Source organism: Cibotium barometz, chromosome 24, assembly GCF_041138505.1.
Source record: "Cibotium barometz isolate CiBa-2024 chromosome 24, ASM4113850v1, whole genome shotgun sequence".
Lineage (NCBI taxonomy): Eukaryota > Viridiplantae > Streptophyta > Polypodiopsida > Cyatheales > Cibotiaceae > Cibotium > Cibotium barometz.
In genome coordinates this window covers 2,887,156-2,959,244 of record NC_141069.1, presented here as the reverse complement: position 1 = coordinate 2,959,244, position 72,089 = coordinate 2,887,156, and the positions used below count along the sequence as shown (strand labels likewise).

Sequence of the window (72,089 nt, the reverse complement as noted above, 5' to 3'; positions counted from 1 at the left end):
TGGCTTTGCCGATAACCTTCAATGGCCTCCAAGTCATAGCAATCTTGGATGGGGGAGTAGGAGTGAGCCCTGTTACAAAACATTGCTGGGAAAAATGGGGAGATTCACGCTTGGGATATCGACCACATATACATTCAGAGAAAGGATCAAACATTCAAGATCAATCTCCGCACATGGATGGTACACCCAATGAGTGGCAGACCATTCGTAGAGGACTCTATCACAACAACGTGATCCACCGCAATACATCTGGTGTCAGACATGTCACAAGACACTCGAATATGAGAAGGATAGTGAGGAGTCTGCATCTCTTCCAGAGTCGGAAGACTCTGAGAACTGGATGCATATCCTTGCTACCCTAGACATTTTGCCTAGATGCACTGGTACAAGGTTTGCTATGGCAGATGGGCAGGAGATTACATCTCTATACATGCTTAGTTCAAGCATACCTGCTCAATTTTGCCACCCAGAAACTTGAACATGCCATTAGAGAAGAGCCATCAAGGAGCACATGCTCCCATAGAACTCACAGGCCTGAGGGATTCCAAGAGCTAGAATGATACATTTTCCCAGACGATTTAGATACCCACTAGCTGAGAGATTCCCCGATTCAGATACCCACTGGTGGCTGAAGTACGTTGGGACGGTGGAAGCACATGACCACTTCAATAAAATGTGGCAAAAGGAGTTTGCTAACTGTAAGATCCCTGTTTCCACCGAGCAACGGATTCACGATACTGGCAGCGGAAGTAGCACTTCTCGCGCGGGACAGGGGTCCCACATTCGGGGCCTCGCCCACGGATATCCGGACAAGAGACTAATCCGTCGGGTTGTCAAAAACTGAAACCGGAAAAAACTTCCTTTACCCGGAAAGCATGGGCGATTCCACCAGGATAACTCTTTACTCTAACGTAGTCAAGATCATTACGAATCAACTGATCTGACTGCACCTTTAACGGTACTTGGTCAAATCAAGGAAGAAACTTGCACTTGGATCATTGGGATCAACGCTTTTTTCCCCATCAAGAGGCACAGCCGTTGATTCCTATCCATAGAACAATTTCTATCCGGGATTTACTTCATCTATCGTAATAATAGAAATTAAATCTCGATTTATGGATCCATCAGTCCAGCCTAACCCCATCCGATCCCATGGGTTAGCCAACCACCCAACCACTGTAGTGATGGGATCCAATTTGGAATTTGGTTAGGTTTTGTCCCGGGTACCAAGGAAAAGAGTTCCAAGGCCCCCTAGCCGGAAGTTCATGCAAACATAAAACTAGCCACACCACTTACACACCCAATATGAAAATTGCCTTTTCTTAGCATCAGCTAACTTTAAAACAATCCTTTAATGAAACCATAGTACCACTGATCACGATCTTCCAATTTATCCAGTTGATTCATAATTTCCCATCATTCCTTCATCAGAGTATCTATGGCATCATTGGCAACTAGAACGCTCACCACCTGTCCACACAGGGGCCTTTTCAATAGTTCCTAGCCCATAATACTCGGCAATATAATCACTTATAAAAATCAAGATGGACTCTTGTTGAAGATCAGCAAGATCAACCAACAGATCCATATAAAGAGCCATGGACTCATCCATTGAAGACCAGCAAGGTCAATCAACCAGATCCATGCCCGGTTTCACAAAACAACTCTTACTCCTTGTTCCAATATCTTCCTCGACGCACGCGTGGGTATCCTGGGCGACCCAGAGCCCGAGCACCGTATGGTCAGCACCCTCTAGGATCCTTCGCAGGTGACCTAGCGCTTCACTCATAGGCCGCTTCCTTGGTCCCTCATCCACCGTACCGGAAGCTCACCATTTTAATCGAACCGAGGCTGGTCAAGACCTCGGCCGACCTTGCTACGCGAGACGTCCTCCATTGACTCTCCGTCAGCAGTTGCAACTTTATCAGATAGGTCTCCACGACCTTAATCACAAGACGGTCAAAATGCTTTCCCAGCATTCTTGACATAAAACAGCCATTTACAAACAGCATTTACAACAGTTTACAAATACAATTTCTATATTAACTCTCATTTTTCCACATTATCCCTCATACAATCCACATTACTTATTCCACATTTCATTTATATGTGTACTCATCCAATCACATCATTTTCCATCTCTTCACTTCAGATTCCTTCACATCACATATCATATATTCACATCCATACATCCACATCCACATCCACATTCACATCCATACATCCACATCTACATGCTTATCTCCATTTTCACATCCTCATTTATACATCCACATCCCATATCCACATTCATACATACACATCCATATCCACATCCATATCCGCATTCATACATACACATCCATATCCACATCCACATGCATACATTCATTATCACGTCCTCATTCATACATCCACATCCACATACATACATACATCCACATCCACATTCCCATTTACATCTATACATCCACATCTACATCCACATTCACATACATCCACATCCACATTCCCATTCACATCTATACATCCACATCTACATCCACATACATACATACATCCACATACATACATACATACATCCACATCCACATTTCCATTCACATCTATTCATCCACATCTACATCCACATTCACATCCACATTTCCATTCACATCTATACATCCACATCTACATCCACATTCACATCCATACATCCACATTCACATCCATACATCCATATCCACATTCCCATTCACATCTATACATCCACATCTACATCCACATTCACATCCACATTCCCATTCACATCTATACATCCACATCTACATCCACATTCACATCTATGCATATACATCTTCATGTATACATCTATTTTCACATTCATACATCCATACTCCCATCTCCACATCCACACATCCATATACATACATCCATTTCCACATTCCCATTCATATAACCCCATATGCCTTCACATCTAATCTTTTACATCACATCCATTCTTGCCCTATCACAACCCATATACATCTTATCCTATCACATACACTTCTTACCTCATCCCATACACATCTTATCACATCTTAATTCATCTTATCACCTCTTATCACCTCTTATACACCTCTTATCACATCCTATCACATCTTAATTCATCTTATCACCTCTTATACACCTCTTATCACATCCTATCACATCTCATATCTATTTATAGAATACAAGAGAATTCTTATATTTGATATAAGATTTCTTTACACATTTACTTATCCATAAATTCTATTTAAGGAGATTAATACTTTCGAAGTAAAATCAATCTTTTATGCATCTTCCTATGCATAAATTCATTTTAAATGAAAATGACACTTTTGAATTAAAATTCAATCTTTTATGCATCTTCCTATGCATAAATTCAATTTAGATGAGAATGACACTTTTGAATTAAAAATCAATTTTTTTTTTGCATCTTCTTATGCATAAATTCAATTTAGTAGGAATTACACTTTTAGAATAAAAGAATTTCTCTTATGCACCTAAGTTATGCATAAAATCCATTTATGAGAAAAATCACACTTTTAGTATAAAAAGAATATCTTTTATGCATACCTCTATGCATGAAATCCAATATGATAAAAGTAACACCCTTACAATAAATAATCAACTTTTTATGCATACCTCTATGCATGAAATTCAAATTTGATAAAAGTAACACTTTTGATATAAAAATTTATCCATTATGTATACTTCTATGCATGAAATAAAAATAATAAAAATAACACTTTTGATATAAAAATTTATCCATTATGCATACTTCTATGCATGAAAATAAAAATAATAAAAGTAACACTTTTGATATAAAAATTTAAGCATTATGCATACTTCTATGCATGAAATAAAAATGGTAAAAATAACACTTTTGATATAAAAACTTATCCTTTATGCATGATTAAAATTCAATTTCTCCATGATTATAATGAAATTCTTTCAATTAATCTAGGATGATAATTCCTAGAATATGGTAGGAAGTCCTCTTTTTATGCTTTGAATGAAAATTTTTTATGCATAATTTTTATAAAAATTTTGCCATAGCTCCGCTGCTATGACTGATAAATCTCAATTTTTCTAAGGGATAAAGCTTATCATTAAGGAAATAATTAAAATGATTCTCTAATTGGATCCTTAATCCATAATGGATTGAATCATCAATATACATAAACTAAAAGCATAAGAAAAAGCCATTAATTTGGCCTCAAGCATAGCTTTATCTTGGGTTAAGGAAAAGCTTTATGAAAAGCTTGATTAGGATTGAGAATGGGTCATGAGTATGACCATTTCTTGAGTGAGAGAGAGAATTTACATAAGAATCATTAGAATTTAAACATAAATGAAAATTAACTTCAATAGCATTTATTAAATTATGTAACTCTTCACTACTATTCAAACTTCAATAGCATTTAAAAAAAAACCATACCAATTAAACTTCTCAAGCTTGAGAGGGGTTGAGAAGAGAGAAACATTGAGAAATTATAGAAAGATGAATATTCACTAATTACCTTACAACTTGCTTGATTCTTTGTTCACGGTAGAGGCCCCCAACCAATCAATTGGTTAAGTATGTTGATGGAGCCACTAATGGGAATTGAAGAAAGAGGGAAGCTCCAAAAACTAGTGAATTATTAAATGAATTCACAGTTTCTGGCTTAGGTGGAGTAGAGTAACGATGCATAAACACTATATATTTTTCAACAAGGGGGAGGCTTCTATTTATAGGAAAAATTGAGCTCCTAACCAAACAAACTGATTCTAGAATTTTCTAAATCAGTTTGGTCAATATTTGACCATTTTTAAGTCAGTTAAGCTAACTTTTTGGAACTAGACTTGAATGAGGAGAGAGGAGAGATGAAATATCTCAATTTTTATGAGTTTAAAACTCATTCAAGCATGTGAAATATGCACCTCCTTTAAAGAACTCCCCTTCCTTACATATGTGTCATAATGGAATCATTTTAATATTGCTCATAGTTTTTTTACTAATAAACCTTGTACATTTTCAACTCTTCATCTTATGTGAAATATGCACCTCCTTTAAAGAACTCCCCTTCCTTACATATGTGTCATAATGGAATCATTTTAATATTGCTCATAGTTTTTTACTAATAAACCTTGTACATTTTCAACTCTTCATCTTATGTGAGCATTTAAGGGACTCCCCTTCCTTACATATGTGTCATAATAAAATCATTATACCCAAAATATCTCATATTTTTAATATTGCACATAGTTTTTTACTAATAAACCTTGTACATTTTCAACTCTTCACCTCATGTGAGCATTTACTCATTTTTGGGTATTTTCTTTTTTACAAGTTGGATTTATCTCCTCCCTACACATGGATTGATGCTATTGGTCCATAGGAACCTTAATTGGACCATAGTCTAAAGATTTCTGAAAATCTAGACCCTTAGGCTAAGGTTCTTTATACCTATTTTCAATTAATTCTAATTGCACATTGGAAAATTCTTTTTTAATTTCTGTTTCAGGGGAACTCATCTGAATTAGAAGAGATATTTTTCTATCCAAAAATATTCAAAATCTAAATATTCTCTCTCTAGAATATTTTTCTCTCTCTAGGCTAAAACAGATAGAAACAAGGTCTTTATATTTCTGAAGAGGGAATGATTACAGGGAAAGATACTAGACATCAAAAAGGGGGTGGGGGAGGAATCTTACATTCTACCCCACTTAAAAAATGCGAGATGTCCTCATCTCGCAAACTGGGATAATTTCGCAAGATGCACGAATATGAGACTTAGAGAAAAATTTGAATCAAGATTAACCACCAAGAAACGTCTTAAAGAGAGCAAGATTCAAAATAAGAACAAGATTTAAACTTTATTCATTCTCGAAACTTATACAGTAAAGATAGAAGAACTCTTTACACTTCCATAAGCCCGTCCATCATATGATCACAAAAGCAGTCCTCACAAGCTGCACAAGTATAAGGTAACTCATCTATGGGAATAATTCTGTTGGTTATTGCCGCACCTATCTCAGTGGTATGAGGTGATCTAACAAAAGGACCTCTGAGAGGCAAGCCAAAAACGGGATAAAGGCATATCTTCTCATGAGGAAGAAAACATGCCAGTAAGAAGACCCGCTCAGAAAACCCAAGATGCCTTGATCTCATGACACAGTAGTATCGGGGACCCAAACCCAAAGCTTCAATAACCATGGCCAAGCGGACATTGTTACGAAAGTGCTGCTGACCCCAGGGTGTTACCCTAGTTATGTTTTGATAGGTCCGCCATTTGGTTTGCGCTACAGAAGTTCCCAAGTGAGGGAAAAGTGAGCGCTCATACTGCTCTATAAAATCCTTCTTCACAGATTCACTTGCGTCTTGAAGGTGAGGAATCATTATGGATAAAACTAGTTCTTGTTGCCAAGCCATGAAGGAGATTAAGAAAGAAAGGAGATCGATGGAAGTAAGATTACTGTGAGCGACAAGTAAAAGTTACGACTTATATAAAGGAAGGAGCTAGCGTAACTTAGAAGCCAACAGTAACTTGCCACTGAAGTTTTACCGTCTTTCCCTGATTTGGGTTTGGCACATATTTCTATAGAAAGCATTAAGAACCTTGAGATGAGAAGATAAAAGAGGTTCGTAGGCTAAGTTACCTACCTTCTTTGGTCCACAATATCTGGGAATAACTTCTTATACTTCCTAAGAGATAAAGAACTTCTTTTGGGCCGTACTCGAATGAAGACCAAAACCTTGATATCCAAAACATCGATTCTCACTTCTAAACTCATTGTTCTGAATCCTTAAAATAGGTGGGACTCTTGAGAAGTATTCAGGGAAAAGGTTCTTCCTTTTTTTTAAAACAAAATCTTTCTTTTATTTTAGAGAGAGAATAATTATAAGATCAGAAAGGGAGATTCTTACTCCTGTATACCTCGAAGGCTGGGGGAGAATCTTACATTCTACCCCACTTGAAAAGAGCGAGATGTCCTCATCTCGCAAGGTAGAGGACAACTCTTTTTCTTAAGATCCAATTTTATTCTGGGTTCCTTATATTTTGGTCAACCCAACAGAATACTGGGATAATTATCCCTTAAATAGAACTCATCATTACATAACAATTCATTTAAATCATATCATTCATAACTTTAACACGATAATGGTCCATTAGACCGAAAAAAATTCCTTCTGAACATTCCTCTACGGGAATTTCAGTTAAGCTAGATCTCAATTTGTCATCCCTTAACTTGATCTATCGATCAAGTGTTAACAGTAGCAATCTGACAGCACAACCCACTAATCTCATAGTGATTTGCTGAAATCATTATCATCATTCTAGTTATGAATATCATCACTGGGAGTCATCCCATTAATCCTCATTGTGGTTTTGTTCGGATTTTTATATTTCAACTAATTTCAGAAATCATCATTTTTCAATCAGAATTTTCAATCAGAATCCAATTCAATTCATCAATTCTCAAACAGAATTAAAAATCATATCAACCACATTCGAATTCATCATCTGGATAGCATTAACGCTTATAATTTCAAGTCTTAGATTTACTCGTATATACTGTCAGTAAAGAGCTGCAGTATACTCTCGGTATATACGGGTAGTCACGGCCCTTGGAATTATAAGGTAAATACCATCATGTCTAGGCCTCAAGCAAGTCACGAATTCTATATAATTGCGGTACTTCCATCTGAAGACCCAATTACCAAATTACGAATTTCAGTTTGAATATCAAATTGTATGAATTATACCACACAATTACAACCTTTTTGATTCATGAAATTTTTTTGATATATTTGGCTTCTCGGTTGATCCTTATTTAACCAAAATGCTCTGATACCAACTGTAAGATCCCTGTTTCCACCGAGCAACGGATTCACGATACTGGCAGCGAAAGTAGCACTTCTCGCGCGGGACAGGGGTCCCACATTCGGGGCCTCGCCCACGGATATCCGGACAAGAGACTAATCCGTCGGGTTGTCAAAAACTGAAACCGGAAAAAACTTCCTTTACCCGGAAAGCATGGGCGATTCCACCAGGATAACTCTTTACTCTAACGTAGTCAAGATCATTACGAATCAACTGATCTGACTGCACCTTTAACGGTACTTGGTCAAATCAAGGAAGAAACTTGCACTTGGATCATTGGGATCAACGCTTTTTTCCCCATCAAGAGGCACAGCCGTTGATTCCTATCCATAGAACAATTTCTATCCGGGATTTACTTCATCTATCGTAATAATAGAAATTAAATCTCGATTTATGGATCCATCAGTCCAGCCTAACCCCATCCGATCCCATGGGTTAGCCAACCACCCAACCACTGTAGTGATGGGATCCAATTTGGAATTTGGTTAGGTTTTGTCCCGGGTACCAAGGAAAAGAGTTCCAAGGCCCCCTAGCCGGAAGTTCATGCAAACATAAAACTAGCCACACCACTTACACACCCAATATGAAAATTGCCTTTTCTTAGCATCAGCTAACTTTAAAACAATCCTTTAATGAAACCATAGTACCACTGATCACGATCTTCCAATTTATCCAGTTGATTCATAATTTCCCATCATTCCTTCATCAGAGTATCTATGGCATCATTGGCAACTAGAACGCTCACCACCTGTCCACACAGGGGCCTTTTCAATAGTTCCTAGCCCATAATACTCGGCAATATAATCACTTATAAAAATCAAGATGGACTCTTGTTGAAGATCAGCAAGATCAACCAACAGATCCATATAAAGAGCCATGGACTCATCCATTGAAGACCAGCAAGGTCAATCAACCAGATCCATGCCCGGTTTCACAAAACAACTCTTACTCCTTGTTCCAATATCTTCCTCGACGCACGCGTGGGTATCCTGGGCGACCCAGAGCCCGAGCACCGTATGGTCAGCACCCTCTAGGATCCTTCGCAGGTGACCTAGCGCTTCACTCATAGGCCGCTTCCTTGGTCCCTCATCCACCGTACCGGAAGCTCACCATTTTAATCGAACCGAGGCTGGTCAAGACCTCGGCCGACCTTGCTACGCGAGACGTCCTCCATTGACTCTCCGTCAGCAGTTGCAACTTTATCAGATAGGTCTCCACGACCTTAATCACAAGACGGTCAAAATGCTTTCCCAGCATTCTTGACATAAAACAGCCATTTACAAACAGCATTTACAACAGTTTACAAATACAATTTCTATATTAACTCTCATTTTTCCACATTATCCCTCATACAATCCACATTACTTATTCCACATTTCATTTATATGTGTACTCATCCAATCACATCATTTTCCATCTCTTCACTTCAGATTCCTTCACATCACATATCATATATTCACATCCATACATCCACATCCACATCCACATTCACATCCATACATCCACATCTACATGCTTATCTCCATTTTCACATCCTCATTTATACATCCACATCCCATATCCACATTCATACATACACATCCATATCCACATCCATATCCGCATTCATACATACACATCCATATCCACATCCACATGCATACATTCATTATCACGTCCTCATTCATACATCCACATCCACATACATACATACATCCACATCCACATTCCCATTTACATCTATACATCCACATCTACATCCACATTCACATACATCCACATCCACATTCCCATTCACATCTATACATCCACATCTACATCCACATACATACATACATCCACATACATACATACATACATCCACATCCACATTTCCATTCACATCTATTCATCCACATCTACATCCACATTCACATCCACATTTCCATTCACATCTATACATCCACATCTACATCCACATTCACATCCATACATCCACATTCACATCCATACATCCATATCCACATTCCCATTCACATCTATACATCCACATCTACATCCACATTCACATCCACATTCCCATTCACATCTATACATCCACATCTACATCCACATTCACATCTATGCATATACATCTTCATGTATACATCTATTTTCACATTCATACATCCATACTCCCATCTCCACATCCACACATCCATATACATACATCCATTTCCACATTCCCATTCATATAACCCCATATGCCTTCACATCTAATCTTTTACATCACATCCATTCTTGCCCTATCACAACCCATATACATCTTATCCTATCACATACACTTCTTACCTCATCCCATACACATCTTATCACATCTTAATTCATCTTATCACCTCTTATCACCTCTTATACACCTCTTATCACATCCTATCACATCTTAATTCATCTTATCACCTCTTATACACCTCTTATCACATCCTATCACATCTCATATCTATTTATAGAATACAAGAGAATTCTTATATTTGATATAAGATTTCTTTACACATTTACTTATCCATAAATTCTATTTAAGGAGATTAATACTTTCGAAGTAAAATCAATCTTTTATGCATCTTCCTATGCATAAATTCATTTTAAATGAAAATGACACTTTTGAATTAAAATTCAATCTTTTATGCATCTTCCTATGCATAAATTCAATTTAGATGAGAATGACACTTTTGAATTAAAAATCAATTTTTTTTTTGCATCTTCTTATGCATAAATTCAATTTAGTAGGAATTACACTTTTAGAATAAAAGAATTTCTCTTATGCACCTAAGTTATGCATAAAATCCATTTATGAGAAAAATCACACTTTTAGTATAAAAAGAATATCTTTTATGCATACCTCTATGCATGAAATCCAATATGATAAAAGTAACACCCTTACAATAAATAATCAACTTTTTATGCATACCTCTATGCATGAAATTCAAATTTGATAAAAGTAACACTTTTGATATAAAAATTTATCCATTATGTATACTTCTATGCATGAAATAAAAATAATAAAAATAACACTTTTGATATAAAAATTTATCCATTATGCATACTTCTATGCATGAAAATAAAAATAATAAAAGTAACACTTTTGATATAAAAATTTAAGCATTATGCATACTTCTATGCATGAAATAAAAATGGTAAAAATAACACTTTTGATATAAAAACTTATCCTTTATGCATGATTAAAATTCAATTTCTCCATGATTATAATGAAATTCTTTCAATTAATCTAGGATGATAATTCCTAGAATATGGTAGGAAGTCCTCTTTTTATGCTTTGAATGAAAATTTTTTATGCATAATTTTTATAAAAATTTTGCCATAGCTCCGCTGCTATGACTGATAAATCTCAATTTTTCTAAGGGATAAAGCTTATCATTAAGGAAATAATTAAAATGATTCTCTAATTGGATCCTTAATCCATAATGGATTGAATCATCAATATACATAAACTAAAAGCATAAGAAAAAGCCATTAATTTGGCCTCAAGCATAGCTTTATCTTGGGTTAAGGAAAAGCTTTATGAAAAGCTTGATTAGGATTGAGAATGGGTCATGAGTATGACCATTTCTTGAGTGAGAGAGAGAATTTACATAAGAATCATTAGAATTTAAACATAAATGAAAATTAACTTCAATAGCATTTATTAAATTATGTAACTCTTCACTACTATTCAAACTTCAATAGCATTTAAAAAAAAAACCATACCAATTAAACTTCTCAAGCTTGAGAGGGGTTGAGAAGAGAGAAACATTGAGAAATTATAGAAAGATGAATATTCACTAATTACCTTACAACTTGCTTGATTCTTTGTTCACGGTAGAGGCCCCCAACCAATCAATTGGTTAAGTATGTTGATGGAGCCACTAATGGGAATTGAAGAAAGAGGGAAGCTCCAAAAACTAGTGAATTATTAAATGAATTCACAGTTTCTGGCTTAGGTGGAGTAGAGTAACGATGCATAAACACTATATATTTTTCAACAAGGAGGAGGCTTCTATTTATAGGAAAAATTGAGCTCCTAACCAAACAAACTGATTCTAGAATTTTCTAAATCAGTTTGGTCAATATTTGACCATTTTTAAGTCAGTTAAGCTAACTTTTTGGAACTAGACTTGAATGAGGAGAGAGGAGAGATGAAATATCTCAATTTTTATGAGTTTAAAACTCATTCAAGCATGTGAAATATGCACCTCCTTTAAAGAACTCCCCTTCCTTACATATGTGTCATAATGGAATCATTTTAATATTGCTCATAGTTTTTTTACTAATAAACCTTGTACATTTTCAACTCTTCATCTTATGTGAAATATGCACCTCCTTTAAAGAACTCCCCTTCCTTACATATGTGTCATAATGGAATCATTTTAATATTGCTCATAGTTTTTTACTAATAAACCTTGTACATTTTCAACTCTTCATCTTATGTGAGCATTTAAGGGACTCCCCTTCCTTACATATGTGTCATAATAAAATCATTATACCCAAAATATCTCATATTTTTAATATTGCACATAGTTTTTTACTAATAAACCTTGTACATTTTCAACTCTTCACCTCATGTGAGCATTTACTCATTTTTGGGTATTTTCTTTTTTACAAGTTGGATTTATCTCCTCCCTACACATGGATTGATGCTATTGGTCCATAGGAACCTTAATTGGACCATAGTCTAAAGATTTCTGAAAATCTAGACCCTTAGGCTAAGGTTCTTTATACCTATTTTCAATTAATTCTAATTGCACATTGGAAAATTCTTTTTTAATTTCTGTTTCAGGGGAACTCATCTGAATTAGAAGAGATATTTTTCTATCCAAAAATATTCAAAATCTAAATATTCTCTCTCTAGAATATTTTTCTCTCTCTAGACTAAAACAGATAGAAACAAGGTCTTTATATTTCTGAAGAGGGAATGATTACAGGGAAAGATACTAGACATCAAAAAGGGGGTGGGGGAGGAATCTTACATTGCTAATAGCTCTCTTTTGGTCCACGGCTAGCAGGGCCTGTTGATTCCCAACCAGAACTAGAAAAGCTTTGCCGCTCAACGCGCAGAGCATGCAACAAAAAGTTAGCACTTACAGAAGAAGAAGCTAAAAGACTAGTCGATGAAGAAAGTGCTAAAGCCGAAGAGACCACACATGTGCCTAAACATTTTAAGACCTTCCAGATGGTTGACCAATTTGTCTGATATGATTCAGCCCAAAGGTCTGACAGTGGGCAGCCAGGGACCTCTTATGATGGTCCAGCCCCACGGTCAAGGAGATAAATCTTGTAGGCTCGGGTGTAGAATCGAGGTCGGTATATATTGGAGAAGACCTCTCTATAGAGGAAGATACCAAGCTCATCACTTTGCTAACAGAAATCCGGCATTGTTTCGCCTGGAAGTACACGAACATGAAGGGTGTACCTCCAGAAGTAGTCTAGCACACCATCAAAATGGTTGATGGAGCTAGGCCAATCAAATAACGGGCTTATCCGATGAACCCTAACTATGCCAAGATGGTCCGAGAAGAGATTGACATAAGCATTGATGTCGGATTCATCTATTAAATTGAACATATGGAATGGGTTGTGAAAGTGCCCAAGAAGAGTGGAAAAGTTAGAGTGTGTGTAGACCTCAAAAAGGTCAATGTCGCTATTATCAGGGATCATTATCCCTTACCTTTCACATAACATGTGCTAGAACGAGTAGAAGGAAAGGAAGCCTATAGCTTCCTTAACAGATTCTCTAGATACAATTAGGTGCTGATGGAGCCCAAGGATCAGCACCATTGAAAATTCCTTGAGGTCTTTATGGATGGTGTCAACTCCTCTTGGAAGGCTCACCTTGCATGTTTGCGCAAAGTGTTAGAAAAGTGCAAGTTGTACCGCATCTTGTTAAACCCACTTAAATGTCAATTTGGGTTTCACACGAAGTGATCTTGGGGCATATTGTGTCCAGGCAAGGAATCTCTACTCGTGATAGAAAAGTGTGGCTCATCCTTGAGCTGCCCCCACCCACTAACTTCAAAGGAGTCCAGTGCTTCATGGGGCACATCGGCTACTATCGGCAATTCATCTTTATGTACGTTGATATTGCTCGATCTCTTTATAGACTCTTAATCATCTTTGAGTGGACTGAAGAATGCCAACGGGATTACAGAACGCTCAAAAAAGCCTTGGCAAAAGTGCTCCAATTCTCAAGTCCCTCAACTGGGACATTATCTTCCATGTCCACACATTGATGCCTCAACTTTTGCTATTGGTGGCTGTGTGCTGGCCCAACTGGGAGGAGGAAAACACAAGATGGATTTCCCCATCAGCTTTGCTAGTCACGCCAACTCAACGAAGCTGAGCAAAACTACACCATGACTAGGGGAGAGAAAGACTAGCCATAGTCTACACTATCAAGAAGTTTCTCCATTATCTTCTGGCGACTAAGTCTGTTTTCTTCGTAGACCATTAAGCTCTTTTATACCTGGTAAACAAGCCCTATATGACATGCAGAATCACCAGGTGGATGCTTATATTTCTTGAGTTTAAATTCACACCGTCACGATAAGGAAAGTCTCTTAGCATGTTCTAGTAGACCACATGTGAAGAATCCTCAATGATGAACTGCCAGTGGGAGTAGATGATGATTTACTAGATGCTGCCCTATTCCAATTATACTTGATTCCTGAGTGGGGCAAGGAGGTGGCATGCTTCTTAGCCAATGGCTTACCAGTGGATCCCCTCCTCCTCAATAAAGACCAAGCTCGTCACTTAATTAAACAGGTAGCCTCCTACCAACTCATTGCAGGCCAACTTTATAGTCATGGGAAAGATAAAATTCTATGATGCTACGTTCGAGAAGACAAGTACGTACTCCTCACGGGCTGGGTTATGGTGGGGCACTTTAATGGCTCACTCTCACTGTGCGGGGGGGCACTTTGCAAAGCAGATATCACTACACGTAAGGTCCTCTCACGAGACTGTGTTATGGTGGCTCACTTTAATGGCAAACGCAGCTGAATACATTAAGCGATGTGACGAGTGCCAACGTACAACAATTCCCGCTTCAAGGACTGCATGCCCCTAAACCCAATTGTGTCCTTACAACCATTTTAGAAATGGGGCATAGATTTGAGTGGACCCATTAGTCCAGTAGGCAAATACACTCAAGCTCGTTATATATGGACTATTGCACTAAGTGGGTAGAAGCTTAGGCAACCCACAAAGCTAATGCGCAATCGACTGCTAAATTCATGTATGATCAGTCATCACACGCTTTGGTTTCCCCCTTGGGCTTGTCAGTGACAATGGGACACATTTCATTAATGAGGTAATCCAATTCCTCTTGCAAGGCCAAGCGAAAAGCACGAATAAAAATCTTGTGTGCCATTCTGAATAAAACTGTGGAGGCCAGTCGATGATTAGGAATAAAAGTTATCGGCTGCACTTTGGGCTTATCAAACTTCCTATAAGGCAAAAACCAATGACACCCCCTTCAGTTTAACCTATGGTACTAAAGCAATCATGCCCATGGAGTTCTTAGTCCCCAGCTTACATGTCACAGAGGTATAAGAAAAGCTCATTGGAAATGTCTTAGGTTGTTGCCTATTTGAGCTTAAAAAGCTCGGTGAAGCTAGCTCGGTTGTGTGGTTAGGAATGACCACCCCGATGAACTTTGTCTAAAAATTAGCTCTTGTCGATACAAGGCACCTAAAGCATTGGTTCTCATACAAAAGCTCATTGCATTGTCTTTATTCTTGATATATAGTTGAGGGAGAGCTCTTCTTTCTAATCTTGTTATTTGAAAGATTGGTCTTTCTTCTGATTTGGCCAAGGATGATCTCGATAGGAAAGGGAAATTTCTCCCTTGATGACCTTGTTGTTCGCATTTAAAACATCTTCTTTCTTGAAAAGTTTTGATGCGATGTTTGCGAGTCGGAGATCTGCTCTCTAATTGTGTCATCCCTATTTCTTGACCTTGATTTTGCTCTAGCTCACAACTCCTCTTAGCCAGGGATGGGCTTGACCTTCCTCTTGAATTAGGGGACTTCTTCTTGATTAACACTCACGTCCTTCTAGATACTTTCCATTTAAAAAACTTTATCATAGTCTCTAGCCATAACTATGGCTTTGTCTTGGTAATTCTTGACTAGGTTATTTAAAGGTAGATTAAGCTTCTGAATGAATTGATGGAGAAGAGTTACCTCATCCATCTCTGGAGAAAATCGGATAAGTTTAGCAAAAGTTTGTTGGTATTCTTCTAGGCTCTTCCCTTCTTGGGTTAGCTCCAAAAATTCATTCATTTTATTCTCCTGAAATCTTGGAGGACAAAACATTTCACAAAGGTGTACTTTCATGGCATCCTATGACAACTGATTCTGGTTCCAGTGGCTGGATTGACAATAGTTCTTCCAACTAATCCGGGCATTCCTCACAATTTTTAAATGAGCAAGGGCGAACTTGCTTCTTTCATTGTATCCAGCTACATCGAAATACTCGTTCATGGACTCTATCCAAGCCTCTACTTCTTCTCCCAAATTCTTTTCTTCACCTTTGAATGGTTCTAGTTGGGCTCCATGAAGGACTTCTTTAATGCCATTATCCAAGATTTCTTGGCGAGACACTTTCTCTTGCCTGAAAAATATCCAAGAAGTCTGTCAGACTCAAACTCTCTTTCTTAAGGAAAGGTCTTTAATTAGTTTGTCTATATAAATTTCATAGTATTTCCTATAAGATATAATAAGTAAAACACTTAACATGGTTAACTACTCGGACACTCTCCATCCACTGATAAGTCTATTCATTTAAATTGATGACTCCATAAAATCTAACCTCATATATTATAGGAAGAGTAATACTCTTCTTAGATTGCTTTAATAAGCTGAAGAAATAATTATTCGTTTATCGTTTACGATAGCTGACTAACTTACTTATATCCTTGGTCATGGGCATTTTAGTCTAGAATTTCAACCATAATAAAATCATGAAAGGGTGAACTTTCAAGTCTCCCTTGGTAATACTCGAGATTTTTGTTCAACTATTTATTTATTTATTTTTAGTCACCAAGTCATCTTCCTTTCAAGAAACAACCTTCTTAGAATTTTGACCCTCCTATTCTTATTGGATAATAAAGATAAAAAGAAAATCATACAAACTTCAAAAAAGGACGAAGTGTCATCAAGAAAACAATTCAAAATTTAATCTTCCCTTACCATCTACCATAAAACTATCATCCATGAAAGATTTAAAACTATCAAATACATAGCACCACATCTGAATGCACTCAAGATTAAATGCTTGGGAGCTTCATTTTATGGGAATTACACATCCAAAGTTAGACCCACATTTTTTCGAGATGGGGTCAGGAACTCGACGACCGTCCTAGTGTAAAGCATCCAGTGATGGCATTCACACGTCAACTATTCAAACCTATGTTGGTACCTTACAGAGGCCTCTCCTTAATGGAGTTATAATCTTAATAATTTACAATATATTATTGAGATATATCCTAAAAAATTCTAAACAAAGTTTCGTCTATCCTTCTAGTCATTTAGTCTCACTAATTTCTTAATTAGATCATCTTATGTTTTTCCTCGAAAGGTTTCCTCCCCAATCTTATTTCTCAAATTTATTATACAAATATCTTATGTGTGCACCCCCAAGATACAAGAACAATTTCATGGGATGATTATCTCAACATGAGAGGATATTCAAACCAATTCTATGGCCAGTAGAGATGATTGATTCATCCTCATATGATAAACAATCACTTGTTTTAATCCCTTGATAGTTAATCTTTCAATAACAAAGCCTAGGAACTAAGATTGGCTTTGATACCAATTGTAAGGTCCACTCCCTAACTGGGTCAAGGGGATCCTTTTGATAGGCAGTTAAGTCCCCTTGTCTTTGATTTGATGACACCTTGATCTCTTGGAAATACGAGGATAAGAGCAATCGGAAGGACCTAACTCTATCTCGTAGGGGAAACATAATTATTCTAATAGAAATATATTCCTCCAATCAAATGGCACTCAATGTGTGTAATTGAGGATGGAACAAGTCTGCACTTGGTTCATGGAAGCCAAAAGCCTTTTTCCTCTTTTTCTTTATGAGACACAGCTCGTTCTCTACCTAAAACAAAACTTGTTTGGGTTCTATTCTATCGTGGATCATAAATAATAATTATGTTGGAAAGTTACCTGGCTCATTGGGTCCACCCATCCATAGGATGGCGCCATCGGGGCATCCATCCACCCACGCACCCAATCATTTTTGTTATCTAATTAGGTCCTACCACACTATGAAACATATAAAAACACGTTCCTTAATTAAAAACATTCCACGATGCTTCTTAAAACAACCTTTAAGAACAATATTTACATCAAACAGTTCTTACAGCAAAATGTTCACAAAAGAGACCCTAAAACTAGGTCAGTGGGGCAAAATCTAGGCTTCCATATCCATGTCCATAGACATATCCAAACCAGTACCAATCCACCAATGATCTAGAATTTGGTCTTCCAGCCTAAACTAGCTAGGCATACCTCACGGACCATACTCCCTCATCATTGACCAGTCGGCGAGGGCAAAACCGGCCTATTTCCCCCTTAGGTCCAACTGCTTGTACCAAATCCTCCCGCTTCTCAGAGGGGATGTCTACTAATGAGGTAGGCTAATTCACCGCACTAACATGGGCCCGTAGAACTAGGCAGCATCATAATCACATGTCCACCCTCGCGGGGTGAAAATCCAATTCCCAGTGGCATAGCAGGGGATTACCCTGGGCCGACTCCCGGGCTTGCTATTGACTCTACCTGCCAACTATGAAGCCTAGAGCAGAGTTAGCAAATTAGGGGAGAAAATGTACTTATAGATTAGCAATGAAACCAGCAAACAGATCCATAGAAATCAAGAAAAAATCTTTTCTTTTCAATAATTCATTATACTATTTCTATAGTAATTTTTATCGTAATTAAACTTTAACTAGTAAATCAATCAAATAGATCACTATTGACAATTAATAGAGAAACTGGGGCCATACCTCAATCCCCAAGAATGATGTATAATTAAAAAACTAAAAATATATACCTTATAGAAATTATGCAAAAATCGTTGTCTTTGCTCATTAATGAGAGCTTCAAGACTTGAAATATGAGAACAGAGAGTCTTCTAATACCTTCTCATAGAGTTGGAAATATCCGCCCATCCCCACGATTAATCTCCCCTTACTCGTACTCTGACTCTTCTCTCTTTCGAAGGATTATGGCAAAGTAGCCTTCTCTCGCAGGGTTACGACATACTATTCTTCCTTAAAATTATGGAGTACTAGTCTGTTTCTCCGAAAGACCATAACAAAGTAGCCTTATCTTTTAAGAGATTAGATAAGAATGAAGGGATATATACATAGAATCACCTTCAGGCTACTTGCTGCCTTCTTACAGTTTCCCTGTATAGAGACCATGACAGAACTAGAAAATTATTTTTTCCATGACTCTCTAATAAAAACTCAGAATATGGTCATTCACAAGAATTGGAAGGCACCTGGTCTACATGCCATCGCGAGGTAGAATAGGTAGAAACATCTGAATATAGCCATAAACATGCCATCTTTAGAAACGTGTTGCGTTTTCATATTTTGAGTGTGCATGGCCTTTCAATATATAAATGTACTCTGCATGGCCTTTCAATATATAAATGTACTCTAAATATGACCTCCTATCACGTAAATTCTAAATTCTATTTTTGTAGATATTTATCTCTTTATAGATATATTCTTATCTTCTTATTTCTTTTCAGATTTCTAGAACTAATATTTTTACTCTCACTTTCTTAACATTTCTAACCTTATAATCTCTCTCTAAGTGCGCTATCTTTCTTCTTGAAATCTATATTAAAAGAGAATCGTTACATGGCTTGGGAGGGATCTTACATGCACTCCCTTGGTAGGTATTCCTGCCCGCCCACTGGTGATGCTTAGCTTTAAGGTGAGGACGCAGGACATGGATGTCCATGCGGTCCGTTAGGCGGGTGATGGGTGTTGCCTGGAACTGTCGCCTGAGCAAGATAGCAATCACATGCTCGAACTCCATGTGGTTGAGGGGATCTGGCCCAGTTAAGAGGGTTTAGCAAAGGGTCGACCTCCTCACGCTCTAGTGGTGGCGGCAGTAAAGTCTCGCCCTCTTTGAGGTGGGTGGGGAGGGTTGTGGTGTCGGTGATAGGGGTGGAGGGGTGGTAAGGTTTGCATCAAAGAGGGGTGGGGGTTTTGTTGAGGTGGATAGGATTTCACAGAAGGCGGTGTGCATTTCCAATTGTAATGATAAAAAGGGTGGTGAGGGTGGGGTTAGTGAGGGAGGTGGTGTGGGAAAATGAATGGGGGGAGAAGAAGTTTGGGGAATGGAAGAGTGGAAGGGTGGATGTGCTAGAGGGGGGTGGGGTGGTGGGGGTTGGTTGCTGGTATTTGGGGGAGAGGAACCGGATGGTGGAGAGGGAGGTGGGGGAGATGAGGATCGTGGGGGTTGGTTGCCGGTATTTGGGGGAGAGGAACCGGATGGTGGAGAGGGAGGTGGGGGAGATGAGGATTGTGGGGGTGGTGGTGGGAGACTTCCATGGTCGTCGTCGCCTCCGTCTTGGTCATCGGGGGTAGGAGTTCCTTTTGTTGCATCTGCTAGGCCGTGGGATCTAAAAAAAGCTTCGGTGGCTTCAGCTTCCTCGGAGGAGAATTCCATGCGAAAAGCGACGTGTGAATCATCAAGCTGGCAGATGCCAGTGGCCACCATCACTTGCATTTGCTTATAGCACCTATGGTATAAGATGAGGAGGCCTTCGGTGGAATGAGGGGGAAGAGCATCATTGGGGCGAGGAGGGAGAGGTAAGCACTAATTACCACGTGTCATCCTATATCTTGTAGATAATGCAAAGCCTCGATCATCCTCTAGGAGGGGTAGGGGTATGGGCATAGACCATTCAAAACGGATAGGTCGATAACCTCTGCTAGGTTAGAGGGGAAGCCAGAATGGAGGAGGTGACTCCAACTGATTAAAATGGCTTGGAGAGGGTGTTGAGGGAGTTTGTAGAAGTTGTGTGGGTGGGTGAAGCATATGAGGCCCTGAAAATAGAAGTGGGGGGATAAGGGTGATGCTGGCAATGGGGAGCCTAGTCAATAGGTATGATTGTATCTAGCGGGAGAGGGGGTCATCTAAATATACATTGTGTTGGAGGAGGTTTAGCCAGATGCTCCTATAATGGAGGTTAAGGAGCTGAAATGGGCTTTGTGGGGGGAGGGCAAGGACAGGGAGCTTCATGGCAGTATCCTTCAGTGCATCCACCTTCCGATCCATGGCACTGGAGAGGAGGGAGCAGAGGGGGTGGAAGGTGGCTATGCTACTCGGGCTTCGGCTTCGCCTGGTTGCTCCTCCATCTAGTGGATGGTATCTTGTGTGAAACCTCCCTGTATCTCTGAAAACTAGCTTGGTCTGCTTAAGGGCCTCCTCCATAGCTTTTTCTCGATCTTGGGCTTCATGGGCAAGGTTCTCCATATAAGTTCATGGTGTGCCCGCTAAGCAGCTTCATGGGCCTGTTTCAAAGTTGCTGTTGGAGGTCAATTATTCTAACAAGGGCATGCTTGAGCTACTGTGTTTGGAGCTGCATGTAATGCAAGTTGACTTGGTAGAGATCTTCAGACACCTGTCTCTCCTGTGCCTTGGCTAGCAACATCTCCCTCTGTGAAATGGCATCCACTTCCTGTTGATGGTAGATACAATCCATCATTTGCGTGATCAATTCCTTGGCCATGTGTGAAAATCTTAGGGAAACATTTGGCTTGTCGCCATGGGCTGCATGGACACTCTCCACGTAGGCGTGGCTAGATTAGAAGCTACCTAATTGTGCCCAACGGAGAGTGTGTAAGATATTTTGCTGAGATGCGTTCGAGGAGGAGGGTCCAGCTTCTATGAAAGATTGAAAATCTGTAAAGGGGTCCAGGGGTGGTGTCTCATAGAGGTCGCACCTACTAAACCTGTCCATCTATCGTGTGGTGAGTTATAGGGCACGAGCTAGCATGATCAAATCCTCTTGGGTGATGTTCGCCCACTCCACCCCATCTTTGTTTCGGTTACTTCTATATATGTCCCTGGCCAGCTTGGGGGCATTGGTGAGCCTAACATAGGGCTGATCCAGATTGGGGAGCTACAAGGTATCTCCCATGAGCTCTATGCCGAGCTGTACCCTGTGTCTCTAGACTTCATTGTCCAAAACCTCCCCTTGTGTGCAGGTTGGCACCATAGGTTTTCGTGAAGTACAAACTGTTATAGAGACTGGGTCCCCATGGCTCCAGAGTGGGCAATCTACCTAGGCCCAGCCAGCTGCTCTAGCTTTTCGATACAACAGTGAGGTTGGCTGCCCTATAGCATGGTTCAATGAAATAGAGGAGCTTGTACTCCACCTTGTTGTTATTCTTCATTAAGGAGTGCACAGTGTGGCTATTCACCTGCTTCATCAAGGCTTCCCCCATATGGGATAACTGTGTGGGGTGGCGGGCATACTCCTCGAATTTGCCCCCCTGCCACGCGCTTTCTCCTGATAGAGGTATGGTGGAGGACCTTCTTTGAGGAGTCCAATTTGTCCGTCATGGTGCAGAAAGGGTGAGAGGATATGGAAGCTCAAGAGAAAATTTTGCAAGAGTCTGGGTACAAGGAGAGCTCAAAGTGAGGAAATGAGGGGGTGGGCCCATATTTATAGTTTTGCAGAAGGGTATGGCAGTGGCATCACCAGTGAATGGGCATGGTAGCTAGAATGAACGGGGGCAGCATCTGGATCAAATGGTCATGGCATCTGGATCAAACAATTGTGGCATGTGGAAAACTAAAGCGAACGGGCACGGCATCTCCAATGATAAACGACCATGGCATCATGATCGAATGGCCATGGTGTCTTATTTTGGTTTTGGTATGGGTGTGGCATCGGTTGGGAACGGGTTGAGAAGGAAATGGGCATGGCCTTTTGATTAACAATTGGTGAGGCCGTGGAAAATTTCGAATGCCCGTTGGGCAGATGGCTAAGGAAGGAACGGCCAGGGCACTTCACTTTGTGTTTTGGAACGGCCATGGCAAACTTGGAATAGACGTGGCAAATCTGAACTTCTAAAGAGTGCCGCCGTGGCAAAAGCAAGTTGATATGGTCGTGGTAGTCAAACTCAAACATTAGTAGTATAAGCAAGAGCTTACTTAGCTCCCACACAAGGACATGGAAAGCTGGTGCCAAAAATTAGCATGGGTTTTTTTTTTTCAAAAAGAAATTCCTTTTAGCAAACATTTGATCTAGTATTTTTGGGGGGGCATTGGGTGAAAAACCAAAGCATCTATGATTAAAGATAACCAAACAATCATGAGAATGAAGAGATTAAATTTTAACCTACTATTAGCAAGGATATAAAAGAAATTGATCACTTCCTATCATTGAGAAGAATGTGGGGTAAACATCAGCTTCTTGAGATCCTTACAAGCAACCACACACACACACACGAGTAGATAAGCACACAAGAGAGATAGATGGCTGAATGTTCTTCTCTTCTCTTCTCTTCTCTTCTCAGTAACCACTAATATAAAGAGATAAGAGTACATACTATAAGGGAAATTACTCTTCTACTGTAACATACAAAAGTCGCTCCATAGTGTAAACCCAACCATATGAGCTGACGCTATAATTATGATGTTCTCTAGTAATCTAAATGTGGTTAACACGACGCAGCCACTCTAGTAATCCAAATGTGGTTGACACAAAGCCACTCTAGTAATCCAAATGTGGCTGACACACACCCTGTCATTCGTTGATAGTATATTAACCATAATCTCACCAACCATGCCAATGGCATAAGTTTGGAGCTATCATCATGGCATGTAACCAATAGAGCTACACTAGTTAAGCTCGATATCTCAACACTGCCCCTCAAGCTCAACTCTATACCCTGCACTCCGAGTAATCTCCTAAACTTGTGGAGATTCTCTATACCCAATGTCTTTGTGAAGATGTCAGCTAGTGCTTATTGATCATCTATGTTATGACACACCAAATCCACGTTACCTACTACTAGGACCTTCTCCCTCAAAAAGTGATAATGCACCTCAATGTGCTTTGTCCTAGTATGATACAATGGGTTATTTGTCACCAACTATATGCTGCTCATGTTATCACAATATATGATAACAACCCTATCCCAAAGGCACAATCATCTATTAGTAGATTCTATAACCAAGCTACCTCACATGCTGCCATAGTAGCACCCCTATATTTAGCCTCTGTACTTCGACAAAACAACCATTGATTACTCCTTTTTGCTCCAGCTAGCAGCAAGACTCCCAAAAGAAAAATGAAGCACAAGTAAATCTCCTATCTAAAGATACTACTTGCTATATGTGGATATCCATGCACCTATACATCTACCTATACTACTAGTTTCATGTGGATATCCATGCACCTTTACATGTACTCTGGCCTCGTAAAAAAGTCCATAGTATACTATACATAGTAGGGTTCTCCAAAAGATCACAAATATCTATAGCCAATTTTATGATATGCTCCAATGGCACTGAGATTAGCTTACAACTTATCATCCCATGTCCAAAGCTCACTAGCCCTATAAAAGCCAAATCCCTTGAGGTGAGCTAATAACCTTAAGGGATTTTGTTTTTGCAGAGTTAGTATACTTTGGACATACTACCTTTAATCCTGGGTATAGAGGTGATTAGAGGAAGTACTACGGCTCACCCAAATCCTTTATTTCAAACTTTCTCTTAAGGAGCATCTTCGCCTCATGAATGTCACCATTATTGTTCCCTGTGATAATTAAGTCATCAATACAGATGACTACTAAAACAATGCCCTTGTTTGTCTTTTTCACATAAAGTGATTTTTTTTTTTAGATACATAAAATACAATAGTGTTAAGATACTCTTCTATCTTGTCCCACCATACTCTAGGTGCTTGTTTCAAGCTGTACAAGGCTTTATGCAACCTACAAAAAAAACTCTAGGTGTGCATGGTCCCCATGTATCCTAGTGGTTGCACCATGAAAACCTCTTCTTGTGAATTTCCAAGAGTTATTGCTACATTGGTAGGGTGGGTAACACTACTCTTCCTCTTGATTGGGATATTATTATCTCAACTTCATCATATAGTTGAGGGCAATCATCTGTATATGCAAGGCCTTTCTAATTCTACAAACTTCATGATCACATTGGGTTCAATCCTCTTAATAACACTCTCTTTTGGATTCCCTCATCTCTTCAAGATTGATTTTATTCTTGAGACATAAGATTTCACCCTTTCTCCTTCTAGCTATACCAGGTTCATGAACTATATCCTCCATCAATCCTTATGTTGGGAAGTGTGTCCAAAACTCCTTCTTTAAATCATACCAATTACCAAATATTCCATCATTCTGTCTCTCATACCATTGAAATGTTGCACCTTTCAGGATGGTAGGGAATATGGCCTAGCTAGTGCTCATGGGTCTTGGCATTGTTGGCTAAGGAACTCTACCACATGAAGATTAGGGTCTTCATTGTTGTACTCACCTTACTCACCTTTGAAGATTGGTAGTGGGACAACATTCACATGATGATCATTCACATTTCTAGTTTTGCAATTTGGATGGGAATAGCTCCAATGGGATTTCTTGGGAGAGCCATGTTAGGAAATAACAAGGGTAGAGTATCTAGTTATCTTTCAACTCCCTCTTCTCTCTCTTGGGCTAACCTCAACCTTTTTCTTCTTTTTACTCTCTAAAAACTTTCCCTTGCTTGGTCAATGAATTGTTGATTTATTGCTTTTCCTCTGCATCATCTTCCGTCTTTCTCATGCTTACCTTTTATTACAAGTGCAAGAAGGCTCTTTCATTATAAAGGATTTCAAGATCTTCTAACTCATTCTTTATGTTCGGACAGAACCCTAATTTCATACCACTGCACAATGAAAGATACTTTTTAAAAGTCTTAAAGTGAATTTTGCAAGGAATGGCTATTATTGGTCTTGGTCCTCTCTAATATCCTAATCAAGTGTCAAAAGATTGTTTTGAACTCTATTTTATCAATTATCTCCCAATAAGTAGTTAATTGGATTGCTAACAAGTTATTGGGATTATCATTGGCATATTCAAGTTCCCACAAATCAATCCAAAGGATCCACTCGTACTTAGGTTTTTCTTTATTACTTGTCTCGAAGGAATTGGAGGCTTGATCTTCTTCTTTCTTCGCTATCTCCTTTCTCTCAAAGAGCAAACAATGTAACTATCAACAACCTTGTCTACTATCAGTCTCTTAGCTTCAAAATTTAGTTCATCATTCCAATGAAGGTCCATTCAAAGAAGTTATGAGTAAGCAGTAAGAAACTTGGCAAGAAAGTGGAAACCGTAACTCTTCCTTATGTAGGGCTTAAGGGAACTACTAGGATATGGAAACAAGGAGGAATGAACAATTTATAATAGCTTAATTTACCCAATAATATAAGCAACTCCTTCCTTAATGATTGAGGATAATGAGGATATTCCATATTGCATTGAACATATTTCAACACTTCGTGTGAGAATGGTGGTAATTATTAGGGGACCTATTCCCACTACCCGACCCAAAATAAGGGCTCAGTGGTGGTCCTCACATGTGCATGTGATTATCCTAAGCTCTAATTCTAGGACACCAGTCTAACTCTCTCAACATCTGTGAAAGAAGAAATAATGTGAATCAAGAAGCAAAGAGTGAGCTTCAATGTAGATGGACTTTGGAACTTGGATTTTATGTTTTAATATGTTATTGATAGCTTATTTCCCATAATTGGAGACTAACAATGGTACTCTTATGAGCAACATTTAAATACAAGGTACTTAAGAAACATTTAAATACAAGATACTTAAGTAAGAAAATAGATCTTATAATATAATTAAGATATTGAAACATTTAATCATTTAAAATTTATTTAAAAATATTAGAGCTTTCAGTTTATTCCCTCACAGATTTTAATACACTTTGTTTTAGATTATAGCATTTTGTAACTTCAGAAGGAAGATGTGGGTGTATTTTCATTGGCATAAGCTAAATCTTTTAGAAAATTCAAAATATGACATAGCTTGGTAGAGAATGATACAAGAAAGAGGGTTTATAAACAAAGTTTTTTTTTTCTTCAATGGGTTTACATCACGCATTGTTTTTTCTTGCAAGCATGGTTACATGCACCTAAAAGCTCAAGCTTCAATGTGATCTCAGAATTTTCCATAGGTGTGGTGATTTTGATGGTGTTGTAGGTATTGTGATGACTACCTTCTTTAAACCTAGTTGGCTTGGATCTTTTGCATCAAGCCATCCTCAAGTTACTACCTTAACCTTGGAGTTTCTAGAAATGGTGTAACCTCAAAATGTGGAGGTTTTTCTGTGAATAATTTGTGCAAGACTTTGAGGTGTTTTTTTTTTAAGACAAGCCCCTCCACTCTTTTTGAGAGAAAAAATTTCCCTTGTCTCCACAAGTCGAGTCTCAACTTTTTTCCTCTCCACATCTTCTAGGCTTGGGGAGAGTATCTTCTCACTTCTCCAAAGCTTACTCTTATATTCCCTCTTTGGTTCCCTTCCTTAACCTTAGCTATGGGTTTTCATGATGTGAAAAACTTTGACATGAAAAAATCTTTTTCGTGACATGAAAAACTTGTACTGATTGTACCATGAAAACCTTCAGCATGAAAAACTCTAATGTGAAAAACTCTTTTTTTCACAACATGAAAAACTCATGCACTGTGAGTTGGCCATACTGTGAAGAATTGGCCTCATTCGCTATAAATTAGTCATACTATGAATTATGAATTGGTCATATAATGAATTGGCCTCATACACTATGAATTCGTCATACTATGAATTTTGATTTGGTCGTACCGTGAAAAACTCTACCATGAAAGCTCATACAACACCCATATCGTGAAAAACTCTAGTGTATGAAAAACTCACACACCATGAATTGGTCATACTATGAAAAACTTCAATATGAAAAAATTCAACATGAAAAACTATTTTTCATAGCATAAAATGGCACAGAAAACCCTTTTGAGTAATGTAATCCAATCACAACACCCTATTATTGGCCATGTAATCCCTAGCATTCCAGTGAGGATCTTGGGAGGATTTTCATGGAATGAAAAATTATTTTCACAAGCATGAAAACTAGTTGGCTTGAAAAACCAAGTAACTTATGGATTTCATTTTTTTAGTTGTTTTTTATGCTCAATGCATACAAATTTCTTTGGGTTTTTTTGATGATCATGCCCTAAGCGTTCAGATTTCCTAAGCATGGGGATTATGCTTTTAAACTCATTCAAACCCAATTAATATAATATGTGGCAATTTTTTTATTTTTCATCTCTTGACTCTAATAAGCATGAAAACCAATGGATTAGTAAAATTCAAGAGTTTCTTATGTTTTTTTAATGATTTTTTGCTTGATTAGTCTTTCCTAATACCTTATTAACCTACTTATCTACTCTATTGTAAGAAAACTAATAACAAAACAAAACTAGATCTAAGCTCTAGGGTTATCTTAAACCTTTTTGTAGATTTTGAAAAAATATCTTAGATTTGCAACTCTTATATGCAACTATGCATTCTAAATGTATCTTGCTAGAGTTTGTAGCATGCTTTGAGAACACACACAAGTAAATAAATAGATTCACACAATAGATTTAAGGTAAAATAATAGAAAAACATAGAAAAATGGTCTACTTGTCTTTTTGCTCACTCACCTTTCCAACCCCAAGCAGGAAGTGAACACATCACTTATGGAATGCTCCAGAGAGAATAATTTAAGAATGGAGGCTGTGGCACCAAAAAAGTTGTGGCCTGTTATGGATCTCTCTACTAGAACTTTTTACTCCCTCTCATTCATAGAGAAAACAAGATTGAGACCCAACATATCGTGGAGGGAACTTACCAATGTGCCATAAATGGATGCAATATGTCATCTTTTAGAGAAAGTTCTATGTCACCTCCCAATCCTCTGTCACATCGGCTTGGTTATTATCTATTAGGTAGCCACACACTCCTCTCACACCTATGGTAGCTACACAAGCATAATAATAGAATAGAGAAGCAAGAGTAAGACTCAATTGCACAATGAGAGAGTTTGTTGTATTATAAGGACATAAGTGTTCACACACACTGTGGTTGTTGACTTCAAGGTGCCCATAAGTGGCCTAATTCTTTTATATGGTTGATCTCATAATGCATGTGTGAAGTACATTCATAAGATATTTAATCTAGCTTGCTACCACATGTTATTGGAGTAGGAATCATCATAAGTATCAGGCCATTATGGGCGGCCATCCAAGTTGTAGATTTAGACATTGTTGCTTTATAGCTTGATCATACATCATTTTAATGTGTCAATATTTTCTCTTTGATTGGGAGCATCAGCTTACAAACATTCTTTAGTCTTATCAAATGTCTTACAAAGTTACAAACTAGATACATACCCTTCCAGTTGGCACATCGAGTAGACACAATGATATTGATGGAATACCTAGTGCCAAGCTTGATAATTGTAGTTACTGTACGTCTAACTGAGAATGCAATGCCTAAAGGTTCGATTGACCTAGAGAAACTCAATGAAACCACATTGGTAACATCACATAGGTTAATGCTTTGGAAGTTTTGTAGAAAAAAATGGTTTGACCAAAATGTCAAACAGAAGGAACTTAAGAAAGGGGATCAATCCATTATATGTACGGTTGGTTCCAATAAGAAGAAAAGGTTGAAACATTGGGGTACGGGATTATTTAAAATCATCAAGATTAGCTCGGTGAGAATTGAGACCTTGATGGTGTCAAAAAGGAATGATACATCAATGGGAATAAGTTAAAAAAGTACTATGGACCCTGATCCAAGATATGCCAGCCCAGGTACATACAAAAAGGCCAGAGAAACAGTAAAAGGAAAGAACTAAAAAACAAACTAGAGATAAAGCTAAAGCTCATGAGGCTTAGGCCAAACAACAGTTCTGAAATAAAACCTTACATAATATGAACATAGCAACTCTAACTTCTCTAGAAAATGAGGACTTGGATATCAACCACCTAGGCTAAAGCTTTAAATCTCTACCTCTAGTAAATTGAGCATCTAGCATAGCATTGATTGATACAAAGGTAAGTCATAACTTGCTTTCCTATGAAACGTTGGAAGCCATGGTGAACCTTGAACCCATGATTGCTAAAGTACAAAATGTAAATTCATGTTTGGTACAAGCTAAAGGATTCTTAAAAGTTGATATTTCTCTCAGAAATAATCCTTTGGCTAAAAAGGTGATGATGGAAGAACAGATATACTCTGGAGCCCCATTAGAACCATGGAACAAGTCATCCATAGCTCAAAAGACTACTTCTTCCTAGTCTATTCACTCTTGCTTCTTGTGTCTAGTATCTACTCATTTAGGTTGTTGAGATGAAAATACTTGATTTTTACATGTGATCAAGCTTTTTGGTTGTGTCTTTGGGGCTATGAAAGATTATAGGAAACAAGTTCAAAATTGTAGATTGCACACAAGAAAAAGCCTCATATCTCTCATGAATGATGATGAGATGAGCAAACAATGGTTACTAAATGCGGTGCCCAACCCCTTACTTGATCAAATAGTTTGCTCTACAAGGTTGTAGAGCCCTTTCTTATGTGATTTAACAAATGCCATATCGCACCAACATATTTATTTTGGGTGCAGCATAATTGGGCTTCCATTTTTTGGGCTTCAAGATAGGCCTTTGGCAAAGGTATGAGTCACAAAGGATATGTAGGGTTTGCTCACTTTGTGTGTACAAGGTAGAACAATATACTCAATGCAATGCTTGGATTTCTCTAATATGTGTGCACACTTGATTCACATCCTTGACGAATATGAATACTGACACTTTCATCCAATGCAATGCTTGGCTTTCTCTAATATGTGTGCACCTTGATTCACATCCTTGAGGAATATGAATACACCGACACTTTCATCTTGTAAAAAGGAGGAAGATTTTGGCCATACACCACACACACACACGCACGCACGCACGCACGCACGTAAAAGCAAACATATATATATATATATACATATATATATACATACATATATATACATATATATATACATATACATATATATATACATACATATATATACATATACATATATATATACATACATATATATACATATATATATACATACATATATATATACATACATATATATACATATATATATATTTATACACACACACACACACACACACACACACACATATAAAGAGAGAGAGAGAGAGAGAGAGAGAGAGAGAGAGATACCATTTTCTTGAGATATCAAGCTCAACTAGGGCTACGGGCAGACATTGATGACCTGCCTAGGTGATAGCTTCCGCATCTACACCACTGGCATGGTTGGTGAGATTATGGGTGATATGTGGCCAGTGGGATGACAGGCTGTGTGGTGACAGACATTTTGGATTACTAGAGACTGGCATATTTAGTGGGATTCACATTATGGACCGACCCTTGTATGTTGTAGTAGTTGAATACTAACCCATATAGTGTGTACTCTTATCTTTATGTTATGTTGGTTGAGTAGAGAAGAAGAAGATAGAAGAAAATTCAGCTATCCATATCTCTCGTGTCTTGCTCTCTCGTGTGTGTGTGTTTGCTTGCTAGGGTTTGAAGCTCTCCCTCTCCCCCACATTCTCTTTATGGTATCAGAGCCTGGTTTGTGTGAGAGCTAAGGAGGCAAGCAAGAGGCAAGAACAAGCTAGGAAGGAAGTGGTACTACTACACAGGTAAAAGCACCATCATCTCTTTCCCCTTCTTGGTTTAGGTACAACACCCCCTCAGTAGCTTTGGGAGCTACACATCTCCGATTGAGGAGCTGCCTTCACTAGAGCTACAAGGCAGATATATTGTCCTATTGGACTATGTTTTTTCAGCCAGATTCGCATTGCGGGTGCACTACGGGCCCCGTTTTGCACTGCAGGGTATTTTTAATTTTCTGGAAGTTCTGATAGAGAACTTATTTTGCTCGAAATCTGGTTATTGTAGTGCAATAGTGCATTTTGGAAGTGTAGACAAGGTTTGCACATGTATTGTTGATACTGGGTGTATGTACATGTACTCTGGTCACATTTGGTGACACACAGGTTGTGCTGAAGTACCGCTACAAAAAGCAGCAGTTATAGGAGATATTGCTGTATTACAGGTTGCATACAGAAGTTGTTTGTTTGCAGATCTATGCTGATCATAGAAGAAAAGGCTTTAGGTGAGGATTCTTCTTCACAAAGAAAGAACACATAGAAACACGCCTTCTACTCTAATTCAAGGAGAGACCAAGGTGGTGGCCGACAAGGAAATCAGGATTCTTGACAACAACAATCCAATGATTCACAGCAGCAATCATACACAGGTGGAAGAGGCCAGTCTAGAGGCAGGGGTTGGCAAAGAGGCTGAGGTGGTTGGCAAAGAATTCAAAATGCGAATAGCATAGAGTGCTATTACTGTGGCAAAGCAGGACACATGGAAAAGGACTGCTGCAAAAAGCAGAATGGCATTAAAAGTGGGAAGTTACAGCAAGGCAACTATGCTTCATCTAGCAAACATGGAGGTGATAACAAAAGTGAGCAGCTGTTTGTGATGTAGCACATGCTTAGTTCCATAACAAGGGATGTGTCAAGATCTCAAGATATATGGTATATGGATTTTGGCACCTCTAACCACAAGACCAGTCATGCTAAGTGGTTTAGAGATATACAAAAAATAAAAAAAACCAGGTTATGTAGAAACAGGTGATGATACTTCGCATCCCATTACGCATGTTGGTAAAGTGCCATTGTCTATGCAGGATGGCAAAATGAAGTACTTGGTTGATGTACTTCATGTTCCGAATATTACAAAGAACCTGGTTTGTGTTGGACAGATGGTTGAGCAGGGTCTGCAAGTGAGGTTTAATCCTCAAGGATGTTTTGTGGAAGACTTCAAAAATAAGTGTCGCTTGGTTGCAAAGGGTAACAGAAATGGCAGGATGTTTACTTTGGATGTGAACATGCCTAAAATAAAGGCAGCCATGTTTGCGCATGGAGCAGGTGTCATTGCAGATATTGACATATGGCACAAGCGCATTGGTCCTATGAATGTACAGTGACTGAAGTCTATGTAGGCCCAAAATATTATTGCAAGTTTGCCAAAGTTTAAGGTGGACGGTATGCATAAGGTATGTGAAGCATGCCAACTTGGTAAGCAGGCCAAACATGCTTTCCCACCTGAAAAGCATGTCAGTGCAGGGCCATTGGTGGATGTCATACATTCAGATGTATGGGGACCGACCAAGACTGCAACAGTTATAGGTTGTTGCAGGTACTATATTACATTCATTAATGACCACACTAGGAAAGTGTGCGTTTATTTCATGAAGATGAAAAGTGAGGTGTTTGCTCACTTTCAGAGATTTAAAGCCTTGGTTGAGAAGGAAAAAGGCATGCAAATAAAATGCCTAAGATCAGATGGTGGGGGAGAATATTTCTCCAATGAGTTCAGTGATTTCTTGAGAAAGCAGGAAATTAAGAGGCAGTTTACGTGCATGTACACTCCGACAAAATGGTGTTACAGAAAGGAAAAACAGGCACATCGCAGAAGTGGTACGTGCCTTGATATACATTATGAATAGGACGCTCACTGTAGCTGTTCATGGTATGACTCCTGAACAGAAGTTTACAGGCATGAGACCGGATGTGTCTCACTTGTTTAAAAGTGTTTGGATGTATTGCATATGTACATGTTCTTGATGAAGTGAGAACAAAGTTGGATCCAAAGGCAGAGAAATGCATCTTCATTGGTTATGTTATGGAGCAAAAGGGTTATAGATGCTATAACCCTACCACTCGTGAGATGCGAGTAAGCAGAGATGTCTTCGATGAGATGAGTAGCTGGTATACACCAGTAGTGAAGGCAACAGAAGATGCAGATGTAAGAATTGCTGATGTTGCACCGCATGTAGAGCAACAATCATAGGTGCTAAGTGGACCTGGGGAGTCCTCGAGTAGTGGATCCAATATTAGCCCATGGTCAGGCAGGTTGAGGAATGATGTAGGTACACATGTATCACGGAAAGGGAAGGAGAAGGTAGATTAACCTTTTGTTCCTGATTTGTCAGCAGGTCACTCATATGTGAATGGTGACTCTTGTGGCTCTGAGCAGAGCCTTGATGAGGAGCTTGGCATTTCGTCTGTGGTTACTCTTAGTGTAAGGAGAACCAGGGCTATTTTGAGGACACCTGGCAGTGATCCAATTGTATGTAGGTCTACGAGGGTTAGATACCCTGTTGACAGGTTGAGATATGATGGATATACATCCCATCATTATGCTTACATGGTAAAAGCAATACAAGAGGTTAAACCCACTTGCTTTGATTAGGCAATTGGAAATAAGAAATGGGAAGATGCCATGGATGAGGAGATGGCAGCATTGGATGCAAATGCAACATGGGAGTTAGTGCCTTTGCCTAAGGAAAAGAAGGCAATTGGATATAAGTGGGTGTATAAAGTCAAGCAAAATGCTGATGGTTCAGTGAGTAGGTACAGGGTAAGATTGGTTGCCAAGGGCTACGCGCAGACTTATGGCATAGACTACGAGGAGACATTCAACCCGGTTGCAAGAATGGCAACCTTGAGAGCTATCATTGCTATGGCTGCACAGTGAAGGGTTGGTCTTTACATCAAACGGATGTAAAGAATGCTTTCTTGCATGGTGATTTGCAAGAAGAAGTGTACATGATGCAGCCACTAGCTTATGAGAGTGATGCACATCCAGATTTTGTGTGCAGGTTACGGAAAGCCTTGTATGGCTTGAAGCAGGCACCCAGAGCATGGTCAAACAAGATTGGGGAGTATCTTGTTACCATTGGATTTCAGATATCCAATGCAGATTTTTCACTATATGTGAAAAAGACAGATAGAGGGATCATGCTATTAGTCATCTATGTGGATGACTTGATTATCACTGGTGATAGTGATGCAGACATACATGATGTCAGGATGCTTTTGAAGCAAAAGTTTGAGATGAAGGATTTGGGTGAGCTGCAGTATGTCTTGGGCATAGAGGTGGTGAGATCACCTCATGGTATTTTGCTATTTTGCAGAGGCAGTATGGCTTGTGCATGTTATCCAAGTATGGTATGACAGGATGTAAGCCTATTTCATTGCCATTGGAGCAGAACACAAAGCTTTTCGCAGATACAGGTGAGCTTTTGGAGGACCCCACTACATATAGGCGCATAGTGGGTAGTTTGATCTACATGACCATTACAAGGCCAGACTTGAGCTATGTTGTTAGACTTGTGAGTCAATTTATGCAGGCCCCTAGGAAGCCACACTTGGATGCGGCTAGACGGATCCTTAGGTACATAAAGTCCACAGTTGATTATGGACTTTTCCATGAGACTGGTACAGAGATACAGTTGCATGGGTACACAGATGCTGATTGGGTTCGTAGTATTGTGGACAAGGGATCTACCAGTGGTTTTATGTTCTCATTTGGGAGTGCTATTGTGAGTTGGAGCAGTAAGAAGCAGCCAACAGTTGCCTTGTTGAGTATAGAGGCAGAGTACAAGGGTGCTGCTATGGTAGCTTATGAGGTAGCTTGATTTCAGAAGCTACTTGGTGACATGGGAGAGCCCGTGGTAAGGCAATTGTCATATATATGTGACAACATGAGCAGCATACAGTTGGCCAGTAACCCAGTATATCATGTTAGAACGAAGGACATTGAGGTGCATTATCGCTTTGTGAGGGAGAAGGTTCTAGCAGGAGATGTAGATCTGGTATATGTCAGCACAGAGGATCAGGTGGGTGACATCTTCATGAAGGCATTGGACACAGAGAGGCTCCACAGGTTTAGGAGCTTACTTAGAGTGCAGTGTGTGGAGTTAAGCTCGAGGGGGAGTGTTAAGATATCGAGCTCAACTAGTGCTACATTGGACATTGATAACCCACCTGGGTGATAGCTTTCGCATCTACACCATTGGCATGGTTGGTGAGATTATGGGTGATATGCAGCCAGTGGGATGACAGGCTCTGTGACAACCATTTTGGATTACTAGACAGTGGCATAGTTATAGCGCTAGCTCATTTAGTCGGGTTCACATTATGGACCGACCCTTGTATGTTGTAGTAGTTGAGTACTAACCCATATAGTGCGTACTCTTATCTTTATGTTATGTTGGTTGAGGAAGAAGAAGAAGTTAGAAGAAAATTCAGCTATCCATCTCTCTTGTGTCTTTCTCTCTCTTGTGTGTGTGTGTGTTTGCTTGCTAGGGTTTGAAGCTCACCCTCTCCCCCACATTCTCTTTACATTTCCCGATTTGTGCGTGGCATTCTTGCACAGGGGCCATGCTAATCTTCTCTGAATCATTCCAATTTTATTAGTTTTCTTTCATTTTTTCAGGTGGATGGGTTTGTGGCATATCTAGTTAACTAGGAAATTTGCCTTCATATTTGATGCAAAAGTTGGCATTACAGCTCACATAGGTCGTATAAAAGGGCTACTACTATGGCAAGTCTTTTCCTTGCGGTCAACTCATATCTAGTTAACTAGGAATGCCTTCATATTTGATGCAAAAGTTGGCATTACAGCTCACATAGGTCGTATAAAAGGGCTACTACTGTGGCAAGTCTTTTCCTTGCGGTCAACTCATTCGGTGGAGAATGACATGCCTATATATCGGATGAGGGTACTCCAAGCTACACCTACGGTTCGTAGTAATTAATGAGGGAAAGCTAGTACATCACATGGTGGTTATGTGGCCATTTGTAAAGTAATTTTGGTAATTCTATTACAAAAGAGAGAGAGAGAGAGAGAGAGAGAGTACTTTGGTGCTCAAGCCATGATGGTAAGATAAGAATAAGTTTGATCTTTCAAAAACTCCATCCTAGTATTTTTTCCTTTTGTCCGTTTCATATGGACAAGAAGATAAAGCTCTCCTCCTTGGGCTTACTCTTCTTACCATCGTAAAATTTGTCCTTCTCAAGAAAGTTTTCAAAGGAAGGAAGAAAGAAGAGGTACACATGTGTGCGCACACTCACATGTATGCATGCACGCGTGTGCATGCGCGCGCGCACACACAGAGTTAATGCAAATTTTTGTGCTAATAACAACTCAAGCCTCCATGAATAACTTCCTACACCATTATGATACCGTGTGTTGCACTCTCCATAAATGTTGCTTCCACCTAATACCATGCACACACATGCAAGTGTGCATCCATGCACAGAGAGAGAGAGAGAGAGAGAGAGAGAGAGAGAGAGAGTAGTGGTAATAGAGAAATACATGTACTATGAGCTTCAAAGCATGTGTAGAGATGCAAGAAGCATGATGTTTTTTTTTTAAATGCTAGAAGAGGATGGGGAGACACCTTTTGTGTGCATATGGGGCAACATGGAAGAATTAGCAAATGGTCTTGATGACATGGAAGAAGTAAGGAAGAGGGCTCATGCCACACAAATTTCATTTTCAGAATATGATTAGACATGGTTAGGATAAAATTATATAAACATGGTTAGAATAAAATTAATAAAAAAATCAAGAATATTTGTTATTTTGAGAAAGGTCATTGACTTTTCACACCAACATTTTTATATACATTTACCTAGACCTTATATATATCACGTATATATGTCATTTAACTAGGTCGTGTATATATCATGCTTGGATGCTTAAACTAGCATAGCTTGATTTTGATTTAACACGTATAATTTAAAAATAATAATAAAATAAGTCTTGATTTTGAGATTAAATATGGTTTTTCTACTTTAAGAGAAATTGAAGCAACACAATGGTTATCTTGTATATTTTCTATAATTTCTATTTGGATCATTCAAGTTAGAGAAAGATGCATGATTCAAAACACTTGTCTTTAAAAAGGAGACTTGCTACAATGCTTTATGTTTTAGTCTTACTTAATTTTCCAATTTTACTAATCCATAGTAAACTTTTTTAAAAATTTAATCGTAGCACACAAAATAAAATAAAATCACCTTGACATGGATAACAATTGATTATTATAAAGCCTACATACTTGATATATTTACTTCATTCTTACTAGAGTTTTCTATTGGCTGGGTGTAGGTGAGGTACTACCCTTGGGTGATGTTCTTTTACTCCCAACCTTATACAATTTACATTGTTCGTGTCATGTAATTATTGTGTCTCAATTCAATTGATAGAGGCTTGGCTATCTTATGACTTTATCAACTCAAAATATCATTTCACTTTTGTGGTGGTTGAAACTTGCGAGATAATGATTTATGTGGAAAACATTTTATCTTGTTGATTGAGATAATGATTCATGTGGAAGATATCTATCTTAGTGATTGAGATAATAGTTCATGTGGAAAATGTTTATCTTGAAACATACACACACACACACACATCAAACAACAAGTATTAAATAATTGCCCACACAAGTTGGACTACTCATTCACATCTAGCTAATAATGTGATATGATAACATGTGCATCTCTGTTGCCACAATATGATATAGATTTTATGGATAGAATGGCAATAATTATGGGGACATGTGTCATGTACAAACCAAGAGAATCTTGGTGTTTCAATAAATGTGCACTACTAACAAGAAATCTTGGAAAAATAATCTAAGTTACCCAAGAGTTTCATTGTTCTTGGAATCAACCCTACTAAAAATTAGAAAATGCTTCAATTTTGGTTGTTGTGCATGCTTATCAAAAACTATACTATAGTTTTGTAGCATGTTTATACATATCTTTATTTTTTTGCACTGTGGAAGGATTTGAGTCTTACGTTTGAACACAATGCTTTTTACCAAGAGTAGCATAAAAAAAAAGGCTATGAGGTTGTGATACAACATAGGGGATTACGACCACTTGCAATTAGAGAGATTTGAGTGTCTATCCTTTGTGATTGAGCTTTTGGAATGGCAACCACTTGGAGATTTTGATGGCTACAAAGCTAAAAGTTGAGTACTAGGGGGTTTAAAATATGAAGCCTTCTCGAGTACCCCGATTGTGGTTAACATAACTTGCGGTAAGCTTATCCTTAAGATAAGCTTTTGACATTTTATGTACTTTTCAATAAATATGTTTAATAATCCATGTCTATCCAAATAAAACAAGTTAACCATTCATATTACACCTTATACTTGTTCAAATCGTGATGTGGCAACTTCACAATTTTGGGACTTTAGGTAGAGGGTGGAGAGATGAACTAGAGTGGGGCTGATTTTATATGTTTCCTACTTCCCCTTTAAACTAAAAGGAGATGGAAGCAAATTAGGCATTTTTTACACATGTGTTTTTTCTTCTCAAAATGTACGGAAGTTAAAACTGGCCAAAAACGAGCACGACGAGGTCCAAACACAGAGTTACCATAGAGAGGCCCTGGAGGGAATATATTAACCTTTATCTTGAGTATTGTATTGACAAATAAATTCATGCATAACCTTAGGATAAGGGTGGGCTTGTCCCCCCTAACTTTCTACCAACCAACACCGTCATGAATTGGCGATCTTTAGATCCCTCAGCTCTTGACGCACATACGCGAGAGAGAGAGAGAGAGAGAGAGAGAGAGAGAGAGAGAGAGAGAGAGAGAGAGAGAGAGAGAGAGAGAGAGAGAGAGAGAGAGAGAGAGAGAGAGATTGTCTTTATTGCACGAGCAAGAAGGGTGTGGTCTCAAAAGGGACTCTCCTTCTGTCAAATTTGCTATCAACATCAATTTGTCGAGAGAGAATGGGATCTTTTGTTAGCCCACAAAGAAGAAAAGTCACATTGGAAATAGTTTACTCATTGTGCTTAAGAAAATTTAAAATGTTAATTTAACTTTAGAGATTGTTTGTAGCATTTTATTAAATTGTTGGTGCATCACCCCTCTCACTCCATAGCCTCCACCTCTCTCTCTCTCTCTCTCGCCCTTCTCCCAACTATTTCCACCTCACATCATTGCAGGCCTACATATCCTCACATCATTGCAGGCCTGCATATCCTTGCGGCCACCTTCCCTCTTGCTCGTACTTCAAACATTCAATGTGTTGTGATGTTTCGTGCAATGCCAAGAGATAGACATGCAAGTTGCAAGAGAGAGAGAGAGAGAGAGAGAGAGAGAGAGAGAGAGAGAGAGAGAGAGAGAAGATACATGGTTGACATAAATAGAGACTCCTCATGCTAAGAGAGGCATACCAAATGATGTTGCATGAGCTTTCGAGTATGCCAAATCCAAAATATCTGATTAGTCATATGAAATCAATTTACAAAGTTAAGGCTTGTTTTTAAATGGGCACCCTAGCCCTTAAGGGTAAAACAAATGCATGATATCACATGTGTGCATAGGAGGCATTTTTTTTGGGGGTACGAAATCAATATATTGCCAAAAGAACAGGTAATTGTACATAACCAAGTTCAAAACCTAGTTTCAACCATAGAGGTAAACCCAAAAAGAGTTCTTTGCACAGGTTCAACAAGAGCATGGAAATCACCCAAAACCCAATCTTCGAGTCGTGTAGAGAAGCCTAGTGCCCTTTGACTATGGTGGTAGATCCAAAAACAATGCTTGGTCCATATATGGCACCTGCAGCATAGCCCATTAAGCAGTCAACCAGGACTTTCCAAAGAAACAAACGATCCTCTAATGGAACTGGTAGGGCCCATAGAGAATTTAGGATATCACGAAGCTTCCTAGGACTTTAGGAATACCCCCATGTTTTCTTGACTCTAACGTGAAGGGAAATTGGGCCTGCTAATTTGTGATAGACTTTCTTGTTGCTCAATTTATATAGGCGACACCCGAATACCCTCGAGTCTCTAAACCTATCTGAAGAATAGGTATAGCTTGCTATGTGACATCCCACCAGCTCTTGAGGCCAAGAGGCAGACCAATGATGATTCTTCCTCATCTATAGGATAAACCACTCAAATGTTTCCAGGAGTCCAAAGTGAGAAGTCGAAAAAAATAGCCTCCTATACCTATATCCATAATGGATATAGGAGGCCATTTTTTAAGAAGGTCCATTTAAAATGTATACACTTACTTATAGGAGGTGTCCTATTTTTATTAGCTACTAAGAAACTATTTATGTATGCATAACATGTGATACGAAGGATTTTAAAAGAACGACGCCGAAAGAGAAAAATTACAACATATTTTTGAAATTTTAATGCGATTTTTGACGAGAAGGCTAAAATTGCAGTTGCTTTTTTATGTCCAAATTCTAAAAACCGGTAACAAAAGCGATGTCGTGAGACGAGCGTCTTTTTATAATATATATATATATATATATATATATGAGAATTTGATGGTGATGGAGTCGTGACTAATAAATGACCTTTTTTTTTTCCACTCTGGCCGTTGAGCTGTCGCCGTCTTTGCCACGTGGCGACGTGGCGTTTGGCGCCATTTTTGCATTTAATTTGGAGGGTAGGGGAGCACATCGATGCGGTAATTCCTGAACTCCAAAAAACTCTCGTAATTTGGGGCCTGTCTCTCTCGACGCGCGCGCGTGTGTGTGTGTGTACACACTGTGCAAAAAAGTCCGCCAATTTCCAAAGCTTCAAGGGCTTCGCTCTCGGTGGAGGCGCCGTGCCACAACAGGCGAAGCAAAGCATCTGCAACAAGAAAAAAATCCATATAAATATATATTTGACCTGCGTTTGCACGCGTTGACAAGAAGGGCAAGATTAAGAAGATAGACAAACAAGCCCATCTACCAAGGAAAACCTCAGGCTGCCTCGCGTAATCTCTCTCACACACACGCACACGCACACACACACAAAGACAGACACACCGCACCCCTGCACTACTTCCGCCCCAATTCCCCTCCCCCTCTCCCACCAAATGCTGTGGGTATGCCAATTACATAAGAATGACGACTTCAATCCCCACATCCCCTACCTCCGCCCCTTTTCCCCTCCTCCTCTCTGACCCAAATGCTGTGGATATGCCAATTACATAAGAATCATGACTTCAAGACAGACCTTATGAATCCGTGAAGCCGGCTGTGCATGCCCCACAATACAGTAATCATCTCAAGATAGCCGCTTTGATTTGTCAATGACATACGTATCTTCACTTCAAGACAGACCTTAGGGATCAGCTAAGCCAGCCGACCATACCGTCATCATCTGAACACAGACCTTGCTGTTTACTTAGCTGGCTCACATGGCTACAATACCGTCATCATCTCAAGCTAGAACTTAGCACCGAGCTGCGTTGCCCGTGTATGTGCTGTGAACATGCAGTTGTATGAATGTTCAAACACTGACTGATGATGATTTGAAGAAAGAAAGAGTCTGGCTGGATGGGTTGCAACAGCTCGAAAGTAAATGATTCAGAAGTGGTGTGGCGATGTCGGAAGCGTAAACGGATGATGAGTGATGCTGTCAAGTACAGACAAGAATTCGCTTTAGCACACCTTGCTTACATCCAGACCCTCCGAGATGTGGGATATGCACTTTGCAAGTTCGCAGACAGGCAGCTTTCTGACATGGAGGTGACGCCTCCTAGCAGCCAGGTTCTCTCTCCCTCACAGACATCAGTTGCAGCAGCTGCACCTCCATCGATACCCCCAACCCCTCCATCGAATTTACCTGCAAAACATGCAAAGCCCCTGGCACTTTCTTCCATTCCCTCGCAACAACAGGCAGCTACAAACTTGGACTCTGATGCAAATCACTCATCCTCAACCATAGGTGGTAATGTGGTCCATGAGAGGATGGTGTCCCCTCTGAGAAGTGGTGGTTCTTCTCCGACATTTTATTCCCCACTAAGAGAGCTCTCAGGTGATGTGCTTATGGCATCCGTGCCCTCCAGTCCTTTCAGACCCTTGTATTATCCGCCATCTCAGCCTTCTTCACCTTATAGCTCTGCATGGGATCCTTTCAACCTGTTTTTGTTACCAATACCATTTCACTCACAAAATCACATATTAAGTGATGTTCACGGATGGGAACAGGATCAATATCAAGCACACAGTTCAATGAAAGAAGAGGGGATGCCTGATTTGGAGGAAGATGAACAAAATGATCACGGAATGGAGCAGCCTGATCCGAGCAGGACAACTGGAGAGCAGAGCCATGGAAAGGTTAGTAAAACTGAAATTACTGAGAACCTGGCAGTGAAGCTAACTGAGATCAGTGATGATAAGGTCCTCAACAAGATCGATGAGAAGCAGGATGGAATGGCAGAAGCTACAACTGTAGGAAAGAAGGCAAAGAAAATAGAAGGCGATGCAATACAAGAAAAGGAGGAGCTTGCAAGAATTATGATGGATAGAGTAAAGGAACAGACCGAGTTTGTGAAAACGCTTGATGATGCGTTTGGGAGGGCTTCCGAAAGTGGCCAAAAAGTATCAGAAATGCTTGAAACACAAATGGTCTATTCACATGCAAGCATCGTAGACTTCAGCGGTACTTCAAATTTTTTCAGAGTTATCACTTTTGATGTCATGCTGGCTGGGATTTGAAAATGGCCTGACGTGTTACATTTTATTTTGAAGGCTCATTTAGATTTGGCAACACAATCACTCAGCACTGGTCTCGCAAGGCAGCTCCGCGATGGGAACGCATCGATGACACGAGCGATGGGGTGAGGCATGATACATCCGGAAGCCATTCCTTGACCCTGGAAAGATTATACACATGGGAGAAAAAACTGTATAAGGAAGTAAAGGTAATGAGCTATCCACCAGCTTCTTTTGTTTGTGTAGGAGTGCAGAACTGAGGGTTTCCATTATCTGGGATCTCAGGTTGGGGAACAACTTCATATTGCTTTTGCTAGAAAGCGCAAGCAGTTCAACACTCTTGATGCTGCAGGGAAGGACTCCAACCTGATAGAGCAGACTAGAGATGATCTGAAAAGTCTGGATTCTCAGCTTATGGTTACTCTCAGAGCAATAAGTTCAGCTTCTACAAGAATACAGCAAGTTACAAATGAAGAGCTATATCCCCAGTTGGTCGAGTTATCGGGAAGGTATGCATATGGCACATTTGCCTTGTTTGTCCGATGATTTAGAATCAGCAACATGCGAGCTATACATTCCTACAGAAGTCTTCTCTTTTTTTCATCCAGTGGTGTATGCATGATGGTCAAAAGAGGGTCCCCATATGTAACTACTTTATCAACATTATGCTCTTGTTTCATATCTCATTAGTCTCAGTGCTTGAATTTGTGTGTTTTGTTTTCCCAAAAACGAATCTTTCTTGAAATATATTCACTGCTAGCAGAGGCTCAGGAATGAGATAATGCCAATTTCCAAATGACCATAGTAGAGAGAAAGTAAGAAAGAAATTTCTATTGACACCTACAAAAGACCAAAGGGTCTATGAGACCAAAAAATTACAGTGCATCCATGGAAATGACAGAATCATGGAAAAAATATGATAAAAAACCCAACTAGAGCTGAGAGGAAAAAAACAACAGCCCTGTAAGTGCTAGTGGTACAAGGCTACAACGATACAATGTGAGCGGATCAAAGTGGGTCCTCGACATCTCTGACTGTATAGAGGCTCTCCACATCCACTGCATGTGGAGGGGCACTATTGTAACTTTGGAGGAGATCTGAAGCTGTTGGGTGGAGCATCACCTCGGACTAGTGGGTCTCAGGCATCTAGCTCATTGCACCTGGATCACTCTATCCCTAGGGAGATGCACGGGAGGCTTAGTGGCACATGTGGCACCTGTTCTGTCAGTGTGTGCTGTGTGGTCCATCAAGTAGGGGCATCCTGGTTAGGGCTATCTCATGGTTGTCAATGAGGGCCTCCATCCTAGGTCGGATGAAAGAAACTCGTGATGGTGGGCTGTGAGTTACCTTGGGTCTGCCTCTGTGCCTCTCTGCATAGCTGATCTCTCTCGCAACGCAGCTCAATCAGATAGAGTTCCAGGCATCGCTAGTCTGGGAAATCAATGTGTCAAGACAGTGGCCCAAATCCCTCCCTAAGAGGCAATGAAACACCCCTTGTATCTCATAGTACACTGGGCATCAGAAAAGATAGCGCTCCTCTGTGTTGGACCTCTAGTGAACAGAATCGGTAGATCTTGTTCTCTGTGGGGGCAATGCCCTCTACTTGCCCAGTCTCCTCCCTCAGGCGATGTGATGAGACTTTGATGTGGCCAATCACAATCCTCATGGCATGTGACACGTGTCTATGAAGATAGCCAAGCTTTTGAATGAAGCCATCCTTTGTAAGCCTCATTAAGTGGTCTCGGTAAAACTGCATTTTTGTAAGAAGCCCTGGTGGATCCAGCCATGTGACATGGGTATCTAGGCTGAAGAGATTGGGCCGAATAAGTAGGTTAATGTCTTGGAGGATGAGAGGGAATAGTAGTGCATCCAAATTGTAGTGGAATGAGGGGCAGACAATCCATATGAAGTCTCTCGGATGATTCAAGTGCCAGCTGAGGGAGTCTGTCTACTGTCTACGGTGTAGACGCGGTATATGAAGGTCACTTTCTGGAAGAGGGCATCGACTACCAAGGGGAGTGTAACATGCAACTGGTTTGATCATTTAATGCACATCAAGACCTTCTATTAGAAGAATTCTTGATCTAGCCAAACGGCTTTGTGCATATGTAAGGCAGCCCCTCATCCCTTGCTAAAATTATCTCATTCCTCATAGTTTCAGCAGTCCTTCCTTGCAGAAGTATGTGTGCCTAAAGACTCTTGTGCATACATCTATCTCAGCCAAAGCACCCAGTGCTTCAGTCCCAAGCTAGCTTGAAGTTTTCTTCAGCATTCAGCCTTAAGTAGTGCATCTCTCTTAGCAGATCTGGGTGTGCATAAGGCTTTCCAAAGTGGCTTCACTGCGGTCTTCAACTGTAACTATTTGGTCCTCCATGCTCTTTTCACATGATGGAACGCATGCCCGGACACTTGGACAGGTTGATGGACACATGGGAACACGGATCTTTAGGTTGGCACAGGAAAAAGCACCATTATTGGTTAAAAAGCAGGAAAAAGCAAAAAGTCAAACTGTGTTGACCAAAAGTTGAGGACACCATTGGAAAGAGGACATCGAACTGGATCAAAAAGCTCAAGGCCGCTTTTTCAAAAAGCAACTCCAAGGCCAAAAAGCAAGGCCCTGGAGATTGTAAAAGCACAAATCAAGAACTGACTATTATTAATAAAACAAAAGCAAAGAGAAAGCAAAAGCAAGAAAATAAAACAAAAGCTCAAAGGCAATGCAAAAGCATGGACGCCGCCCACCCCCCCCTCCTAGTCAAGTATATAAGAAGCTTAGGCCGCTTTTTCAAAAAGCAACTCCAAGGCCAAAAAGCAAGGCCCTGGAGATTGTAAAAGCACAAATCAAGAACTGACTATTATTAATAAAACAAAAGCAAAGAGGCAAAGCAAGAGCAAGAAAATAAAACAAAAGCTTAAGGCAAGACAAAAGCAAGGCAATGCAAAAGCATGGACGCCCCCCCCCCCCCCAGTCAAGTATGTAAGAAGCTTGTACTCTCATGGTGGAGCATAGAATTTTTGAGATCAACCCCATGGAGAGCACAAGCAACCTTGTGGAGAACATCATTATTATCTTCTCTGCCACCCTGTGCCTCTGTACGGATGGCATCTCCAGCACCTTGTGCTAAGTGCCGCCCTGTCAACACCTGTCCCAGCTGCCTCAGCATCGCGTGAGCGTCGCCGCCTCCTACACCTCCATTTGCCGCCCTGTGGCCGCCTCTGCCTTTTGCCGTTTCTGCTCAGCCGTGTAGAGTAGCGTCACCACTGCTACAATTCCCTCAGCAACGCCTCTTCACCATCTCTACCTTGTTGCACCGCCGCTCGCGCTGCAGTTGCTCCGCCCTGCGCCTCTGCCCTGTGAGCTCTGTCACCGCCGTCCGCCGCCAGTTGTGCCGCCTTTGCATGTGTGCCGCCTCTGCATTGTGCGCCGCCTGTGTGTACTGCCTGTTGCCTCCAGACGCCACCGGTGCCAACACCAGCCACCAGCGCCAACACCACCTAAGAGCGCCGCCGCCGCCAGCTTCTTTAAACCCCTACTAAGAAGAAGGGGTTGCCTTGTGAAGACACATACTCACCACCTTGGTGTGAGCCTCTTGGGATTGCCTTTGTCCGGATTGAGTGTGGAGAGCGCATCAGTTTGATTCGGACATTGGGTTTTGGTACTAGCCTGGTGTAAGACTCTTGTGGGTGATCCTCGTGGTGGGCTTGGCATCAGTTATCTTGTGCCTCGACATCGACTTCAGCTTGACCTCAACATCGCCACTCTTGTTTGATATTGTATTCATTTATTGTATCGGTCTTGGGCCTTGGCTTGGAAATGCCCGTGGATTGTTCCTGAAATAAATTATTGAAAAATGGGTGAGGCATGTTCCCCGCTCAACGTGGTGTACTGTATGATACCCCTATTCCCATTTCTCTCTCCCCCAATCTCTCTCTATCTATATCTCTTGTACACGTGGTTGAATCTGTCTCTGCACAGTGGTTGAATCTGTCATTGCACGCCCCGTTGGGCTTACAGTGGTATCAAAGCAAGGATTTCTCTTCAAGAAATCTTTTTTGGGGTGACAGAACCATGTCAAGAGTTGAGAGAGACCAAGGGCCTTAAGAAGGGAACAACTACAAAGCCAACCCAGAGTATCAAGGAGGGACCCAAGGCCGTCTATTTGTCTCTCATGAGACCATGACATTAGCAGAATACCGAGATTTTCAAAAGTTCGACAGAATCTTCAAGATGAAGAGTTCCTAGCTTGGAGAGCCAAGAAGGAACAAGACTACAGAAGAGCTCAGATGTTCGAAGACTTTATCAAAGACCAGGCCATTGAAGCTGAAGGTGTGGAAGCTGCCAAATCATACTTACGAGTTAAAGGGGTTACCATTGGAGAAGAACCCAAAGCCACCCCATCCATCACTCATGGAGAACAGAGAGAAGATACCCCTAGACCCGCTCTATTTGATGCAGCTTCGTCAAGCATAGCAAAAGAGAGGAAGGCGAAGGAGCCTTCAACCGGCAAAGTGGACTTCAAGCCGAGAGAGAAAAGCGTAAAGTTTGATACCTTTAATGGAAAGCAGGACACCCGGAAAGCCCTATCCTTCACCAAACAATTCGACGCTGCCTTTGGAGGAGAGGACTTCTTCGAAAAGTCCAAACTTCGCATGGTCTATTGACCATCTCGTCCTCTAGGAAGTTCTTGTGTGAACAGACCTACTCACGGGCATGTGAACACAGGTTTTTTCCCCATGTGAACACACTTATGTATGTTGGGCACTTAGCCCTAGGTTATATTGTACTTGTACTTGCACATCTTATTATTATCAAGTACACACTTTCTAGCACCTCACTTATGTGTGTTGGGCACTTAGCCCTAGGTTATATTGTACTTGTACTTGCACATCTTATTATTATCAAGTACACACTTTCTAGCACCTCACTTATGTGTGTTGGGCACTTAGCCCTAGGTTATATTGTACTTGTACTTGCACATCTTATTATTATCAAGTACACACTTTCTAGCACCTCACTCTCTCTCTCTCTCTCTCTCTCTCTCTCTCTCTCTCTCTCTCTCTCTCTCTCGTGCTTCTATCTCAATGTGTGCATTAGGATTGTGCTGCAGGTATCCTCCCCGACCCAACATTGGTATCAGAGCAGTGTCACCCCCTCCATTGGGACCTGCATCTTTGCAATTAGGGTTTTCACTTATGTCCCTACAGCTACACCTCTAAATATGCTCATTTTAGGGTTTCAGCAATTTAGGGTTTTTCAGCCCGTTTTAGGGTTTTTTCTCTAAAAATGACCAAACCCTTCATATAGGGGACTCATTAGACCATTGCAAATCTGATTCTGGAGGCATTTTCAAAAAACCCTAATTTTTAGCTATACTACCAGTCCGTAGAGTTTTACGACCAAATCCTAAAATCACATTTGACATCAGCTGTGTGTTTGCCTCGCTCTGCCGCATCTGTCTGTACAGCCCTAAGCTGATTTCGCCTGTCTCTACAGCAGCCCGTACCGCCGCCCGTCGTACAGTTGTCCACCTACTGCACCTGCTGTACCCAAAGTGCCCACCTACTTCACCATACCTCTTCACTCTTAGCACATTTTCCTCTTCTCTGAAATTGGGCATTTTTACAAATTTCCCTCTTCCCGAAATCTCATATCTACTCTGATTTCACCTGTAAATTTTGGGGCTTTTCACATTTTTGTGACATTAAGCACCATTTGCAAGCATTGGATTGACATTGACATGGGATTTCATTGGAAATTGTCCGAAAATTTGAGGATCTTGCATGATTTGGGGCTTTTCAAAAAATTGGTCTCCTGCAGCACCAAATCGAACAATTAATTTGGGGCTTTTTGCATTGGAGGCTTGCTATTCGACATTGGGCTTAGAATTGGACCATTGGTGGTTTCTACCTTCCGGATTAGACATTTGGGGATTTTTTTGCATTAGATTCGGCAGTACACTCACCTGTAAATCATCTATCCCTACACTTGTCATTTTTATACATTTGTAGGTCATACAAATCAGCGAGCTATTTGTGCCTATTGGGTACAATCAATAGCAGGACACTTGCAATATAGTGGATATTTGCATTTGGTGGGGGACACAGTATCTTTTGCAAGTTGAAATGGCAGGCAATGATGTATTTGGCATGCTTACAACTGATGATAAGTTGGATGGCACCAACTATCCTATGTGGGCATACATGATGAAACATGTATTAGTTGCCAAGAATTTGTGGGTGTATGTATCTGGAACAGAACCCAAACCCATTGTTCCTGCTACAACAGCACATGTTGTGGATGCAGGTGATGCTGTATCTTCAAGTGGTGGTGTCACTTCAGCACCCTTGCCACCTACACAGGAACAACTCAAGTGGGATGCAAAGGATGCTCAGGCTCATGCATTGATTGCCCTCTCTTGCAAGAGGCAAGTTAAACCACATATCCGTTCATGCACTTTTGCAAAAGGTGCATGGGATGTACTTGCTTCATTGTATTAGGTTTGCAACGAGGCTTGTGTGGCCTATCTTTGAAAGAAGATTGATACTGAGCATATGGATGAGGGTGATTCTATGGACAAATATCTCACCCGCATCAAGGATCTTAGGGAGCAACTCATCAACATTGATGAGATCATTCCATATAGTTCACTTGTATCTACTGTACTTTAGGGGTTGTCGGAGTCTTGCCAGGGATTTGCCACCACTCTTCGTGTACTCATGAAGGGTAATCCGAATTTGTACACCTTCGATGAGTTAGTGGTTCTCTTATTGTAGGAAGAGCAATCTTGGTCAAACAGATCTACTATGCTTTCTGTGGATCAGGCATTCAGTGCCTTTGAGCACCATAAAGGTAAATATGGGGCTTCATCCAGTGGTAAGCCTAAGGACAAACCACCAGTCCATTCAGATTCTATCTCCTCCAAGGACTCCTCCAAGGAGAGTGACACCAAGAAGAAGAAGAGATGCAACTATTGCAGGAAGCGTGGTCATCTTATTGATGAGTGCAGAAAGAGGATTGAGAGTGAAAAGAAGAAGAAGCAGTAGGGCTTGGCTGCTACAGTGGACACTCAGAGACTAACTTTGCCCATGAGGGACATGCATTGGTTGTCACATGCAGTTTACCTGCTTCTTGTATGTCTATTTCAGCTGGTGATTGGTACTTTGACAGTGGTGCTTCTAAGCACATCACTTCATGGAGGTCACTATTTACTACATTGTAGGATTCTCCTCCAGGTGGCAGTCATGTGTGCCGATGATGCCTCTTATGCCATTAAAGGCATCGGCAATGTGGAGCTAACAGCTTGTAATGGAGATAGTTTTACTCTCTGTGACACTTTGTATGTGCCAAGAATTAAGAAGAATCTATATCTCTGTTTCAGCTCTTGCATTATCTGGGTTTAAAGTTCAATTCTCAGACCATTGTTGCTCAGTGTATGACAGAAGAGACACAGATTCTCTTGCACTTTTTGGGACATTGGGCAGTGGCTTGTATAAGCTTGATATGTATGACAGGAGTACACACTCTCACGATGCTATGGTTGCTTCCACTTCACGTGTGTTGAGTGACATTGAGTTATGGCATGCTTGGTTTGGTCACTTGAATTTCCCATCTCTTGTATGCTTACAGAAGCAAATATGGTGCATGAGCTTCCTCCTATGCAAGTTCCAGTCAAGCATGTATGTGAGGGATGCATTCTTGGAAAGATGCACAAGAATTCCTTTCCTACAAATGGTACTATGAGGGCTGTCCGCCCATTATAGCTCATTCATAGTGATCTTTGTGGCTCTATGAGGGCTCTATCTTTTGGAGGACATTTGTATTTCATTACTTTCATTGACGATTACACTTGTTTCTGTTGGGTGTATGGTTTGAAGGTGAAGTCAGGTGCATTTGTAGCTTTCAAAAGATTTCCGTCCCATGGCTGAAAATGCTTGTGGACACAAGCTTGTCACATTGCGTACAGATCGAGGGGGGGAATATTTATCAAATGAGCTCACATCTTACATGCAGTTACATGGTATTTCCCATCAAGTGTACTACCCCCTATACTCCTCAGCAGAATGGAGTTGCAGAGAGACGTAATCGTACACTTATGGAGATGGCACGTTGCATGCTCAAGAGCAAGGATCTTCTGCCTAGTAAGTTTTGGCTTGAAGCGGTTATGTGTGCAAATTATGTGCTTAACCATTGCCCCATCAAAGCCTTGAAATCTATGACTGCCTATGAGGCATGGAATGGCAGGATTCCAGTGGTGACTCGTATGAGAGTCTCTGGGTGTTTGGCCTATGTGCATGTGCCCACACAACAAAGACATAAACTTGATGCAAAGGCAATCAAATGCATTTTTGTGGGCTATAGCACTGAGAGAAAGGGATACCGACTCTATGTGCCTACTACGGGCAAGATCATTGTATCCAGGGATGTTATCTTTGATGAGTATGCATCTCAGCCCCTTCTTTCATGCACAAAACAGCCATCAATTGGGCCTGAGGATGTGTTTGATACATTGTTGCCTTTATTCAATTCAAATGTGGATAATGTGGAGCCCATACAGGCTCATTTACAGCCACCTATGCTTGTTGAAAATCAGCACCAAATTTGCTCCAAATCAATCTTGAAATGCCTCAAATTGATCAGGATATGTTGGGAGATGTATTGGCAGAGGAAGATGCAGATACTAGGAAGTCAAAGACTATTCCTAGATGGCTGGTGGAGACTTTGCGTGATAGCAAACAGTCTTCTTTTATGCCAGGTCGTACATGTGCTACCTCTTGCCATGCACATTTAGTACATACAGCTCTTGTTGCCACCGCATGTAATGAGGAGCCTCTTTCTCAGGTTGATGCATTGGAGGATGACAATTGGGTTGCAGCCATGCAGTCGGAGTTAGACTCCATTGACAGGAATGGTACATGGGAGTTACGTGACTTGCCTCCTGGCAAGCTTGCCATTGGCACAAAATGGGTCTTCAAGCTTAAGCGTAAGCCTGACGGTTCTGTTGATCGCCATAAGGCTAGATTGGTTGCCAAAGGGTATGCTCAGTGTGAGGGTGGCATTGATTACGAGGAGACTTTTGCGAATGAGCACCATACGTACAATTATAGCATTGGTTGCACAAAGAGGATGGCATGTACATCAACTGGATGTCAAAACCGCCTTCTTGAATGGTGATTTACAGGAGGAAGTGTATGTATCTCAACCTCTTGGCTTTGTTCAAAAGGGTGCAGAACACAAGGTATGCCGCTTACATAAAGCACTATATGGCTTGAAGCAGACTCCTCGTGCTTGGTACCAAAAGATTCATGCATACTTGATTGCCAAAGGGTTTCAGAACAGTTCAGCTGAGAGTACACTTTATGTCCGCCACATTGGGGACAATGTACTCATCCTCATTCTTTATGTTGATGACATGCTCATTATTGGCCCTGAAGAGGGTGATATTTCAGCTTTCAAAGCTGATTTACAGCATGCATTTGATGTCACAGATATGGGGCATTTGCGTTTATACTTGGGCATACAATTTATCTCAGTTGAGGGGGGTATTATGCTATCTCAAAAGAGATATGTTGAGTAGCTCCTTGAACGGTTTCAAATGTCAGATTGTAAGTTTGTTTCCACTCCTATGGAACCAGGTTTAAAGCTGTCACTTGAGCATGCTGCAGAGCCATTTGATGTTGCCACCTATCAACAGGCTGTGGGATGCCTCATTTACTTATGCTCTACTCGTTTGGATATTCAGTATGCTGTTTCCTAGTTGAGCAGGTTCATGCATTGTCCAAGCACTATGCATTGGCAAGCACGTAAACGTGTTTTTCAGATATCTTAAAGGCACATCAAACTTTGCCTTCTTCTATGGCACATCTTCTGCATTATGCTTGCAGGCATACACAGACAGTGATTGGGCAGGATGCTATGACACAAGGGTGTCAACCAGTGGTAACTGTTTTCTTCTTGGTGACTCATGCATTTCATGGCTCAATAAGCAGCAGCCTACAGTGGCCACTTCTAGCTGTGAAGCTGAATACAGGGCAGCATTTACAGCTACTGTGGAATGTGTTTGGCTATGATGCCTATTAGCCGATCTTGGTGTTGGACAGCAGTCTCCTACCACCATTTATACTGACAATCAGAGTGTTTTGGTAGTTGCACGAAACCCAGTTTCTCATGTCCGCATAAAGCATATTGAGGTTCACTATCATTATGTCAGGGAAAGACTCCATGAAGGAGAGATTGACTTGGCTTATGTGCCTACACATGCCAATGTAGCAGATGGGTTTACGAAGCCTCTTTTGAGGGAAAAGTTTGAAGCTTTCCGCAAAGCTTTGAGCTTACAACCGCTACCAGGGTAGTTGCTACACCTTGTTTCCATTCACATTGTTCACTTTAGGGGGGTTTGTTGACCATCTGGTCCTCCAAGAACTAGTGTGAACAAACCTACTCACGGGCATTTTTTCCCTATGATTGGACATAGGTTTTTTCTCCGTGTGAACACACGTATGTGTGTTGGGCACTTAGCCCTAGGTTATATTGTAGTTGTACTTACACATCTTATTATTATCAAGTACACACTTTCCAACATCTCACACTCTCTCATGTGTTTCTATCTCGGTGTGTGTGCATTAGGGTTGTGCTGCAAGTATTCTCCCTGACCCAACATGGTCGGTATGCATTTGAAGGATGCCGCCTTGAATTGGTGGCTAAAAGTGGTACAAGAAGGAACTGAGCCTGCTTCATGGATCGACTTCAAAACCATGTTCAACAAGAAGTTCCTTCCCGCAAACTTTGAGGCAGATGTGCAGAAAGAATGGGATGAGGTAAAGCAAAAGACCGGAGAAAGCATGGACACATATCTTAATAATTTTTCAGCTGTCTCATTGAAGTTCACCTCATATACTCCCATTCCATCATTAATGGAAATGCGTAAGTTTGTCGACGGATTGCAGCCAAAGTTTATGCAAGCAGTTTATGTGGCGGGACCTAAAACCTTAGAAGAAACACAAGACAAAGCCTTGCAAGCTGATGCTCTACATATATATATACCTAGATGAATCCAGGAACATGCCCAAATTCACCTTTTAGGAACGTGCATGTTATATACTCATGGTAGTCAAACCCACAAGACTATATAACTATCAACTCCATTATGCATAGTATGGACTAGATACTACGACATCCTCACTAACGTCATCAGTGCCCAATAGTGGGTGCAAAACTCTGTATCAAGATATGCTCTCACACACTCACTCCACACACACACACATAAGAGCATATATTCACACAAAGCCCTTCGTACTGAGTTTCTGTCAAACCTCGAGAGATGCAGGGCAAACTCAGCCATGATGAAGCCTAGCACTAAGGGAAGTAGCAAATAGAAAGAATTAGTACAACAAATAAGTAGTTGATAGGGCAAATGCACCACTAATGATAGAAAGAATAAGCACAATATCAGTTGGCCGCAACTTGGACGAAAACTTCACAATGTGAAATCTGCATGTCCTCTAATACGGCTGAATTATATACCTAGATGAATCCATGAACATGCCCAAATTCACCTTTTAGGAACGTGCATTTTATATACTCATGGTAGTCAACCCACAAGACTTCAACTCCATTATGCATAGTATGGACTAGATACTACGACATCCCCAATAACATCATCAGTGCCCAATAGTGGGTGCAAAACTCTATATAAAGATATGCTCTCACACACACACTCCACACACACACACACACACGAGCATATATTCACACAAAGCTCTTCGTACTAAGTTTCTGTCAAACCTTTGGAGATGCAGGGCAAACTCAGCCATGATGAAGCCTAGCACTAAGGGAAGTAGCAAATAGAAAGAATTAGTACAGCAAATAAGTAGTTGATAGGGCAAATGCACCGATAGAAAGAATAAGCACAATATGAACTTGCCGCAACTTAGACGAAAACTTCACAATGTGAAATCTGCATGTCCGCTAGGTGGGCAAATCAAAGAACGAGAGTCGAGATTTGTCCCAAAAGAAGAGGCTCAAAGGAGGGTCTCAAGCAAGGAACAAGCCACAAGAAAAGAAGAACAAGAATGAGGATAAACCCCCATTGTACCAAAAGAAGCTATCCCGCAAGCGACTCGAGAAGTATATCAAAGAAGGTATAGACCAAATCAAGAAGCTAATCCGCCCCAAAGTAATGCATTACCTAAAGAACTCCAACATCAGGATGACACACCATCAGAGAAGAAGGTTCAAAGAGGGTAATAGCTAAATAGCATTCGTGTTTGAGGGTGGAGGTGTGGGTGCAGCCTCAACGGTAGCCACTATAGAGGATAATGCTTTGGTGGCTTTCTCAGCCTGCCACTTTATGCAATCCTTCTTAACATGGCCTACTTGATGGCAAAAGAAACAATGGTTCTTTACCTGGCACTGCTTTTGCTCATCTGGCCGGAGATAACCTCCAGGCTCTAGTAATTCCCTCCTTGGCCTTCTCCTCGGGCATCTTTTTATTTTCACTTGAGTTGCTCTGAGACTTATTGTCCTTAATGTTTTTACTGTTTTACCCTGTTGTTGGAATGAAGACTGCTGCTGTTTGTTGGGGTTTGGGACTTGATTGGACTTTCTTGGGCTTGCTTGGGCTTGCCTCCATTTAGCATCATTTCCTGATTCTGAGTTAGAGTTAGAGTTAGAGTCCAGTCATATAACTAAGGCTCAAAATTCCATACCAGAATCTTAATGTTCTGAGAAATTGTTTCAACCTCTCGTCTTCTGACTTTCTGAATTGTTGTGCCATGGTTATGACCTTGTTTGAGTAGGTCAACATGGGAGATCCAATTTGTGAGAGTTTGTAAAACTCATCCTCCAAATTGATCAAATATTGGGGTGGAAGGAACCTAGCTTTGAGGTCGGACACAAAAGTATCCCATACGTAATGAGTCGTGCCTGTGCTTAGAATCTAGATCTAGATTCTATATGGAGACTTGACCACATGGAAGAGTTGGAAGGGCCTCAATGATGGGCACAGAAGGATTGTCAAGGTAATTGACAGATTTGAATGAAGGCACAGGCTTTCCCCCGCGGATGGCCTCGTCTAGGCCTTTGTTTCTTCTTCTTTCTGGAGTAGTAGCCAGAGTCAACCTTAAATGTGAGATATTGGCCGAGGGGCCGGGATGAAGTGTAAGGGAAGACCAGTTAGACATCTCTTCCGGGGTGGTGAAAGAAACTGACTGGGAGGGTGGGGCTTGAGCAACCTGACCAGTGGATCGCAGCCAAGTCGAACCATTGCCTTGTTGCTAGGTCCTTGGCGGGGAACCCGACAAAGTAGGTGCTGGATTATTACCCCCTCTTAATCTCCAATTTGGGGCATTGCTACCACCTTGGTTATTTTGGCGGCTGGAGGTAGTGGTGTTGGAGGTGTTGCCTCTATTTTCCTTGGCTTTAAAAACACACTCATCATCAAAATGTCCAGGCATTTGGCAATAAGTGCAAAATCTATTCTTTTTGGAAATATTTTGCCAATGGGGAATGGGTGTTGTGGCAGGGTTTTTGGTATCAATATTGTTGCCGGGAGGTTTGCCTTTATTACGTGAGTTGTTGTTCCCCTTCCCTTGTTGTCCTTTTTGAGTAGAGGTGGTATTGGACACAAGGGCCCCCTCTTGAGTGGAGAAGGAAGAGGATGACTTCTTGGGATGAAATTGGTCATGCAATCGAGCGAAGTGCAAGAGTTGGCACTCACACTCATATAGGTTAGGCATAGGTTCTAAACTAATGGTCTGTGTGACAAAAGTAAAGAAACTAGGTGGCAACTTGTTTAGTAAAGTGATAACCTGGTCTTCTTGTGACTTGGCAGAACCAGTGGTAGCATTCTCGGCGTTAAGACGCCGATATTCAGCAACTTTGACGGTCAGGTCATCCCCTTCTTTGATAGATAAAATTTGAATTTGATGCTCGAGATCAATGCGACGTGTGCGATCACGTGCAGCATATCTCTCTGCAAGGTGTGCCCATCTGTCAGAGACATAGGGGAACTGCTGGAGTTGAGAATGAAACTCCGGCAGAATGCCTTGCATGAGCTTCACTATAGCAGTGGCATTTCTAGCTTCCCAATGGCTGATGACTTCAAGAGGTGCTAGGGAAGGGTAGGGTTTTGGTTCAAATTCCTTTACTAGGTTACAAGAACCTTGGGAAGTAAAAACCTGTTCCATAAGATTAGCCCAAGTGGTATAATTAGACCCAAGGAAGATAGTGGGGGAGTCTAGGATGGCCGGTGCCCAAATCCAGAGTGTAAGGTTTGAGGAGGAAAACTAGAAAATCCACTAGGACCAAGCATAGGTGTACAACCTGTTGAGGGTACTCCATAAGATGGATTATAAGTTTGGGCACTCAGCATAGGTGGAATACCTAATTGAGGCACAAATCCTTGAGAGGGCACATAATTAGGAAAAACATTAGTGCTAGAGATGGGTTGGTAAACCACCTGATACCCCGGAATGTTGGGTGGCACCGCAGTGCTTGAGGGCATAGTGCTGAAAGATACCTGGGATGGGTAGAACCCATATGCAGGACCCAAAAGAGGTGCAGGCGGTGATGACTGCACGCCAACACTAGTAGGAAAAGATATGGGTTGGGTGGGAGGGTTTTGTGCTTGAAGTTGAGCAGTATTTCCTAACACATTAGGAGTAGGAACATAGAGTGAACCAGAGGAGAAAACAGTGTTACCTCCTTGAGCACTAGAGGTATGAGAGTGAATTGTACTCCTAGACCCTCCTCTGTTTGGGTTCACAAAATGCCAGGGATCGAGGGTAGTTGATGGTACCGTTTGTTGAACCTTTGCTACAGAAGAAGATACCCAGGTAGAGTTAGGAACATACGTACTAAAAGGCACATACAAACTTGACGTGGTCACCGGTAGGGTTGATGATGATGGATCTCCAAACGACCGAGGAGATAGTGTCCTTCTTGAGAAAAAGTCCCATACCGAAGTCCAGTTTGTCGGCTAGAATGAGAAGCACGGCTCTCTAGATGAGGTTGAATACTTGGGTCCAATACTGGCACACTGGCTGTGGGCATGTATCCTCCTCTAGAAGTAATGGCGGCTGATGAGCTTGGAGAAGAAAAACCATATGCCAAGGGTGTAGAGGGTGAGTAGGTAAAAATAGGCTGGTCGTCTCCCAATGAAAGACCTCGAACGGGGCTCTCCAGTGAACGAGGAGTCCCATCCTCTGTGTGATCTATATCTGAATAAGGAGAATCAATATCTGGTAAGAAAGGTTGATCCTCCGGAATCATGCTGTGCACTCTCAAGGTCTTCAATCCTTTTGCTCATCACGATAGCTCTGATACCACGTGAGGGCAAAAGAGACCAAAGGACCAAATATACGAGAGATCAGAGAAAATCACACAGCATGCAATGGGGATGTATATAAAAATGATGAAATCCAGTAGAGGAGCTCTATGTGAGACTCCGAAGGAGCAGAAAGGGCTGCTATCCCAAAAACGCAGATAACAGTGCCGTAGTAAGCCTGATGTAAGCGCTGATATATCCTTGATGTGAGGCTGATGTAGACGTTGAAGTACTCCTTACGCTGAAGTCAGCCTAATGGTGTGCTGAAGACAAACGCAGAAGTATACCTAATGGTGAAAACGCTGAGATCAGCCCTGATGTAGGCCATGACAAACGCAGAACCAACCCCTGATGTAGGCGATGGAAAAATGCTGATGTAGGCGATGAGTCCAGCAGAATAGATAAGCAGGTTGCACCAGTCGTAGGCGACCTGCACTAGCAGCAGAGATGACAGCTTTCACCTGTTGTAGGCGACCTGCACCAGCAGCAGAGAAGGCAGGTTGCACGCTGATGGTGACCCAGATGTTGGCGACCAGCAGAGGAGATGCTCTTACGTGTGTTGTAGAATAAAGATGCGCCTCATATATATATATATATATATATATATATATAGGAAGGGAGGGTGCTGGTCGGCCAACAGAGGCTGTCGGCCAGCACATAAACGTAAAGTCAAAAGCTTCTTTCTTCTTCTCCTAACATGGTGAATGGCTGGGTGGTTTTTTTCGACCTCAGTTTTAGCATTTACGGACTTTCTCTCACTTTAGATAGTCAAGCTACGTCACAACTAGAAGCTTTGATATAAGTGTAACATGCAATTGGTTTGATCATGTAACGCACAATAAGACCTTCTTTATACCTTTATGTTAGTGAGCATGAAGCAATCCACTTTTATCTTTATCCACAAGAGATGGAGCTAAAGAGAGAGAATGCAGAGACGACACCAGATTGGGTCCCAATCTACCACTGAAGGCTGAATGCTGAAAAGAACTTCCGGCTGTCGTGGGACTGAAACACTAGGGTCCTTTGGCTGAGATAGATGTATGCACAACACATGTGTCTTTAGGCACACATACTTCTGCAAGGAAGAACTACTAAAACTATGAGGAATGAGATGATTTTAGCAAGGGATGAGGGGTTGCCTTAAATATGCATCTGCGCTGCTGGTCGGTGGGAAGAGGCTTCTGTTGGCCAGGTCAGAACGCTCACGACTAGGGCTGTCCATGTTCCCATGTGTGAGGCACCTGCTCAATGCTGGCCGATTGCTGCTGCTGCTGTAGGGCTGCCGACTAGCTACTAGCCCCTCTGTATGCCCTTCTTTGTGGCTCATGGTGGCCCACAAGGCAAAGGTTCAAAAGCTGCCCCCCAAGGGCTAGCCTAGAGCCTTAATCCCGTTGCTAGACATGCTCCTAAATGCCACTTATACTAGGGTAACCTATATTCTTGATTGTTCGCTAAGTGGGTTAAGCGGTAGACACTGACACCTACGGCTTGGAAAGACCTACGTAGCTTGTGCCTAACATGTCCCTGGACTAGGGCTCACAATGGGGTCATGACGTATGACAAATATTCCTAAAAAAGGGTACTTGTGTACAAGTATAGCACTAATGACGAGCCGGTGTGTCACACTGCACCTTAGTGCATGAGTGCATGTGACAGGGAGGAGTGCTCCAAACTCTGCAAGAAATAATGGAGTGGAGCAATGAGTGCTTACTCTGAGTCATCCATGAAAACATCATGACCTGCAATCTCTCTATCTTCCCCGAGGTCTGGTCCCCAAAAGGAGGCCCCATACATCATAGCAAGTGTCACAAGTGTCAAAATGCACCCCTTAGTTCTAGGCTCCTAAAAGTGGGCGTGGAAGACTTTTGCTCCAATTGAGCCAAAGCCGCATACCCTCTCATCATCAACCGAGTGTGATGCATAGCGAAATAGGGTCCAGAAAAGGTATACATAAGATGAGACAATGTCTACCTGATCCCCTGCATATGTCAAGCTCAGTCTCTGGAAGCCACCCGACGTGAGGTGTTGCGAAGATCATAACCTTGGTCTTGCCAAGGTTTACTATGAGATCCTGCTGCTCACAAAGTTGAAAGTACCTACAATGCCATCACGTGTCTCTGTGTTGCCTCTGCTAAATGTGAGCATCTATGTAAAGGCCAAAGAGTGTTGGAGAGAGAGGGCATCCCTACTTCACCCCTATGAAGTTGTGATCACATCTGACATGCCTCCTGGTGTTCAGATACGCCTTGTCACCGACTCATAGAGTGCCGTGACTCCCCATATCATCTGCACTGGAAGGGCCAAATCTTGAAGGGATCTAAGGATCTTCTAGAGCTGCGCAAACAAAATGCAGCAGATTTATGATGGAGTGGAACCATGGTATTTTGCTCTCCTCTTCCTACAGGGCTTTTATGGCCCCGGTTGGTTGAGATCTCAAAAAGGACTTAATAGAAGTCTCTTTTCTGGAAAAAGGGCAAAAAAAAACCTCATATCGAAGAGAGAGAGTTGTATCGGTCACTAAACAAGGGAATAGTAGTGTCAAAGACCTTCATGAATGGAGCCATGTCCACGCACACAAGGTTGCTTATAGGATGCAGCCAAGAAGAGGAGTGCTTATTGTTTTCAGCAATTGACCTCTCAATACTAGCAGCTGCCTTTGAGAGTGGGTGCTTTCACACCGCCTTCGGGCGGCTTCTCATCACTGCCCTCAGGCAGAGGCTCAAAATGAGGATCTCATACTGGGAAAAAAACAGCCGCTTTGCTTATCTCCTTTCAAGGAACTTATTTTCCTTCAGAGGGACAGTCCTCATGCTAAGGCTAAGGTTGTTGCCATCAGGGCTTCCATGGCTCCAGGCATGCGACCTCTGAGGCCATCCTTCGGTCTGAAGTTTCCAAAGCTCTCAGATTTAGTACTGTACTACAAGGAGACAAAACTACTTGGCCAGCAAACCCTGCTTTCCTTGCCCATGAGGATTGTAAGCTGGAACATTAGGGCTTCACTTGGGCGCCTAACCACGGGAAGAGACACTGTCATCAGCGACCAGCTCTACCCATGATGTGGGGAAATAGAGTGGTATCCTTATGCTATAGGAACATTAGTGGATACCTTGTGGGGGCCAAGAGTGGTAAGATATTTTGAGGTTTGAAATGATGCCTTTGATTCTCAAAAGAAGGGGCCTACCTCTTTTAGAATCTCATGATAGAATTGTCCCTCGCTGTTTTTTTAATAGATTTTTTTGGGGAAAATTTGCATGGTAGGATTGGTTTTGCTCAGAGACTTGAAACATGCCTTTTGATATCCATTTGAGAAGTGCCTTTTATATGCTCATTCTTGAATTTGGATGGCCTGCAGATTGAAGAACATGTGGAAGGAAATGCTTGAGTGCCATACAACTCAGAAAGCAATTGCACTAGAGATACAAACCCTTGAGAAATCAGGTGCAAGATATGCAGCTAGTGATTCTAATAGAGATGCCACCATTGGGTTGGAACAGCAGCTTGAAAAATGGCAGCAACACTTTCAAATGTGGGTAAATTCACAACAAAAATATATGGATGCTCTGCTCACATGGATCAAAATATGCCACATGGAGCCAGAAACCCATATAAAAGGCGGTTCTCTGTCTCCGGCTTGGACAATGGGGAGAACCCCAATATATTTGCTAGCCAGAAATTGGCACGACTCTCTAGTATGCCTTGAAGAAAACATGGAAGCAGTCAGTGTGATAAAGAGATTTGCAGGAATGGTACATGATCTGCAACTCGTCCAATTAGAGGAGCTCACCCAGATGAAGCATGCTGAAATGCTCGCAAAAAGTATAGACCGCAGGAGTCTTTCATTTCGCTATATGGAAAGGAGGGACGAGGGGCAAGAGCGTACTGAGGACCAGGTTAGGAACGCAAAGGGTGTTCTAGAGAGTAGCCTCCAGCAACATCTTCCAGACATATTTAAAGCTTTGACTACTTTCTCTTCAATTGCTTTTAGAGAATATGAGAAATTACACACACAGGCCTGTTCCCCATCTCAAAGGTAAAGATGTCACATGAGTCCTTTCCCATGTATCTTTCCTGCTGGCATCTTGAAGGGGGTCCAACACAGTTTATCATTGCGGTATACAAACTTAGGGCTGGATACACATCTGCCCAACATAGATACTCACATAGTAGCCATTGCATATAAAAAAACAAGAGGATGCTTCTCAAAAGACCTTGCTTTTACAGAAATCATAGTATAGGAGGAATCACAGAAGATAGTTTTTGCATGTCTGTAATGCGCTGTACACAACATGGATGCACATACAAAGAGCCAAGCAATGAGAATTTTTGTGTTGTCTTTCTCTACCCACAAGTATTATCAAGGGATACTCCCAGATGCGGACAAGCATCGAGGAGGAAATCAATTGCTCTCACCACACCTACACTTACCGCAGGGATGCTTGACATAAAGCTTGCATGTTTTCATCGTTTTGTGAAGATAAACTATTTCTCTCTAGCTTTTTGGAAGCTCTCATAAATAAGATTTGGATCGCCATTAAGGTCTTAGTATTCATAGTATGGGTATCAATTTTGCATTAATTAATCGAAGGATTGTTGAAGAGTGTTTTTTCAACCTTAGGAAGGAATGGCGAATTGAATAGGTTGCATGGTTGACGCTTGTAGGATTTTGGTGTGTAGGGTTTGTGTAGGATTTTGGAGAGATCTTTTCGAGAGAAATCTAGAGGGTTCCAGTCGCATACTTAACTGAGAGAGAGAGAGAGAGGTATTAACTGTGAGTGACAGAGAGAGGAGTAACGTGGGAGAGAGGCGGAGAGAGGGGTAGCGGACATGCTGAGGAAGGCTGGGATGCATATCTTCGAGATAAGGCTTGGGCCGCAGAAGGTTGGGCGGCATGTCTTCAAGGCGTGACTGTTGAGGCAAGGGCTTAGCATCCTGACACCTTGCCTGCCCATGCTGATGTGGGTGCGGTATCCACCGCCCATAAATATGCCTGCCCATAATTCATGGGCCGGCAATCCCAATCCCCGCATATACATGGGCGGTGGGTATCCATCGCCCATAATTCATGGGCAGGCAATCTCTCATGCCCAATCCTCCGCTCATACATGGGCAGTGGGGTAGTCAAATAATTAATTAGGTGGGGAGCACTCGATTAATTATTTAATATAGCATAGCCTGAATATGTCTAGCAAAATTGCTTTCGTCGTTATTGATTAATTAGTGAGAGGATCAAATCTTTGAGGTTAATTTTTTTTGTGGGACCTTATGATTCTCTCCAAAGAATGAACCAAAGAATGAAGGTGGTGGGATTTCTTTTCTGGTGGTGAGATTTCTCAAGCGAGTCTCTCTTCTCTCTATTCAATCGAGTCTCTCTCGTGAGATCTCTCGTTCTCTCGCACGGCCTCTTGGTTGTCTCTCTTGCCCGATTGCTAAGCTTTCTCTCTTTTGCATAGTTGTTGGACAGATGGAGACCGACGGGCGCTAAGGTTCAATCCTTAGTTTGAACCTTAGCATATTTATTAATTAGTGCTTGCTTAAATAATAAATATGTTGCTTAGGAATATGTCGTGCATAATATGCACGATGGAGCACATAATTTGAGCTCATGACTCCTGGTAAAAGTAGAACCTTCTTGAGTGGTTAATGAGCTTTATTAGTCAATCAATGTCGGCATAATAGAATTTGGCCACATATGAGGAAGCCCTTTACTAAGGATAGCTTGTAGACATAATTCTTAAATGGGGAAGATCCATTTCATAATTGACTTGTTCAATCAATGTTTCAAGTGTCTTGTTCTGTTGATGGGCCAAAGGGAAAATTATAGGAGGGAATAAATCTATGTGTTTATTTGGCCTTGGGTGGAATAGATGTAGGTATCCTTAATTGATTAATGAAAGCATATGTCTAGTGGAGTTTGTAGGATGGATTAACCATTTATTAATCAAGTCTCTAGAAAGAAAGACAATGATTAAGAGTTTTGAGCTAAGCCTTGGTTCTCAAAATTGGGACTTCACAATCTCAACCCTTGATTTCCTTACATGTGGCATTTGGCTCCACCTTGCAAGTGATATTGGGCCGTACGCTCCGCATTATGTGAGATGTGACACAGAATTTGGGTTTACTTAGTGAACTATTTGAGTGACATCTAGAACTAATCTTAACTCTACATGCAAAATGCTATGCTCTTACCCTCTCTAAATTTTGACCAGAGCTATTATTATTCCCTTATATAATTGACTTGTGAGAGGTATAATGTGGTGCATTCCATGCCATACCAAACCTTCTTTAAGAAAGGACCTTGCATAATCACATACATCATTCTCACTCATATTATTTTCTATGTCAAAATCTCAATCTCTCTCTCTCTCTCTCTCTCTCTCTCTCTCTCTCTCTCTCTCTTTACACACACACACACACACACACACACACACTCTTTTTTGGTGAAGTCTATTTATATTTATGTTACAGTAAGCAATCCCTAGAAAGAGGACATGCAGCTACAACACCAAAAGATAGCAATGTATGACGAGTATGCAAGGTAATCCAGATCACAGGCACGCAGACAGTTGAAGAACGATTGTCGCAGAGACGCTCAGAAGAAGTGGTATTTAGCTGGAGGAAGATCACCAAATACTCTATGGTTTTTGTCTTTCCATAGAGTCCAAAGAGCCCAGTTAGCGAACCCAGGTGAAAAAAAGATCATACCCCTGCCTAGTAGGGAGAACTCCAAATAGCTAGTAAAGCTTGCCGAAGGAAGCACCAGGGAAGCGTGCGTGTAGAAGCTACTGAAGAAACTGTAGGAAATCACGAGTCTCAAGGCAATGCTAGAGGAGATGGGTCATGGACTCCTGCGAGGCCATACATCTGTGACACGTTCATGGACATTGCAATGTGTCTGTGTGCCAAAACCTATCCAATTGGGAAAACCCCAAGCATGACCCGCCATAAGAAAACTCGTTGGCGAAGCAGCAGTTTACAAGCCCAGAGATGCCACAATCTTCTTCGCCACCAGCGTGCATCACAAGTCATAGACCAAATGCAATTTGCATGATCTGAAATGGGGTGGCAGAAAAACCTTATACAACTTGGCTACCGTAACATCTGCCAACAGCAATGGATGGCAACCTGGATCATTAGAGTAGAGGGCCCAATCCTTGAGTCGATGCGTAAGCTCAAGACTGGGTATCGCGACTGAAAGTCCTAGAGCATCTGTGAAAGTGCATGCCAAAGGGAGCGATAGTGCAGACCCAATCCAAACTGTCTGACTACTGCTAGAAAAGACAATGCATTTCCTGCATCATCAAGCACATCACCCACAGTATGGATCCTTGATAACTGAATAAAATATGAACGTCCGGGCTCCTGCAAAGCCAGTGGAAGTGCAAACACCTTCGACCAATGCAAGCTCTCAGCACACAGAGAGTTTCCATCAAGAGTGTCCCGTCCAGTCTATTTAAGATGATAAAGAATGTGTTTCCAGTCAGAAAGCATATAGGTCACAAAAGGGCAGCCCTTAACTCTGCCCCATCAATGTGTCCAAGAAGGAAACCCTGTTGAGTTGCCAAAGGCATCAGCAGTCAAATGCGAGAGAAAATGGCGCATCATGACAGCCTAGGGCTGATCACCTTTCATGAACTCAAGCATCATTTTCCCCTTGTGTGCCAGAATGTGAATGTGGATATTAAGAATATTAAGTCCCCCATGCATCTTCGACGAACAGAGGTGCTCCATGGAAAGTAGCCTAAGGTCCTTATGGCCATGCTGCGGCGGCCGCTAGAAAGTATCTGCAAATGGTAGACATGAAGCGGGCTATGTCTTGCTTGCTGAACATCATCAAAGGCAAAAAGAACTGTATATATGCAACCAAGATCGATTTGACTATGTGCAATTGGACATGCAATGGCCAAGTGGCTAGCTTCCAATATTCCAATTTCTTTTTCAGCTTGGTAAGCACCCATTCTGTTTGCTAACATTTAGTGACTGTCCACCCCAAAGGGTAACCAAGATGTCGCACAAGTTCCGTAGGTGGAATAATCTCCCCATGCCAGAGAATGTTATGCCAATCTTTTGCATACAATGGCAGAAGCCTAGATTTTTGAAAATTCACTTTGCAACCTGACCATACAACAATAAAGCATTCATGAGTTGTGAAAGATCCTCTTCCGTGTTCTTAGGTGTGAAGAAAGAGTCATCAGCATATGCTTGTGCAATCATAGTCTTTCTTCCATGCATCTCTAAGCCATGTAAGCTGCCTGTAAGCAATAAGGTGATCCATGTATTAAAGCATCGGATTTGTAGCAATTGCATATAACAACGCACTGAGAGGACAACCTTGACGTACTGACCGACGGAGAGTCCATTCACCAGATAGATCTCTAGGCAGAATGCATGCTGCTTTACTATCACGGTACATCCAATATATGATGTGTTGCATTTTTTTCTCCAAACCCCAGCAATTTCATAGTCTGAAATATGAAATCCCATTGTACCGTGTCAAATGCTTTGGTAATGTCCCCTTGGAGTAAGAGAACATCCTACTGAGTATACTTAGCATATTCTATCCCCACATAAGCATTGGCAATATTATCCATAATATGTCTACGGGGAATGAACCCATACTGAGCAGGATGCATGCCATCATGTAGAAAACCTTTAATGCGATTAACCACCATCTTAGCAACCAGCTTATAGATAACATGAATCAGCGTAATGGGTCACCGGTCAGAATGATTCACACAAGTTCTTCTTGGGGAACAATTTGACCAACCCTTTTTCCCAAGTTACCGACATTTGTTGAGTTTCCCAATCATAATTAATCATATGTAATAATGTAGGAGAAAGGGCATCCCAATATGCAAGAAAGAACTCTACAGTGAGACCATCCCAACCCGAAGACTTCCATTTACCACATGAATTTATTGCATCTCTTCCGTGAAAGGTGCCTCAACCTACAATGCCTGCTTTGGGGACACAATCGGATGCACATGCTGAAGAAGCTTATGTCTTGCTAATAGAACATCATACGATGGAAATGCAACTTGCCCAAATTGTCTGGCATAGTTACTCACGCAAACCTGGGCCGACTGTGCCCGTGAGGTATTCTAGCAACCATCAGCATCCTTAACTCGACAAATGTTTTCACATTGTCTTGTACAATGCAATTCTTTGAAAAATTCCTTAGACAAGCAGTCCTTGTCAATGAAAGCTCTTTGCCTAGCCTTAGTTTCCCATTTTTCAACTTTCATGTGATCATTGTATTGTAAGAACTGCCTAGCCTGACAAAGATGTGCACCCTCGATCGGAGACAAATCCCACATGTGACTAATTTTTGTCAACTCTTGGCAAGTGTTTTTGGCCTGAACAACGGCCTCTCTAAGATGGTGCAATTCGTCATGTACTTGCGAACATGTACTTGCGAATCACATTGCATACGAGTAGTAAAGGTAGTCCAGGTAGAATCAACATCAATCAGGTTTTGTGTCCACAGAGGGTCTATGGCATCAGGACCATGTCTTTGTAAGTCGCATGCTGCAAATAACTGTTATCGACAATGAGAAGCCTTTTGGCGATGACTGTCATTCTACATCTCAAGAAAAGAGAACCTCAACCGAAGGGGAGCATGATTCGAGTGCGGGAAGGCATAATCCACCCACATGTGACAAGTATAGGCATCATATTGGTGTACATTAACGATATGCCACCGATTCAAGCGTGCTCGATAATTGGATTGTGCATTATGCTGATAGGTATAGCCAAAATGAAATGGCCTAGATTTTGTCCAAAGGTCAACAAGATGCATCTAAAGCACTATTTGAGACCAAAGGTGACGTTCAGAAGCTAGCATATGCGTATGGCCAGATGTAGTATCCCCTAGTTGTGGGGCATTATTGAGGTCCCCACATATAAAAGCATGTTGCCTCCAAGGATACTATAGCATAGCCACGAGGCATTGCATGACAATCCATCTACCATCCCAGTCATTAAGAGCCATAGAGGGCCGAAGCGCATGTTTCACAAGAACCACAGCACCAGAAAACTACTGCTCACCCCCGCATAAAAAATATATCATAACCAACAAAATGCCCCGTTCTGCCTACATAAACACGTTGATTGCGCTCTTGCAAAGCAACTATATCTAGTTGTAATTTACACACACACACACACACACACACACACACACACACACACACACACACACACACACACACACACACATACACACACACACACACACACACACAAACACACACAAACACACACACATATATATTCATACATACATATATACATACATACATACACACACACATATATATATATATATATATATATCATACATATATATATATATATATATATATATATATATATATATATATATATATATGTACACACACATACACATACATGTATGTATGTATGTATATGTATATATATACATGCCTACATGTATGCATGTATGTATATACATGCATACATACATACATGTATGCATGTATGTATATACATATACATATACATACATACATGTATATATATATACATATGTATGTATATATATCCATACATACATACATACATACATACATACATACATACATATATGCATACATATGCGCGCGCGCGCGCACACACACACACACACACACACACAAACACACATAAGCGTAAAATTAATCTATGTTACTTATTTAACTAGGCATCATCGTTAATCAATCTAGGTTGGCTAACCCTATTTTGCATTTAAGCTTGAACTTCATGATTCTAAGAAAACAAAATACTCCTCAATCGAATAGATCATTTTATCACATGTTTAAACTTTAAATAAGCTTACACTAACATAAATGATTTAGTGAATATATGCTTATTGATGTTTAGACTGAGTATAAGTGAACATTATTATGGGTGCTATAATGAATCAACTAGTTTAATCTGTTAAAAGCCAAGGAGTATAAAGCATACATTTAAAAAAGGAATGTTTAAAAATAGGTGAATTTTTTTGATAAGCTTCAACAAATATAAAGCAACTAGTTTAATTTGTTAAAAAGCAAGGAAGAGGAGTCTAAGGTATATTTAAAAAAAGTAAGTTAAAATAGGTGAACCTTTCCAAAGGAGCTTCAATAATCATAGAGGAGGTTTTCTTATAAATCTTGGGGTGTGTGTGTGAGTATGTTTTCTTCCAACATCCTCTGCTTTTGTAATTGGTTTAAAACCATATGGATTTTTTCTTTTGTAATTGGTTTAAAACCATATGGATTTTTTCTTTTGTAATTGGTTTAAAACCATATGGATTTTTTCTTTGATATTTCTCTTCAGTCTAGTTGAAATCAAACCTTCCCTTCGAATAGTTAGGAATTTAGGTAGCAAAAGGAGTCATTAAGAGAGTGTCGTTAGTTTTATGTAGAAATTGAGAAAAAGCTAAGTAGATTTCTATGAGAAAATTATCAACCATGGTAAAGTGGATAAAAATCCTATTTACGAAGAAGGTGGATATGAAAAAAATTGAGATAATTTAATGTTAGTCATAACCTCTATGGGATGTCCATTATTTTATTTTGGATGTGCCTTTTATTTATATCATTTAACAAGATTAATGTGTTTAATCAGCTGTATGCGATGGTACGATATAGTTAGGATTAAGGTGTTTAATTGGTTGTGTGTTATTTTGGATATAGGCAATGATTGAATGGCGGATTATGTGTCAATTTTGGATGTAGTTAATGATTGAGTGGTAGATTATTTTGGATGTAGGCAATGATTGAGTGGTGGATTATGTGTTACTCACATCAGTGGACTACTATGAGATATTTTGGAAGACATGTGAACACCTATTATGGTTTTATATTTTGGCATTGATATTTTTGTAAGGCTAAGGCCTTAAACCTTTGTACATACCAATTAATATTTTATACTTTTGGTAGGACCAAGAGTTTATATTTGTAGCTTGTTATGTTTTTTGTAAGAGCTTTTACGCTCAAAAACTCAAAAGCTCTTACACTTTTGATTTTGGAATTATCTTTTTAAATAAATCTTTTAATATATATAAACATGGGCGAGTGGTACAAGGAACCACACTCATCCATAGGAGAGGTTTAACCCAATCTTGTGTCAACGGTGATCTCTTCTCTATTTTTTATATTTTTTTGTTTATTAAGGTTTATGCATTTAATTTGTGCAAGTCTACGATATGCTCTAATTTTTGTGCTTGAGGATTAGAATTTCTTCTCCAAGTGTCATAAAGGTCTTGACAATGATACCAGAGCTTTGGGAACCACTCAAGGAGAAGGATTTTTGAAGAAAAAATCAAAAGTAAATTTTTACGCTATTATTTTGAGCAAAGGATACCAATGAATTGATTTTTGGAAAAAATTAAAGCTTTAAAAGAAGGAATACTTGCACAGGAAGGAAGAAGGTTTGAGGCACTGTAAAAAATTAATTGTGAAATGGAAAGATTAATTTACATTCTTTTGGGGACCATTGGGCAATAGCACAAGAACTTTATCCATTGGGCAAAGCTTTATCCTCACCACCTTCTCAAAGCCACACTCTAAAACCAGTTAAGCTTCCAAAACCACTTTTTGATTCCCTCATTCTCTCTAAGATCAAGAGCTATGGATGGGTTAGACAAAGCTTGAGAATCATTCTTCTATTTTTAGATTTGGAGAAGCTTCACAATAGCAATTTATGGAAATTTGATGGTGTGGGGAGGTTTATTTAATCCATGATTTTTTTAAGATTGTCATTCCCCTCTATGCACTGCTTGCCATCGCCTAATAATTTTCTCTTTTTTTTTTCGTGTTTTTCTCCATTGCCAGTCACCCTCACCCTCTCTCTCTCTCTCTCTCTCTCTCTCTCTCTCTCTCTCTTCCCCTCCGCACTGCTTGCCATCGCCTAATAATTTTCTCTTTTTTTTCCGTGTTTTTCTCCATTGCCAGTCACTCTCTTTCTTCTCTCTCTCTCTCTCTCTCTCTCTCTCTCTCTCTCTCTCTCTCTCATTTGTTATTGTCTCGGCAATCCCTCTTTTCTCTTTTTGATTTCTGCTAGTTGTCATTTATTTCATTAGTGTTACTAAAACTTACACAAAAAACTTTAAATAATCAAAGTAAAAAAAAAAGCTTAGATTTAAAAGTAGGATATGAAGAGATTATCAGTCAAGTTTCAATGGAGCGCTCTCTCTCTTGACCGTTGCTCGTGCTGTGTGCTGGCGATGGAGTGCTGCGCCTGAGTGCCTATGCCACCATCTCTCTCTCCTCTGCGACTGCTGCCTTGCCTAGAGGCTTGAAGCCCTCTGTGTACTTCTTTACTTTCCACAGCACCCCCCCTCAGGTGCATGGGCATCGAGTGGAGGGGAACCCCTACTCTGCTCAGAGAACAGGGAACCTGCTCTGGGAATAAGTCATCTCAGCCTGCTAAGAACACACAAGCTGCATTTCAACAGTTC

General features: G+C 40.7%; 1 protein-coding gene and 1 non-coding gene across 2 annotated transcripts; one reads left to right on the top strand and one right to left on the bottom strand.

The window, feature by feature from the left end:
* Positions 1–36,183: 36,183 nt before the first annotated feature.
* LOC147624807 (U6 spliceosomal RNA) lies at positions 36,184–36,291 on the bottom strand. Its single transcript, XR_015269046.1, has one exon. It is a non-coding gene; the product is annotated as a U6 spliceosomal RNA (small nuclear RNA).
* A 5,216-nt stretch (positions 36,292–41,507) lies between these two features.
* LOC147624806 (protein ALTERED PHOSPHATE STARVATION RESPONSE 1-like) lies at positions 41,508–63,141 on the top strand. The gene is made up of 4 exons (XM_086818036.1): positions 41,508–43,275; positions 43,365–43,537; positions 43,614–43,837; positions 62,004–63,141. Exons 1-4 carry the CDS (start codon positions 42,168–42,170, stop codon positions 62,683–62,685), a joined length of 2,187 nt encoding a protein of 728 aa, XP_086674162.1. The 5' UTR covers positions 41,508–42,167; the 3' UTR covers positions 62,686–63,141.
* The last annotated feature ends 8,948 nt before the right edge of the window (positions 63,142–72,089 follow it).

What these genes read in the sequence shown, in the direction of transcription:
- LOC147624806 (XM_086818036.1), top strand. Translation starts at nt 42,168, where the DNA reads ATGGGTTGCAACAGCTCGAAAGTAAATGATTCAGAAGTGGTGTGGCGA. An exon ending in AAGCATCGTAGACTTCAGCG is followed by an intron (nt 43,276 to 43,364) that starts GTACTTCAAATT and finishes TTTATTTTGAAG; the next exon opens with GCTCATTTAGATTTGGCAAC. An exon ending in AACTGTATAAGGAAGTAAAG is followed by an intron (nt 43,538 to 43,613) that starts GTAATGAGCTAT and finishes CTGGGATCTCAG; the next exon opens with GTTGGGGAACAACTTCATAT.